The 72089-nt window shown below is 38.0% G+C and overlaps 3 protein-coding genes across 3 annotated transcripts in view; all 3 read left to right on the forward strand.

The window, feature by feature from the left end:
- Positions 1-1102: 1102 nt before the first annotated feature.
- LOC145909451 (uncharacterized) lies at positions 1103-27080 on the forward strand. Its single transcript, XM_082996841.1, has 51 exons — positions 1103-1178; positions 1378-1413; positions 1517-1613; positions 1909-2095; positions 2391-2516; positions 2797-2988; positions 3274-3411; positions 3689-3800; positions 4292-4556; positions 4846-5059; positions 5719-5890; positions 6222-6388; positions 6769-6895; positions 7147-7249; positions 7618-7837; positions 8183-8401; positions 8530-8667; positions 8928-9142; positions 9565-9747; positions 10062-10176; positions 10324-10464; positions 10937-11248; positions 11661-11789; positions 11928-13394; positions 13612-15320; positions 15515-17098; positions 17397-17663; positions 17822-18149; positions 18433-18612; positions 18701-18809; positions 18877-19042; positions 19264-19383; positions 19663-19861; positions 20274-20402; positions 20754-20847; positions 20908-21025; positions 21330-21446; positions 21554-21743; positions 21918-22067; positions 22226-22376; positions 22666-22829; positions 23147-23251; positions 23320-23449; positions 23514-23687; positions 24079-24278; positions 24597-24752; positions 25063-25282; positions 25367-25485; positions 26035-26286; positions 26610-26742; positions 26992-27080. Exons 1-51 carry the CDS (start codon positions 1103-1105, stop codon positions 27078-27080), a joined length of 12504 nt encoding a protein of 4167 aa, XP_082852967.1.
- Positions 27081-30536: 3456 nt separating this feature from the next.
- LOC145908454 (alpha-1,3-mannosyl-glycoprotein 4-beta-N-acetylglucosaminyltransferase A-like) lies at positions 30537-35242 on the forward strand. The gene is made up of 4 exons (XM_082995738.1): positions 30537-31690; positions 32314-32529; positions 33809-34077; positions 34700-35242. The coding sequence occupies exons 1-4, from the start codon at positions 31142-31144 to the stop codon at positions 34746-34748; spliced, it is 1083 nt and encodes a 360-aa protein (XP_082851864.1). The 5' UTR covers positions 30537-31141; the 3' UTR covers positions 34749-35242.
- Positions 35243-71207: 35965 nt separating this feature from the next.
- LOC145909452 (uncharacterized) overlaps positions 71208-72089 on the forward strand; it is a 15552-nt gene continuing 14670 nt past the window's right edge. The window contains exons 1-4 of the mRNA XM_082996843.1: positions 71208-71310; positions 71394-71639; positions 71710-71763; positions 71826-71987. Of these exons, the coding sequence (XP_082852969.1) occupies positions 71208-71310; positions 71394-71639; positions 71710-71763; positions 71826-71987 (565 nt within the window). The remainder of the gene's footprint in view (positions 71311-71393; positions 71640-71709; positions 71764-71825; positions 71988-72089) is intronic.

Consider the following 72089-nt stretch of genomic DNA (forward strand, 5'->3'; position numbering starts at 1 on the left):
GGTTTTGCAAACAGCCGAACTCAGGTGGTTCAAGCAGGTGGTGAAGGTGGTGAGACAGCTGGCACCAGACGCCAAACATTGCGGCCCAAATACAACTTCTCTGCGCTGGAGAAAGCAAACGCCAATAGGTGGAGGGTCGCTCACTTCGGGTACAATCTCGTAATTTTAAACGAGTGCCTAGTTTCGGTGAAATCATTGACCCGGTAACGATTAACGGTGACGGTTAAAAGTTGATCGGATTTACTAAATTTTGGCTGCGCCCGATTGTATGTATAGTTTGTTGAAATACAAACAGTTTCAAGTAATTGGCAAGGACCTACGCAGTGGGGCGATCCTGCCAATCATGCCATTGCATGAAATATGCGTAGTTTCAAGTAAAATATAATTCTGTCTTCACAGTTGTACGTAATTTTCTTCTCCTTAAGTCGTTCTTTAAGATAACAACTCCCAATGAATTGCTTTATTTCAGAGTAGGAAGGACGAACTCCAGCTTCTTCAGCTGATGTGGCAGTGCTCTACTCTTAAAGTGAACCACACCTTTTTCAGGTTTAAAGAGCAAACATTTTTGTCATACTAAATTACGTTTTGTAAAAAAATCAATATCACAAGCATTTAAATTTGCTCTTAATATTGTGGCTTTTAACTTTTGTTATATGGTTCTTTATGTTGATGGGCTCAGCAAAAGTATATATGGTCTTGTGATGTAGCATACGATGAAGCTGCTAATCGTGTAGCATCCTGTGCATACCCTGCTGGAAGCTTCCGATTCACACTACATGTTTACGGCGACTGCGATAACAAACCGCACACTTGCATGCTTGCAGATATTGCAACGGGACGTGTTTGCCTGGAACTTTCATTATGTCACCCACAACTCCTTTGTTGGCGCCGATCCGACCGACCACGGCGTCAAATTGGCCTGCGGTCTTTATTGGGCCCCGCGTGTCGATTTCCTTGGGGTCAAGGTTCGGTTCTGCGATTGGTAATATAAAGGAAGGGCCGACGAGGGCCTGAGCATTCTGTGCGAGAGTTGTTTCGGAAAAAGTTGGCAATTCTCATTTATTTTTCTACTCGACAAACTCTCCGAACGATATTTGCTATCATGAGGCTCGCAACGGCCTTGTTGTTGTGGTTGCTTACTCTTGCTGTGGCGGCAAAAGGACAAGAAGCTATAGGATGTGAGTATTTGAAAATTTGTCTGACATACATAAAAAACGAATATGATAATTGCGTTGTTGATTGTTCAATGTGAGGAGCAGTTTTTGTTGTTGTTGTTTTGTTATTTGTAACGATTTCGACAGAAAAACTAAACTAAATGCGTAACAATTTGTATTTTCAAACAGAAAATATTACCTGTAATTACATTTATATTTACAGCAACCGAAGATTTCTTCGACTTTCCGCCATGCAAACGTAAGTTGAGCTGAGAATATCGGCACGGAGCAGTCGAGTGCCGCAACAAGAAATATTTAGGTGTACCTCAATACATACAAACTTAAGCAATTGTTTTCCACAGCTGTGCAAAACTTCTTTCTCGGAAACAAGTACACGTATCAATACGTTGGAATTGTTGAAACCCAACAACATGAAATAAAAAACGGCGCTTTGCTCAAGTAAGTCTCGAAAGTTTCAAGAAACTGAACAATTTGTCAACGAAATGACCGTTTATTGCAGTCATTAACTAAATGTAGCTAGTGATACGTCCTTTGCAGAACCGAGTGAGATGTATAAAGTGGAATTATAAATTACTTTAAAAAGAATCAATTTTTGCCATTTTGACATGTACTAACTTTGTGTAGTTGTCTTAAATGTTGATACGGACTAAAATATTGTCCTATTCGAATATTTGCCTTTTGCATATGGCTTGTTGCTTTTGGAAACTTTACGTCGAATAATTGTCATCTGCAGCTGTTCGGTTGAAATCAAGATCCCGTACAAATGTGCGGGCACCTTGTCCTTCAACAAGTGCGAGGTGTACGAAAGCACTCCGCTGCCTGACGGATCCCTGTCGTACACCACTAAGTCGGCGACACTCAACCGCGTCTCAAAGCTGATGCGACGCAACCCAGTGTACTTTCACTTTGGCGACGGAATGGTAATTGTTGTTTAGTTCTTTTAAGCCGTAAGTTTTCATTTTTTTTGTCTTTACAATTGTGCTTATGATGTATAACATTTTTTTCATGGACAATATTTTTCAAATGACAAAGCTAGAAAATACAGTTTTACCACGAAACATACACTGTCATTGCTGCAGTTGAAATCACTAAATTTCCGAAAATTTTATCTTTTTCGCAAAACCTGAATTTCGCAAGGTGTAATTTGTCCAATTCAGGCCAAAACCTTTTTGTTTCTGATCTAAGCCAAACAGTTTACCATCATGACCTTTTCAGATCACAAAGGTATTTGCCGACCCGACTGAGCCTTCCGATGTGCTCAACATCAAGAAAGCTGCTCTTTCGGCTCTGCAAATCGACTTCCGCACCCTCAGACGCGCGGACCTGAAGGTCCCAGTCGAGGTTACAATTTTGTTCTACAATATTTCTCGTTGTAATTTCCCCTTCCATTAACTATCTTTGGTTTAACAGTCGTGTTTTATTCACAAATTTGCGCCTGAGGCTCCCCTTCCATTTAATATCTATTTATGTATTACGATACGCTAACAAGTCTTGGGCTGCCATGTCAGTGAACCGTTTGACTTCGTAAGCTTTGTTGAAAATTCTTACTTCGCGTAACCATCAATGACATCAATCCGTGCATTGCTTGTTAGCTTTGAACAAACCTGATGTACCGTTGTAGTATGAGGAGGAAAGTATTTTCGGTGTCGGGAACGTCAAAGCTGAAATCCGCACGGTGGCGGTAGGGGCTCCGAGACGCGTGACGGTAGAAAGGAACACGGACAACTTCAAGTTCCCGTGGCGCATTGAAGACTATGGACAAGTTCACACACCTGGCGAGACACCCAATGTCAGAGCTTTCGCTAGCAACCTGGTAAGCGTTTTCAAAGTTTTGCATTTGGAATATTTCTAATGATAAATTTTAATTTTTATGTTGCACGTGACCTGACGTTTTTGCCCCATCGCATGAAACAAACAGAGATTATTTCTTTTTTGACAAAGCGTTTGGGTTAAAAATAGGGCTGATATACTTAATGGCATGATATCTAAAATGACATAAAAAAAAATACTTTTTGTTCGTCTGCCGCTCTTACTTTACCAACATAGGGATTTCGATAGGTTCATGTACAGGTAAAACCTATTACGCAACGTTCAACAGATCTCGGGCGCTCTGCAAAAAATGGAGAAGCCGCCGGTGCAGAAATGTGAGTATTTGTTGGAACGCGGTCGGGTTATCGAGGAAGTTGCTTGTGTGGAGGAGAAACCCGGAGTTGCGCTTGAAAACGACTATCTAAAGGTAGGAATGTCGACAAACATGCGATGTTCCGTTGATGGTATTGCGAATTTAATAGCTGGTATGTGTGGTATATTGCTACAAGACGACTCATGTGGCAAAAATGCTGCATAGCAATCGAAACGTTGATACTTAGAATTTTTCGCCAGAAGAGCGGTCTTTCAGTAATAAATATGCCTGGCATCGTCAGTGAATTATGTGTGGTATATTGCAATGTATATATAAAGAATTATTCCTTCAAAGCGTACTTGCTTTCTTTGAGAATTTTTTCTGTTGACAGTGGTTGGTTGCTCCGTTATTGGGTAACAGCGATAACATTCGCGCCAAGATCACAATGAACATCAAAAGGAAAGCGTTTGCTCCAATGGAAAGCAACGATCGTATCACACAAAGTAAATTTACCTGCCATTTTGTGTTGTTTGTCGTACCTGACATTGGGGTGAATATTAAAAAGCATACCGCACGAATATACTGTCTTAAAACGAACAGAGCAGCCCCAAACTGCCATGAAAAATGCCTATGGAGTCATACCAGACAGGCATGAATTATGAAAGGTTAAATTGCAAAAATTTTGTCCTTTTGAAAAAAATTAGTTTTATTCGTAAGTGTGTCATATATTTTGACTCAGAAGTAATGCCATGCTTACGCATAGCAAGGCGGGATCGCCCCACTGCGCAGGCCCTTTGTATTTGGCGATCACAGCTCTAATATTCTGATCATAAGGTTCACAGGCTTCGCAGCCAAGCTGGATCAGCCACTTTTCCCGACAAGTCGGAGCGAGATCTGAAAAATCAAGGGCCTGCGCAGTGGGGCGATCCCGCCCAAGAAAATCAAGAATATTTTGACTCCTACTTATCACATATAATCGTACTGTTATTTTCAGCCGAACGAGCCCAAATCAAAAATGCCTACACCAAACATTCGGTCATTTACGAGGAGCAATGGAAGGAGGTCATCGAAGGTCAGTTCGTTGCCTTTGACCCTGAATCGGTCATGCGCGACCTGATACTGACCCCGAATGACCCTTACGCGGCTGCAAAATTCGCCAAAATCGCCAGGTACCTTCCGACACTGAGCAGTGCCGAAATTCAAACCCTGTGGAGCAAGTTGTCGCGAACTTACAGTGGAGAGCAAATGGAAAGTTTGACGTAAGAACAAATATTTGACAAATATATGTTGATATAGCCAAGCGAATTATGTTTTTTATCTGCTTTGAAGTTCCCTCATTTTTAAGCCAAGTAATTTTGAAAGCGATAATAGTGCGTGGGCAATTGTTCTAAATTTGTGGCATAACCCGAACAACATATCTCCATAATTCAGAGAAACATACACGCACATATTCGCTTATAAATGTACATAAATAATTAAAATTTCTGGTCATCGAATGACATAATGTTAATGATACCAAACGTAACAGCTAATCTTTGTATTTTACAGATCGCTTTGGGTGCAAATTTTATACCGTTGTAGCTCCCTGGCTCTTCGCTGCCACCTACCGACTTGTCGCGAAGCACTAGCATGTCAGGCGGGACTGCAAAATTTCGTTTCATCCAATAGCATGGCTAGTTGGACGCCGCAAATTGAAAGCGGTGTTATGAAGGCAGTGGCTGAGTTTGAAAACCCAAGTGCTGAAGTTGTAGCCCTTGCATACGTAAGTTGGATACATTTGCTAGATGTTAATGCAGAGAAATATAACCAAAAAAAATATGAGTAAAAAATGTGAATAAAATAAATGTGAATTTGTCAGGCCACCAAAAGCTTACATATAGACAAAATAGGAAAAATGGAGGGAAAAATAAAGTTTTATAACGTTAAACAACCGTAACCCAAACAGTATCGTTAAATTATTGGGAATTGCTCTTCTGACACTTGAGTTTATAAAATGTTTATTGAAACCGACGTTTCGTCTACCATCCGGCGAGACTTCCTCAGGGTAATGTCACACAATAATGCATCAAGCGCATGAACACTAAAAACGCAAGAAAAACGTAAGAAAAACGTAAGAAAAAGGGGAAATGGATAACATTGGCACTGTTTGTATCGTCACGTGGCCAGGTGTGTAACGGGGCGTAACACTTACAACAATTTGTTGTAAACCACTGGAAAGTACACACATCGCTCTTTGTCATTCACGCAATGGTTGTTCTTATGAATGTGGAGTGATTCCAGGAATAGTATCGTTCAATATTCGCCAACTCAAACTAACCAAAAATCAACTAGCAATAGTACTAATTCCGAGCAAATGTGGTCATTTTGTTCAACATATTCCTTGTTAATGTGTTCTATCCTAACGTTTGCCACATTTTTCAGAACATTGCTTCCCAAAGAACATCCCCTCTTTCAGTACTGACCCTCGGAAAAGTATTGGTTCGTCACGTAAAAGCTCATCGGGTTGAAACACTCGATAGTTCGGTGATACAGGCCATAAACTTCCTTCAAACCCTTCTTAACTCGGATTGCTCGATCTCAAGCTCCTACAACGGTATGTGATAGCGGCTGATATGCATATTGACTGGGCCGTGTCAAGGCTTAGAGAGTTGTACTCGTTTTCCATTTGATTGTTTGCTACGCAGCCCAAACTTTTGACAATGCATCTACACAGTATAATAATTGACTGTTGGTACGAGAGACATATTCTGTGCAGAATTCTAATCTGTAGTGTGTGATTTTAAGGCGAGGATCACAATTGTTTGTAGCAAAGATTAAATGTAAAAATGTAAATGAGTTCCGCGGTTACCATATACTGCAATACTTTTTAAGAACCGAATTTTAATTTATTCTCGTCACCATTTGATTAAAGTAAATATTTTTAGAACACGAAGTACTAATGATTGCTGCGACGAAGGCCCTCAATTCACTTCCCTCATCTGCTCAACTCAACCCTGTGTTTTTTGTCAACTGCGCATATAACGTCAATGCACCAAAGCCCGTTGCGCTGGAGGCTGTGAGAGCTTTCAAGAAACTTACTCTAACACCGGCAGTAAGTAACAATTTCTTGTTTAATATAGGCCTTGATGTACATATGGTCATTGTCCCTCGCAATGATCTTTCTTAAATATAAATGAACAATAGGGTTGTATGTAATACAACTGTGCCGGCCACCCTGTTAGTATTTATTTGGTGTGCTTGGGTAAAGGTATATCTAAAATCGTCACATTTGTTCCGTTTTTAACTTGCCCATGAAGGAAAGAACCACACAATGTAACTAAAATACAGACAGCGGCTGGTTTATGTGTAGTAAACTGCAGGTAGGCGTTTGCATGTAATGCTTCCGTAGAAGCTCGCCTATAAGCTTCATTTGACTAATATGGTTTTCTATGAGACTTAACATTTGTTGACCGAAAATTTGTAAACACTCAGATGAGAGCCAAAGTGATGACGATCTTTGCTGACAACAGTCGCCCCATCGAAGTCCGACTTTCTTGTTACGTTTATTTGATCAATAACCAACCAACAATGGGCGAATTCGGACGAATCTCCGACATCGGTAACTTATGTCAATTGCCCAATGTGTTTTCCCCCGTTATATTGTCTTGAAATATTGCCAACATTAAAATATTGTTAATTGGTAGTTTAATTAAATCAAGTAGTTTATATAAGTGTTCATAAGGAATTGAAACGTCAAAACCGGATTTGTTTTTCAATATTCGTAATTTCAACAACAACACGGGTAAAGGTGTATTTAAAGTTTCAAAACAATGCGTATTTCACGTTGTGTTCAACCCCTGCTTTGTGCAGTCGCCTTGGATGAAACACCGAAAGCCGTGAAGTACTACGTAAAACAACACATCAAGACCCAAATCCAATACCGTGGCACAAGGTTCTGCATGCTTAGCAGGAGGTAGGGCCACGTTAAGCACCCATAAAAGTAATTTAGGATTACCTTGTTTAAACTTACACGAGTAAAATCGTCAATACAAAAGAGCGATGGTTATTGTCCGTTGTATGATTTGTCCAAATTATTTGTTTGGTTTGTTGTGATGCACATGACCATAATATTAAAATGATGGGAATGTTGTGGAGAATGTGAAGAGTGTGATACAAATTTTATTTGCTTAACTGGTTTTCAGTGAATGTAAAAAAAATGGTGGAAAAACTTGATGGGCCTGATACAAATTCACTATTTTATGTGTTTGAACACACGTCACAAAACACAACCTTTTCCTATGGTTTAACCTTGCCCAAAACAAGTTACAACCCTATGTACAGCTTTGCCGACAACATCTTGACGTCGCTGAGAAGAAACAACTGGGTTGAGGTGGATCTTCATAATCAGGTTAAAACAGTCACGGAGAAGGAATACAACTACGCACGTCCAATCTACGTCCCGTATTTGCGACGAGAAATTAATTTCTTTGTAAAATCCAGCATCATCATGCCACTAGACAGCATTATTCCTCTGCTGGCCAATGTCGGTATTAGCGGAGAGGTGAGTCCTTTTTTGATTTAAATCACAATGCCATCTAAATATGTTTGGTACTATTATTATATTACTCAATACAGAAAATGGTTTTCGCAATCAAGCCATCACTGAGCTGATAAATTTCATATTGTAAACGTATTGATTACGTGGCCTTCAACTGTGTTGTTAACATACGAACGTGCTTCTGTAATACTATGTTGACTAAGTTCATTGTACGGCCAAGTTAACATAGAAAGGTTGAACGATGTCAGAATATCTAAAACGCTTTTATTTTGCTGCCATTTTCATTTAATTAAGCTTTGCATTTTTCTTTTTTGGAGACATTTGAAGGTAAAAAATTTTGCTCTTCAGATTGAGGGTAAAAATCTCACACTCTTGGAGTTGACATTGGACTTGAACAAGATGATCTCACTTCTTCGTCCTCTCATGGGAAGTGGAGGACTCTTCCAGGAACCGCGTCTTGAAGAGCTGCTCAACCTACCTCTGTCTCAACTCCTGGCAAGCGCTACGAACGAGATGCCGCCCCTCACAGAAGGCGAACTACGTAGTCTTGCCCAAATCCAGGACGAGGTAATTACTCGTCATATCATACACAACAAAGATAATCAATATATTTGGGGGACTCTTAATATCTGCCCCCGATCCACAATGCAGTTACCATACTGGTAGAGACACAGTTCCTGACCGCTTTTTTGCAGGCATTCGTCGCTTACGACATGCTGAAAATGCAAGACAGCTGGCCGATCTACATTAGACTTCTCAACTCCGAAATTGATCTAAACAACCTTTTCAAGATGCCATGGTTAAGAGGATTGAACCTTAACATTTTATGGAAAGTAAGTAAATGCTTCTGCACATTGTGATTAGTAATATTTAGTTTCAAAGCCTTCCTGAACAAAAAGTAATTTTTATTGTCAAATCACCAGTCTTTATTTCACGTCAACAATTTATTCACAAAATACCTCCTAAACAATGCAAGCGTAAAGAAAGGCGCTGAATACTTTTTATGCATGTTATGTAAACTAAATATTTTTACTTTATTAAATTTAACTGATACGAGAAGAATACCTTGTAAGCAAACCTTTGTTTACGGCAGCTTTCGCAAGAGTTTGAGAGTGGCAAAACTTTCAACGGTCTTGAGGCAGATGAACCAATAAGAATACACACTGCCTCGCCTACTTCAATCGGTTTGCCCCACGTCCAACATATCAACTTGGCATATTACTACAACTTGCAATCAACACTGACAGCTCAGATCCGAAACATTTTCCTTTATCGAAGAGGGACAATTTCTGCCATGGCCAAACCCGTGTAAGTACCCTTCATCCGGATTCGTTGGTAAACTGAAGAAATGCTTCTCGGAAATTTAACGACTCAGAGGCGAAGATAGGGTTTATAAACGATTTTATTGATTTAGTTTTTAAACTTCTAAAATCTGTAGCACCTTGGTGCAAAACCGAAGGTCTATAATAATGTTCGCCTGTACTATCGTCTGTTTGAATTAACGTAATATAACGCTATGGAGTATAAGGTTGTGATCCGTGTAACAGGATGTAATTTCACCCAAGTACTGTATAACAGATAAAAATTTGCGTTGTCGGACTCTTTTCTATTAGCAATGCAGCCAATAAAGACGTACTTTTATCAACAATCCTTGCAAGACAAACGACTTGGGGTTTTGTATAAAAGTTGCCGATCCAGAAAAACTAAACAGTTGTTTAACTGTTTTACAGACTGAGATCCAGCGTGGAATGGAGTCACACGATTCAGCTGCCAGGTGGCGCTACATGTGGCGCAGGGTACTTGGTCAACGTTGGCCATAAAAGCGACATCAGCGTGAGCATGAATGTGGAACCGTATGAAGTGACCATGAACTTTGCCCCCCTGCCAGAAATAACTGAACTTATCACTCTCACGTAAGAACATGTGTAACCTTTTACAGAAGGGTTCTTCCTTCACCTTCCCATCTAGTGCAAATATCCTTTTTATAAAAGCAATATCGATCTAAGGGTAACCGTATTTGTTTCCAAGCAACTAATGCTGTCATTGTTTTTGTTGCCACACCCAACGGAGCATCACACGAGACTTGGTCCTAACAATGCGAAAAATATGTAACAATATCACGACAATATTTGTCTTGATCGCATTAAATCTATTAGTAATGATATTTTATATGTGCTTCATTTAATTTTTGTCTAACTTATATAACGGTACTTATTCAAACGTTTAGAACCAACAACTTGGCTGTTGTAAACGGATTGTTAAAGGTGATTCCCCGGCCTGCGGAATGCGCTAAAACGTGTCTCGAAAGCAATTGCAACAGGGGAACCCACCTTCACTACAAGGTAAACTATTTGAAAAGTTAAAGCAGCAGCCCCAAAATCGTCTGTTTGATGTTAAGCATAAATCAATACAGGTTGTAGCGTTCTTTAGTTATTTCTAACTATCCATGGTCAAAAATCAATTACGGAAATTTCATTGTCTATGCACAGAACTGTTTCAATCACCCAGTCGACATTGGTCTCTACTTGAGAAGCGACGAAAGATTCCATTATCAACTAAAGGTTAACACGGGCGAACTCATCTCTATCATCAACAACGAAAATGTGGAGGGCAAAGGTATCGAAGTATCGGTAAGAAACCTGTTTTACAATGCAATTTAATAAAGCCTCTATGCTTGCAGTAATGCCCCAACTCACAAAATACATTCGCAAGCATAAAGAATGAAACATCTCGCAGTGTTTTGCCCCTGCAAACGTGATCTGACAATCGGTGTCAACGAGTCCTTCTTTATTTTGTGCCCCTGAATGTATGTGTGGTTTACTGCGGAATCAATACCTGAAGTCTCGCTGAATCGCGGACGAAACGTCGTAACAATACAGCACGTTAATTTTATGCCAAAAGAGCAGTACATTTTAAATAAAGAATGATACTATGTAAACTAAATATGTTTGCAACCAGCAATCGTGTTTTTGCATGAAATAAATAGGTATATCTGCAAGCGCGGAGATTCGTCGCAATTGTAATTATATTTACTGACATGGAGAAGCATACATAGTAAGGCAAATGAAACTTACGTTTTTAAAATATACATTTTTATTGAAGCTTGGAAGAAGAGCCAGCGCTACGGACACAAACATCGCCAACCAATGGAAAATCGGCTGTAAATACTTCCCAACTCTTTCCCAACTCCGTTGGGAGTACACCTACCAGGACCAGCAACCGTGGGTGGTGATACTCAAGTCTGCATTGCAACGCATTGATGTCGAAGACGAACAGAGTCCAATGGACTACTACCAAGCCGCCTTTAAGTGGGTCAGACCTGACGGAACGAACGCTTACAACAACGAATTGAAAATTTCCCGCCAGGCGAACCCGGAGAGTGCTTTCTACGAGCTTATGAGCTACTTTTCCCACGTAAGTAACAAAATACGGAAATCTTCTGTACGGGATAATTTGAATGTAAAATTAAATAATTATAATTTCTTTAAAATGTCAAACAAATGGTATACTTAACCCAGCTAGGTAAAATAAGTTTTAAATCTGGGGTAGGCAAACATTCTCAACAATTTATGAATAAACTAACTTATTTATAAAAAATAACGTTTGTAAGTTGTCACCAAATTGCAAATAAAGCTTGCACAAATCTTCTTTAGTATAAATTGTGTTCTTTAGAAGCACTTATGTTAACATTTGACTTACTAGAAATAAAGATCAAACGGGCCAGGTATTTGCCCGTATCTGCTCTAAATATAGAGTCGTGGTCTATACGCTAGAAACCATATGTAAAGTTAGCATGGCTTGCCAGCTAATGTTTTCATTTCTTCAGCATTCCAGCGAAGCACCCACCTACACTGTGGATGGTAAATTCCAGTTACCAGTCCTGGGACACTACATGGCCAAAGGCCTGGTCAAAAGCGAAGATACCAACCTTGCAAGTTACACAGCTCGTGTCGTGGTAAGCTTTGTATGATCAATTGAACTGTTTTTGTTAACCGTATGTTATAATCAGAGTAACAACGAGATATTTGCTGTATCTTTTAAACAACTCGATTACTTTTGAACAAAATTAATCCATTTGCATTTTTTTATTTAGTTAAGGAAGGGCACCGTTAAGCAACCAGGACCAACAATCGGTCATTTCAGCATACAAACTAACCCTGTGACGGACGGAGCCATGACAGGGTTTCTCACCGTGGCCAAGGTCGAAGAAATGGCCATGCCAATGGTTCCGTTCACTGAGATCATCATGCGCCTCAGGAGCATCAACGACACCACTGGAAATTGCCGTAACATTGTTCATTTGGAAGGAATGAGACGCGACGGTCGACCCACGTCTTTTGTTAACCTACGATATGATCTTACCGAGACCACGCCCACCAACAGAGCGATCCAAGCCACCCTTACATGTAACACATGGCAGACCCAAATGGACTTCATGACGCCCAATACCACTGCTATTACGATGACCACCAGAGCCTTGTTACCAGCAAAGGACATTCCCAACACTTTGATGGACTCCAACCAACAAAACGAGGTCAGAATCGGCGAGTACGATATCGCGTATAACCCAACTTGTATAACGTGGGACCTCGTTGCTATGGAAACAACTGACGGTGCAACTTCACTAAAAATGGATTGGACTACAACGCCCTCGAAGAGTCCTGTATTTAAGTGGGCGATCCCTGAGCAAATATCTTACTACACTCACATGACTTGGATGCCGAACGTGTGCAATCAATGTCATAACTTGAATATTAAGCTACCGTACCTCAGCATGACCAGTCGGTATTTGAGAAACAGCTGGTTGGATGTCGAATGGAGGACTGGCGTTGACGTGCATAAGAATATGCTTTCCTACCTATATTTACCACATTACGTCCATGTCTTGTTGAATCGCTACTATACCAATGACAGGTTAACCTTCGGTTTTGCGGAGAGTATAAAGCAAACCACTACAGATCACGACGTTTCGGCCTCATTGATGTATTACTTCAGTGAAAGACGGTTTAACGCCAATGCATGGTTGAATGCCTCAGGCGATTGGTTCGACGATTACCATTTTGTCTGTAACATGTCTTGCTCTCGATGCGTTCCTCTGCTTGAAACTGTTTTCAAAACCGACCTCAGCATCAAAGGACATAGTATGTCGCCATCTGAACTAGCCGAGTTTGCTCCCAAAGACCGTGGTTACAATCTGAATATAGAATTTGTTCACAATCATCCCGAAGTGGCTGCAATCGCCACAAGCTGGAAATACGAAATTATCAGAAACAAAGATCTCAAACGCCTCCGAACCAGTTTTAACTTCAGATATGAAAATCTCTACCAGTCGATGTATTCATTCTTATCCAATAACGTGTTGGAACTGCCGTTGGCGCTTAACATCACGATAAAGCCTGATGCCCCAAGTAGTACATCAGCACACGATGTTTCGATGAGCTTCGGGCCAAGATCATTGTGGCAGGGAACAATACATCACGGACCTGTTGTTGCGGCAAGGTTTCCTACAGTCTGTACAGGCCGGAAAACTTGCATGTACTCAAATGTCTCAATGTCACAGGTTGGAATTTAGAATATTTTTTTTCTATGTAGGTTTCAACATGTGCAATCTGTGTTATACTAATGCATTGACAACATTTTTAAAGATCACTTTAAATGAACTTTACCAGGAAATACTACTACAACATTCTTAACTATACACGAGTTACGACCCGTTTTAATATATTGAATCCAAAAGTACGGCATTTGGTCCCTAATATACTTTGTTAAATTATTAGATCACAAATTGTCCCGACTTCAGCGTATTCTTTGCTGGGAAGGAAGCAGCAAACGTTTATTCTCGAACCAGATGCTCCACCCTCGGTATGGACACGGTCTGGTCAGGAGCTGCATCAAGAACTAGCATCAAGATCGACGGGAGGCACGACCCAACCATGATGATTGATCACCTCGATGTTATCTTGGAACAAACGAGAAGCCGCAAGCTCCTTGAATTGACAAGCGAGCTTTCAAGGCCAATCATGTTTATCCCCGTGAAAACGAAAGTGCGAGTCTTGGTGGACCGACCACGAGTTGAGGCCCTACTGAACACAGGTACGTGGAGGGTCGAAGCACGCTACTCTGAGAATGAGGAATTCATGTGGAGTGTCGCTACTAACGGAGTGCCAGTTGAACTCGACTGTGTGTACAGAGCTACAGTGGTGGCTGACAGTATGTCGATAGCTATTCCAAGATGTGCTTTTAGGTTCCGTCCACTTACTTCTAACGCCATCTACAACACCACGGTAGTTGGAAGTGTTTCATCTGCATCTCGATGGAACCTTAACATCAACATGCTAGCCGACAACCAACCTCTAATAAAGGTTCAAGCTGCTCTAGCCGGAAACACACTAAGCACGAAGGCTTTATGTGGCGAAGGTGTCGATTCTCCTTGCAACATTACCGCAACTTTCACCCCTTCGTCATTCGCTTTTAACGCGAGACTGTATGAAAACAACCTGAATTGCGCTTGGATGGAAAACAACCTTTTGTTAAACGTCGCCACTCCAACTTTAACCTTTAAAACCACGTTGCAATTGACCCCGACCGTTCGCGTTGTATTGAACTTCAATTCCCCGACGATCTTCTCAAACTCCATTGTCTGGGACAACGGTTTGCAGTCCATGAATCTGGAAGGTCGTTCTGTTAGAATTCCCGGCTTTGCTGTTCCTTGCTCGTGGCGATGCATGTATCAAACCACACCAGCCATGCCTACCCACTGGGACATGATGGTCAGCTTTGGCGTAGAAGCTACCTATAGGTACAAATACTTTAAAGGTAGCAACAACCCAGTTCTTCCATTCCACATTCCATCGATATCAACTTCAAGCCAACTTCATCTGTTGAAGTTTGAGTACAGGACGTCCAACAGCCTTGCTTTCTTTGATAACCTAAACGTGTATACTGAGGATTGGGGACGATTGCTCACAACTACCTGGAACACGACCATCAACGTTTGGCCATTTGTGAAGGAAAGTACGTGGAGAAGTATGGTTTCAACCGCCTGGCCTCTCTATTCCTGCTCAACGTGCATGGGACCCATCGCCATCTACGCCAAATACGACGCAAGTAAATCTACTGAGGAACAATTCAACGCCACAGTTTTGTTGGTAGATACAGCAGACATCATCATGAACTACACGACGCGCATGCGTAACAGCGAAAGTTTGCTTTACCTTAAAGGCAGTACGAACATCCGGCTTGGAAGGCTTGAGGCGGAGAGCAGACCTGCATGGCTCATTGTAAAGCACATCGACATTGCTCAGTCCAGCTACAAGGTTGATATTACTATACAGAGCAGCGGTTTAGACGAGAACATCTTGCTTGAAACAAAGAACAACTACCGAGTGTCCACTTCTCTTAGCTCGAAAATGCAGCTCCGCAGTCCTTATGCATCCCTACGTTATCTGATTGAAGTTGACTCGACAAGGGCGTTGATCACCTGCAGGTAAATGCAACTAACGCACAGTTGTTACCTACTTGTCAAAATATCTCTGTTTTCACGCATTTATAAACCTGATTTGTTAAAATCGCGCAAAAAACTTTTTATTACAAAATAACTTGTTACAGTTTAACCAAGACTTTTTAAAAAGAACGTTGTTTTTACCACATATTCTTAAACAGTATTTTTGTTCTTTTCAGTTACCCTGATACACGCGACGCCTTATTGCTACTCGATGTGGATGTCAACCAAGACAGAATACAGGTCCGCGATGCCAGAATCACATTAGGCATGCACCAGTGGCAGCTTAGCGGCATGACAGCAAGTCTCGTACGCAACATCGACCAGAATATAGTCGGTTTCTCCTTGCAAAACCTTAGATTCTCGCGTACATGCAAGTGCAGCGCCGAGGCCCCTTGTCCGTGCGAGTTCACAGTAATAGGAAATGCACGTGTCGAGCTGGGCGGCGAATGGAACATTCACATCCGGGACACTTTGGGCAAGATGATCAACGTGAGGTTTGTCCTTACACCGAGCGACCCGATTAGCTTGGAAACCCTGGTCCATTTGAATCTACCTGTTGTTCTCTTGGACATGACCTTCACCGGACAGTACTCACAAGCCTTAGTAAATGACAACATGACAATGTCTATGACACTCCGCAACCCCATGACTGGCAAAATGGTTCCTGTGGTTAAATCGTGGTATCGTTCAAGTATGGCTGTAGATGCCAATACCAACATGATGAAAGGGTACATGTACTCCACCACCCACTATTGGAATTTGCTTTCTCCTGGTAAGCCCATATCCAGCAGTTTCAATTTAACTTTCGGACCGAACGCAGAATTAGTGGGAAGAGAAGTCTATGCAGCGGTAATTATAGGCGAGTGGATGACCACTCAGCGATGGATTTATTCCTCCGAGTGTTACCACACGTACACAATGGGCAGAATTGAAATCTGCGACCCAAGGAGAATGAGCCTGGACGCCACCGTCGATTTTCCTCTTTTGAAATCAACTGCAAACTGGAGGTTCGAGGACAACAGATGGCATGGAACAACTTTGTTTGATATGTACCAACCGACAGGCGCTTGCTGCAAGCCGTGGTACCACTTTACCGAATCATTTGACTTGGAGTGGATAAGCACGCCAGACTTTGTAAGCGGATCTTACAACATTACTTCGCATCTTATGTGGCCTATGGATGTCTCCACGACATTAGTGTGGACGATGAAACCAAACGAGGACCGCACAGCCAAAACCACAACGATCAGTATAGGAATGCAAGACAACCTTCCGATTACGCTTGTGCACAGTCCTGCCTCAAACATGATGAACCACGTCCGTATTACTTCAGGCAACCAGTTGATTTTGAACAGTGACATGGTCGTATCCAATTGCCTCAGTCAAGTGGAAGTGATCTGTATTCCTTCTAGAATTCAGCTTTCCAACTTGGATGTCAACCTTCCAATAACAGCCATGCTCCGTACGATTCCAATGCTTAAAGGACTTGTCCCCGACAACGGAATGTTCGATTTGAGTCTCGAAAATTCCGGAGCCACCATGACCATTACCTGCGCAAATTCTGCCTGTACCATCACCACCAATGTCCAGATGAACGGTCCATCGATGCCTGAAAATCTGATAATGGACAGCACCTTTACGATGTCAGTGGAAACGTGGCATTATCGCATGACACTCAATCACTGGGACGCAATGAACACTTGGACTTGGACACCCGCAACTATGGCTTTCATCTGCGAAACGACTATGACCACACCATGGTAAAGTGCTACTAATACGATTAGTTAGTAATGAATTGCAGATACATCACAATGTACACTATAGTAAGTGTGAATGTATGTTAGGTGCGGACAGTACAACTACAACTATTTTTTCTCCAAAAAAAATTGACTTACTGTGAAAAAATCTCAATATACTTAATATTCCCAATAACTAACGCAAGTGTTTATTTTTCACGGACTACGTGTTACAAGAGTCGCCACCTTCGTGCATGAGAAATACCACGTTATAGGTACGCGCTGCCACTTTGCAAACAACTTAACATATTCCTGCATACAGGGTTAAGCATCGCTCTACACTACACTGCCCAGGACCCCTTATGCTGGATGAAATGACCTTTATGCTGAAGACTATGGGTGACATGCGGGACGTTCTTCCAATCGATATTGACCTAGAGTACCACCGTCACACATCAGCAGGCACATGGAATCTTAACCTGCGGTCATGCTCCATAAGCATTCCTTCATTTATGGTTTTTAATGTGTCACTCGGGGTTGACGGCACCTTGACGCCAATACGACTTAGATGGGAGATAAGCACAGCCAGGTAGTAATTGCATTATTTAAGATTAAATATATTTCCAATAATGACACAAAGTTGAATTAACCATCAAAAGTGAAATTTTGTGAATATTTTTTTGCTGAAATTTGGTTCCTCCTTCTATCGGTGTTTGTGTTCCTTGTTCTCAGAAATATTGTTTTCAGTTACCCGATGCTCAACCACATTGTGTCGGTCGTCCTTCGCACCACTGTTCCTTCCGAGCAATGGACATGCAACCTGATGATCAGCAACATCTTCCTGTGGACAAAGACCACCTGGAATCTCACTCCAAGATCTGTTGTCCTTAACGATCTAGTGACTGGACTTCCGGACAATCCACATGGTGTCAATATCCGCTATGAGTTAGAGGCAGCCACAAGCACAAAAATTGCAGTGTTGACTTACAATGACAGAAATACTGTTTACCAGTGCACAGGCAGACCAATGCAGACCACGCCCAACACTTTGGCTGTCACCTGTACGAGAACGGAGGTAATTCTGGATTTGCTCTATTTCATCCCGTTTTTAGATATTACTTTAATAAGAAAGAATAATGTAATCCTATGTTTGTTTTTACTGATTTTTAGCTGTGGTATTATGCACCATATAAGACTGTGCAACTCTTAGCAATTGCTTACTTTTGGCAACTTACGTGGTGTTTATTTTCAGTACGTTTGTTGCCAAAGGAAAACAACTGGTGAGAGTGCTATAGTCTTATAAATATTTGGCACAAAAAAATTATCAATAACTCCTCACTCACTTGTAACTATTTTAGCCAACTCCTGCAAAGGCACCAGCAAGGCCCGTTACCGTTGCTGAATGGCAAATGGATGCGAGTTACATGATTGGCTACGATGTTCCCAACGCTGACTGGCTTAGAGTTCTTAAATTCCTTGTCACATTCAACACCAGCCGTTTGATGGATCAACCATGGCTGGAGGAAACCCTCAGAACGGTAAAATGCCTGTTCTGTTATGGGGCGTATACTCCTTCAAGTTTCACCAAGAAATTGTGTAGTAAAACTGTTTTTTCATTCAATTCAGAGATTCCATGTCAGTGATCCTGACCTGTGTACACGACTTTCAACGTACATTTGCAACGCAAACAAGAGACTAATAGACACCTGGAGGAACAGAATGGACCCAAAACTAGGTCAAAACACGTCAAGGAGTTGGAGTTAGATAGCATTTTGATTAACATTTACACTTATCTTTTGCAGTGAGCAACGTTTTGAACAAGTTCTATCAGCTTGGAAAGCCGTATTATTCTTACGCGAAGCCTTACCTTAAGCCAATCGTCAAATACTTGAGTAAAGACTATTTGCAAATTGGGTTGAAAACAGTCGGAAACGACGAGGTGTTCGTTATGAATGTAACTTGCCCCGAGTAAGTAAACAACGCAATGTCCTCAAAGTATAGAATAAGCAAGGGATCATTCGTAGACATCTGTGAAAGTAGCTGTTCTGTACTAAGTAACTTCTCAATTCATTTCACAAAGACTAATTGCAACCAGAATGCAAAATATTATAAATACCCAAACTAAGGTCAAGGCCAATAACGCTTTGGAAATGTGGTCAAATGCTACTCTAAACTTTCGAAAATTATAGATGCAAACGAGTAACCGCCACCATTGAAATCAAATTGTCTATGGATGCACATGAACGACCGATCATTACCGTGACCTGTACAACCCCGAAGATGACTGCAACTACGACCCTCACCACTACGTAATCTTATTTTATGTTTGTTGTATAAAGTGGAATTTCATCTTAGCAATCGGAAGTATGCATGCAGTCTTAACAAAAAGAATATTATTGCAGCTAAATAATTTATATTAAAGTGGGATACACGAGAGAATAAAAAATATCATGATATTTCCAGGGTTGTTGAATACCAAAAGGTCTTAAAGCGAACGTAAAATCGTGTATGGCCACAATACAGAGAAAAAAACACACTGTATACGTTCAAAACGTAAGCAAACACAAATAAAAAATTCAATTATCCAGATTCCCAATTCGTCCTGTGAGTTTGCATTGGGTGATGGGGACGAACGAGGTTTCAATGACTACAGAGACCGACGAACACGACACATTGATGGGAATGACGATGACAGCGAAAATGGGTACCGGGCGCGCGATTCGCTGCGTCGCAGAAAGAGCTTCTGCCACTACAATGTCGATGCCATGCGTTTGCAACAAGCTGGAGGTAGCAAAATATGTCTTTACTGTTTCAAAAGTATGTAAGTCTAAAACTTAGTAATATTTCACGAAAGGATTGTTTGGCAGTATCGCCCCATTGCAGAGGTCCTTGCTTGGCGATCACAGCTATCGTATCGCGATCATTAGGTTTGCAGCCTAGCTCGATCAGCAACTTTTTCCTGACAAGTCGGAGCATGATTTGAAAAATCAAACTCCCGGTAAGGTTTGAACTCACGATCCTGGGCCAACCAGGCCCAACGCTCTACCAATTGAGCTACAGGAGATCAAATCTTGCTCCGACTTGTCAGGAAAAAGTGACTGATCTATCTAGGCTGCAATGCCTGGTTTGCAAAGCCTGCAAACCTAATAAGTTTAAAACTTTTAGGATTTTCTGTGATTTATCAGCTTTTTTTCTTTAGGGTGATACCTTGGGACCAGAAGTTGCCCGATTCAACATTCCAATTCTCTTCATGGAGGCACTTTACGCTAAAATAAACGAGTACAGCGCATATGCTGTGCTCAAGAACATTCCAGCTAAAATCAAACAGGTAAACAGCAAAGTCGTGTGCGAGTTAGTAAAAAATAGTGAACGAATTAAATGCACCTTGTGCTAAATCGTCACAATCGATTGCCTCTAATACGTATTTATAAATGACCAGTTTTTTACACAAAGGATTTGCTTTAATAAGGTGTATTTAAGTAAGAAATTGACGAAATATGTATTCCTGCATACTGTAATAACATGCTGAAACCATTCCTAAAGCAAGTGCTCTGTGTGAATTAGTACTGGAATTGCAGTGATTTTTTCTCGCAATTCATTGGTTTTAGATTCAAATATATAACTAGAAGTCATTTAAAATACTCCAACTATAACATAGTTTGCCGCTTACTGTACACAGGATTTGGCTCTAAGTGTCGAAGCAGCACATAAACTGGACCTGTACATCGCAAATTTAAAACAGTATGTCTTCAATCAGTTGTATCCCGTTTACGGTAAGGCCACATCTTATAAGAGGTTTTCGAAACTAACATATATATCAAAACTTGAAACAGGAGAAAGCTCTGTTGTATTGGGAAGAATAAATCTTGGAATTGCCAGTGTTACGATAATCATGGAAACGCCAAACAACAACATCCATACTGGATGGAAATTGGTAGTTTCCTCTGTTGAGTAAGTTAACAAGTCCCAGTTTGTTAATCTCCATTTTAACTGTAACTAGTTAATAACCTACGCTATGCGGTAGTTAATCCTTTTAAGGCTGCATTTGCAATTTGTTGCTCTCAAGGACCTGTGTGTTATTACTATTTCGCGTGTCGGATGTTTTTATATTTTCCAACACTCATTTGGGGCATATAAACAGCATGTTTTATCCTAATCATCAACTCCTTTTTTACACTCTTTGCCATTGCTTTTCTATGCAGAGAAAAACTATATTTAGATGCAGTAATCTGTAACGATTTACTTCTTGTAACAGAATTCCGGAGTTAAACCAAGAGATGAAGATATCCCTGCTCAACGTTGGCAATGAACCAATACTTAACCTTTACACCATGAACCAATTTTATTGGATGTACGGCAACTGGAACGTAAGGTACAGGAATGACCTTTTACATGTGGATTTGAAGTGACAAAAGCATATGCGTTGTTTCCACATAATTTAGATGTTTCAATGCGTTTAACTATCGTGTTTCATTACAGAACATGGGAGTTTTTCAACGCATCGTTCTCACTAGTGGGCAGTAGTGAGTGTGTCAACATTACCACAAGGCGATCTAATGCAGATCGAACTATTCGGGAATTCGAGATTCGATTCAAAGACATTAACGGTTCCCCCTATACGTGTATTGTTAACACCGAGAGGGCGATTAGATTGACCTGCAACGTAGAGGTACAGAACTTTAACAGTTCCTTTACGCGTTCCTTTTCATTCCGTCCAAGAAAGGCATTAAAATACGTTTTATGTGCCAATGTTTGATGTGCACATTGAGGCTTTTTATTTGGAGATTTGTCAAGATGTCTGCGTATCTATAAGTTCTGCGAGTAAACGCGTATATTATGATAGGTTGAAGGCGTTACACACCAAGTATGCAATGTGGAGTGGAGCAAAGAAATTTTCGGAATGAAGGGCCTTATGGTTGCTTCAATGATGACAACACCAATGGTTTATCAAGCAGCAGTTCGACCAACCGAGTTCAAACGCAAATTCAGGAGGGTAAGATTATATGCAAACTAATGTCCCAACAAAAACGGTTTGTGGCAGATACAACCAATGTTGGCAATAAGGATATGAAACTGTTTGTGGGCTCCTGATTCAATTCAATAAAATCGATTTATTGCACAACAAGATTCAACGCTCAAAAATGTTTGCAGTGGTTCAGTATCACGAACAGGGAAGCGAGCGATGCGCTGTGCGATTACATCAGTATGACATGCCAAAAACTTGTGAATTACATGAACGACCGTTCTGCCCATTACATCGTCAAGTACAACGTTGCCTACATGGCCAAATATTACAACAAAGGTGAGTTCCACCAGGGGCGGATGTAGGGGAGACCGAATGATCCCACAGACAAAAGGGTTGTGTAAGATTGAGCCTGCTTTGTCTGGGGTATAAATGACTTTCTTCTCGTCTAGCGACCAAAATTGTCATTAATAGGTCACAACAGGTTACAAAGCAACTTTATCTTTGTGTTAAAGTGCACTCAAAGTGCACTCAAAGTGCACTCAAAGTGCACTCAAAGTGCAATCAAAGTGCACTTAGTTTCCGCGAATCCTGGAGTCAACAGCAACATGTTGTGTTTCTATTTAAGAACTGGCCAAGATGTTCTTCGAGAGTTGGATGTCATCCAACGACTTCATCCTGTACCGGACGACACTCGAACGGTTTATAAATAATGCGATCTCTCAGTTTGGTCGGGCGCTCCTGGACAATTTGGTGGAGAAGATCCTACAAATCGAAAGCTATTATCGCAAGGTTTAGTTTTCTCGTCGACTTTACTTCTTTTAAGTCAAACAGAAATATATGTTTGTATAAGCAACTGTAAAATCTAAACACATAATTTCGTGAAAATCATAATGTCAATGGTTATACTTGGGTTTTATAAAGCTATGGATAGAATGTAAAGTCGTGCAATTTTGGGAGAACAATATAAGCAACATGTCCAGTAGCATTAGAAAAACATATCCATTCATATAATAGCTAAGTCAAAAAAAAATTTCAGATGACTATAACGATTGTGTGACACTTGTTTATTGAAATCATTTTACAAAATCCTCGCATCTTATTTACAGGTGAAAAGATTAAGTTACGTTTTCTTGGACAAATTACCAAGCACTAACGTGTTGGTCAGCTACAAAGTGAAAGATTACATTCATCTGATGCACACCACCACTGAGGTATGTACACTAAACCGATACAAAATAATTATGGGTTTTAAATATTATCCAAAGTATTTTCTTCACAGAACGTTCATTTTTACCACTACGAGTATGCAACCAAGTTATTGACACAGACCAGTCCCATTGCGCGTTTTTGGAATTTTTTGCAGCGCAGCTGGGGCATCAACCTTGGGTGGCTTTTGTTTAACTCGCAAGGTAAGCTGCAAAATTCTGGTGACCCCGATGCAGCAGTAGTTTATCCGTGTTCACATCTTTGCAGGACCTATTTATTACAACATTCTGACACCTACCATAAACCAAGTAATTACAAGCAATGGAGTTTATTTGGAGTTGCCTACACCAGAGGAAAACAGCCAGTGTAGCTATGTTTACGTCACCGACCCAGCGCGCAATCGTTTCAGCGTCATTTCCAAAGGAAGAAACCTGATCTTGGGTATGCGCGTGTCTAATGTAACTATATGACCTAAAGGCAAGCATGTATATGGAGATGAATCTTACATACAACAATGCATTTCGCCGTTTCTGTGTGCATACAACGCATGAGTCAATTTGGTCCTCCCACGTATACCGATTAGATGGGGAATGTTGTCAAACAAAGAAAACAGCATCAAGTAGCGCATTGTATATAGCTGCAACAAATGCTTTGACCTGTCCTAAACCTTTGCACATTTCCTCAACGTTTTTTCATGGCAATTGTACTTATTCTGATAATGCCCACAATTCCCACAAATGCAGGTAGAAGTTTGGCTGACTTAGCTGAAGGTTTACAAGTGACCGCGCCACGGAGGATATAGACATATGTTGTAATTCGCTTTTTATTACAGCTTTGCCCGGCAAACTCATTGAGCTCGCAAGCTCTCGTACAGCCTACGTCACCACAACCTCCCGCCAACTGGTCAACTTACCTTACGTCGCTGATGACGTGATTTGTGGTTACCGAGGAGACAAGGCGTACTGCCAGTGCCCATACTTAAGCCTGGTGATAAAGTTTGCCGCCAACAATCGATCCCTTAGAAGTATTAGGGTAGGTATTGATCTGCTGTTTTCCGTGATTTCATAACAGTACGTTTGCATTGATTTATTTGGTCAATTGTAACAACCGATGCTGAATTTGAGTAAATAAACTTCAAAATAACGCCGCGTTTTCACAATAATTTAGCCCGGCTTAATGTCGCCTAAACGTATTGAACTAAAGTGGTATAAAGTGTTCGGCAATAATCTTGCTACTTTATTTTGCCATTTCAAAAGGTCCGCGTTTGCTTGCTTCCTAATCTTACATTATCATGTGGTTTAATTGAAAGCAAACCCCAGATTTTATTGAGTTTTTGTGGTGTTTCCCCAGCTTTACAACGAAGTCAGTTACGTCATCGGAGCAATGGGCACCATGGCGGATGGGAGGATCCCCACTCTTTTCTTGCCTAATGGCGATGAAGCCCAAACTACAACCGAACTGTTGAACGCTTATAGCCTCAAAGAGAACTGCGCTAGAGTCATGTCTGTAAGTTGACCATTTCTTGGAATAGTCGCCATATATTTAACGGGACGAAACTGCTGTGAAAAGACATTTGTTATATTTTCTTTGTGCTGTACTTAACCACATATATATTCTGCATTTAATTCCGTTTTCAAATAGGCTACTGTTTAACATAATATCAAAATTATGTTTGAGCAGTTAGTATAGCAGCTTTTTACGAATGCAAAAATCTTATGGGGGAAAGGTTCTTTTAAACAGTATTTATATGAGATGTCAGCACTTGAGTTGCTTGAAAGTGTGACGCACTCTTTAAAAATGTCAAATATTCCTTTAGCATATTCCTATGCACTGGGATGCGGAGTCCCGCGGTGTCGCCGCATGCGAAAGCAACCTTCCATCGAACCTCCCGGCACATTATTCTGTCCACTACGCTACGTACAAGAAAGCCTGTTCGCTTGGTAACGTGGGCGAATACCCTGTCGATCCATGCTGGTATCGCCAAGTATTCTCCCAATACATGAGGTCTATGATGGATTCGAACTACATGCACTGCTGTACGTTTTGTTGTAAATTTAGCAGAAAAATTGAGTTTTATGTCAATTTGTATTATCATTTCTCTATGCTGTGCTTTCATTTAGGTCCAAGCCCCGTGCACAAGTCCCTGTATATCATGTTATCATTGAGTGCGGACTCCAATCGCATTTCAGCTGCAAAGGTGGCTCGCAAAATTGCCATGAAATCTAAGAGGTCCGACGCGGTAAGTTAACATTCTGCCTTGCCACAAATCAACTTCAATTTAATAAACACTATTTCCGGGGTAAGTATATGGATATATAGCAGTGTTGTATTCTAGCCGAAATCGCCCAACTGTGCTTCGTATTTTTCGAAATCTACCAGATATTGATCAATCATTTAAAGTTGCATCGCAGCATTTGCTGGATCACAGCCACATTTACGTAATAAGCCAAAGCGAGATACGAAAAGTCACGCTTTGGTGAGATTTGAACTCAAAACAAGACTTTGAAACAACGCTGCTCACCAGTCTGGGTGCAGTGGAGCCTTGACTCAAGCGCACAATTTGTAGAGGCCCGGGCATTCCTTTGAATCTCATTTGCGCTAGTAATATTTATTACCTACAGGACTATTTATTACTTAGTGTTCGTTTAAATAATGGGAAAACTAAAAAAATGCCAGTATTATATCACCTTCAATATTGTATCGTGCCTTTCTTCTTTTCTTATCTAAACAGAACCATCATATATTAAAATTTCGTCCGCAATGATAAAAAAGCCAAATATGTATGCAGGCATACGACTCCATCTACTTGGTAACTTACGGGGCGACTGAAGCTTCTTCCCACCCAACGGTGTTAGATCTTACCGAAATGAGCGATAACGAGATCCGCCAGGTCATTCGTGATCTGCATATCAACGGTCCACGCTACAGTCACGAGTCTACCCTTGAAGCTCTCCGATACATGGCAGAGCATTACAGATCGGCCAGCGGAGCGGCTGTGGCAAAAACCATCGCCTTGATCGCCCCCGAGAAACCCCGCGAGGTATACTGTGTGTTGGGATTATAGATTTCTGGCTGCTTATGGGATATTAAATGAACGTGTTAGTAGAGACGATTAGACGTGCCAGGCCAGACACGCATAACGATTGATTTGACGATGTTACAAGACATTGTTGCCTTTCCATATTCAAACAAACTTTGAACGGTCAAAAATACATTTTTAGGGGTAATAAAATGTTCGGGGACATATGGGTCATAAAATGTTCGTTAATTTATGCACAGTGTATAATTTTTGCATGTAATGATAGACCGTGTATGTTGCAAATAATTTGTTAGGATGCTTGATATTTGGTATATTTTTGTCAGAACTGCGGTATGACCGACATGAATGCGCTCATTGAGGACCTGGTCGGTGACTCCACATCGGTATTCATGTACTCCCGTCTCACACAAGAACAGTGTAAACAGATGAGGATTAACCTTGTTCTAAACACGGGAGGTGAGTGGTTCTTTACATCAGGTTTCAACTACGAAACCGGCTTTTAATATTTAAAAAGCCGATTTAACAGCATTTCCTTCTTTTTCGTTTTTTTTCGCCTGGGCTATTTTATTGCCAAAGTATCCCATAATAATTTATTAAGCACAAAGATAACCGACGTAATGTTGATCCGCAGTTCTATTTAATGTTAATTGACTTTGTACCATTGACAATAAACCGCAGGTATCACTTTACCTTTGACGTTTGTAGGTGTTTGCGTAACAAAGTCAACCCGCGTCATGGTGCAGTTCATGGATGAACAGGTTACACACCTCTCGAAACTCCAACGAAGCTGTTAACCACATCTCATAACGAACATCGACCCAACCCGCTTTCCCCCAGTTCTTTTTTTCTTTAATTAAAAGTAATTTGTGTTCGTGCACATGAGCTTTGGCCCTGTGCTGTGTGTTGTAACAATACGATTCTCGAATAAACTGCAGGAAAAAGTGACGTGCTTTTGTTGTGGGTCTTTTCGAATTACCATGGTACGTCGAGCGCAGAGCTACCTTTACATCAACAATGCACGATATTTTGTGGCGAACAAAGGAAACCGTCTACCATTAAACGTTAATTCAAGATATAATTTGGTTGATGTTATTGTATATCGCAATGATTTATACCCGATGAATAACGTTCACTGGCGGCCATAGCGTGACGGGCAAGCTTCGAACGATATTCGAAGCAAACGAAAAAAGGCAAGTCAATGTCTATGCAGTTGGGCGAACCTTGTCATGCAAGCGGATGTAGTTTTTCGGCGTTTCTCATTAAATGGTTACAATAGAAATTTAACGTATATGGAATATAACGAATAAATCTTGTGAGAGCTGAATAGGATCCTTCAAGGCACCTCATTGTGTAGTTTTAAGTTGATTCATTGCATATTAAATAGTTGTACCTAAGCGACCCTAGAGGTGTTTGGTTGCATACGAAGGCGAATGATCAATAGCGCTGTTATTTACTTAGTCACACTTTTCAGCAAATACAGAAATCTAAACATATGGACAGCCAGGTTTATTTGAACTAAAACAAGTCGCATTTGAGCGCTTTGCAAGTTCTTTATCCGTAACATTAGAACTTTTGTTGTTGTTTAGTATGTATATATATATATAACAGAATACTGGATAACCTTTGCTTTCAAATTGTTCCGGTTATCCGTGTTTTAGTGTTGTCAAATGTTGTATTAAATACTGAAAACGCCTGTTCAGTTTGTCGTTGAGTATAAAACGCATCATAGGCACAAGGCCGCATACATTAATTCCAGTCAGTGCAAATATTTGCTGTGTTTCTCATTTTATTATCGAAAAAAGGGAAACCCAACTTAACATAGGCTCATTTCAGTAAGGTGAACATCATATGCCTACGTACCATGCGTTATAGGCTGATTTCGCCTCTGGTTTTGCCTATCAGAACTGTTTTATTTTACTGACTAATTGCACAGGTACGTTAGTTTGGCCCGTTTTTGTCAGTTGTGCCGTTTGCTTTCCATGCGGAAGATGTGTATTTGTTTGTGAAAGTGCTGACCTGTTATCTCAGAAGTGTAGTTGCTAGTGATTCAACAGAACTGTTTATGTATTGCAAGTTTCGACAATAGACCTACACGTCCGAAATTTAACTTACCAACTCCTGATGAAGTGTTAGATTCAAAGCGAGTTGTTTGGTTCTTCTGGCAGCCCGGGCAACTTGAATGCTTTGTGCAGGTTTATTTGTCTCCATGGCGCTTTTACGTCTTTGTTTGAACGGTTCAAGCCTTCAAGGCCAAACTGATCCGAAAAAAGCATTGGAACTCCCCCTTTTTATGCAAGTCAGCCCGAGAAACATGCGAAACTCAGGAGGTGTTTCTTCATTGCGCGAAATTTAATGTAACCGGCCTGAAGGCAACGCTTGGTGTATTTGAACCCATTGTCATGATACCTAAAGTGGGAATTGTTGCCAGCCTCGTAAGTTACATCCTCCATTGTATTTTGATCGGGACAAAATGACTGGTGTTTGTTTTTAGACTCAGGACCTTGCCAACAATGCCAAGAGCCAAATACTATTGACAGACCAGGAAATATTAATCCACATTGCTGTTTCGCCCAACGCGGGACAAGTCGTTAAAATGGCGTTTTGTTTTAACAGTAGGGTTTACTATTGTTTGATTTTCTACGACTGAATATGTGGTCGGAGCTGGTCTTCCTCTAGGTTTACGCAAATCCGACTGCTGCTCAACTTGCGAGGGGAACTTTGAAATCCCTTGTTTTCAAGTCTTCTGCAGCTTTGGGTCACTGTATATGTGTTGGTCATGTGTCAATGTTGTAATTTGTTTACTTTTTGTTTGTTTCATCGCGAAAGAATCTTTTCGTACCTTGTGATATATTATTTTGCGCCCAAAATTTCTTGAATCAACGTGAAAAATGAAAACATTGAATCGTTTTACCTGCCGTGAAAATTGCTTAACTTATTGAATTGAAGTTAGCCTGCAGAAGACCTACCGTAACCAAGTTGTAAATCACTGGCCGTATTGTCCCCTTAGTGAAATGCATCAAATTGGACACGTGAGACTAATGAATGTCACTCACTATACCGGGTATATGACGTCATATCCTGGTTGTGGCGTTTTGCTTGTATTGTGTTACATTCACAGTAGAGTAGCGACTACTGTTGATAGGCAACCTGCTTTAAAATATTTTATACTATTCGCGCGATTGTAACACGTTATTGTTGAAATAATTACCAGTATTTTAGGAACACTTCTTTTGTCAGGTACTTTCGCAAACAATGATTGATTGCAACGCAAAGGATATTACGAAGTATCAAAACATACGCTGGACATATAGCGTAAAATTTAACGCACGACGGTTTTCAACGGCGTACTCCGTGTTGTGCAATTCCGTCTTTCATTATCAACATTTGTGTGTTGCCGTGTGTCTAAGATGTACAGCAAGTGAAAACGTCATCGACTCGTTTTTCTCAATACGAAAATCAATACTGAACCTTATTCGCCAGTGAAGGGTTTCGTCGAGAGTTGGATACGCAGACCGCATTACACATGGTTAGCCAAGCTGCAAGTTTAAAGCGTAAGGGCTTTAAACATGAAGTTTGTTCCGTTTTTGAAACTCCGCGTTAGTCTACTGTTGTTTCTAATGAGCATCTGTGGGTTAAAATTGGCACTGTTCGGTACAGGCTTAAACAGTTAGAATATCCTTTTTGATATTGCGGCATAGGTTTGTGGAAATTTCAAGGTAAATTTTAATAAAGCTAACAACATGTACCATTACCGGCGAAAGTCTAGCAAACAATGACGTTGTATAGTTGCGTTAACCTTGAGGGTAGGATATTTGCGTTGTGTTGTCAGCTGCAAATCTAACAGTCAGCGTTGGTGTGTGAAACGAAGAGCAAGGCCGTAGCCGTGTGAGACATCATGTCCGGTTTGACAAATGACAATAGTACGCACTGCATGTTGCTACGTCAGTATTTCGGTAGCATTGTATTGAAAACATAACAACACCATGCGTTTTGTTGCTGTGTGTAGTTATAGGTGCGTTTTTACGTGTCTGTGATGTAGGAAACAGAACGTGGCCATAAGTGCATGACCTACAACGTAAAAAAACTGTTTAAACGTGACTAAATCATAGAAAGCTACCAGGTATGCTTGTAGTTTATTGAAAGTTGTCGGTGATTCAACAGTAAACATCTTTTGACGTAGGAATGCGTAATCGTGGACCATCGTGCTCTCAACCGTCATGTATTTGTAGGTACTTACACTATGCACGCAAAAAGTTCAGTAAGAGTGCATGGATTGTTTGTTGTACTGTTAAACTATGCTGGTAGCAGTTTACAATGGTTTTGGTCCACATGGGTGTCTGTACAACATAATTTCTTGTATGTACAACGTTAACCTGTTGTCAGGATGGAGGGCGAATTAAGCATTTAGTAAAGCTGTAGTTAAGAACAGCACGACGTTTGGTCCGAGAAATGGTTTAAGGGTGCTATATACCCTAACTAAATGATGACCGTTAAAAACGTACGGTTAAATAAAGCCAGTTTTGTCGCAGTTAAATTTTGATAAAGGTTACTGTCAATATTGGATATATTTGATTATGTTGTAACAAAGCTCATAATTACGTAACAAGTGCAGAAAAGGGTTAAACGGTATGGGATATCAAACTCAAGCACCGAGAAAATTGATCGAAAGACTTTTGCAGGTTGCGTAGGATACAGGCATTACAAAACAAACCGATAGATTTGTTTGCATTATCTGCGACTGCAAGCCAATCTTGACTTAACGAAGACTTCTTGCTGAAAGACACAACGCCACCGTTAGACGGATTATGTTCATTAGATAGAAGATAATCATCATCAGTTTTTATAGTTGGTCGGTATGGGACGAAAACATTACACTGGCCTGTTGACGCTCGTGCTTCTAATCGCTTTCGCCCAACTGTTGTTTATGAAACTGGAATCTGGCAAAAGACAAGAGACAATGAAAGTCCCGGTCTCGCGAATAAATAGCGAAGTAATTCTAGAAGACTCGTTGGAAACCACCGCGACAAACATTGCGCGACGCAGTAACATTTCGAACGTTATCCAGCACTCGAAACAGTGCGAATCCGTACAGGTTGCAGAAAGCACCCAACCGAAGTTTGTCGACTTGGAACGTTTTGACCCACGTCGAAAACCCACATACAAACTTGGTGACGTAGGCAAAACTCCGCCACTGCTGGCTGTTGGCATTCCCACCATTAGGCGCATGAATGAATCGTATCTTTTGGCCACGTTGCGTTCCATGATTAGACAACTCGGCGCCATTCACAGGGAGAACTGTGTATTCATCGTTTACGTGGCTGAGACAAACCGGGAGGATTTTTTCGAGGTTGCCAACGAAATATGTGATGAGTTTGGCGAAGACATAAGGAGTCAACTACTTGAGGTTTGTGAACTTAAGGCGTATAGGTTTAGGCGTACGCTACACAAAATATGTGTTTTTAGCGTGTTTTAACCATCATATTGACGAAAAGTTAAAAAACACGTCAACAGGTTTTGTTAAATAAACGCAACAAACCGGGTATTGGTAAAAACGAGCAATACCAGGTTAAAAAAAATGGTTGGATTTGTATTGGTTAGGATTTGAACACCGAACGCGAGCAGCTTTTAACCGTTGGAAACTAAACATAGCCTGAACTTTGCAGGATATCCCCTAACGCTTTCCGTCGCTGAGCAAATAGGTGTTTCTCCTGACAAAGGAATGTATCGAACCGCATGAGCATATTGCCATTCAAGCACTATGAACTCGCCATATTATTTTGCCATATTAACGTGACTACAATGAAATCTGTGTTTAAGACTACACAGACTGTGTTTAATATGTTGAGGTAACCTTAAATTATTTGCGAAACGACTGCGCCTACGGGTGGATGAATTGAACTTGAACGAGCGGTTCTGAATGATATTCTGAAAGTGCCATGTCGCTCTTTGATGTGAACCAAACTCCCATTAACCTAAATACACAAGAATCGACCTTAAGCGCACGCAACAATAACTTGGTTTTTGAAGGTTGTGTCGCCTCCAGAAGATATATACCCCAATTGGAAGGACAAAGTACACGTGAACTTCGGTGATTCCTACCCGCGGTCAATGTGGCGTTCCAAGCAGAACCTCGACGCTCAGTTTCTTGTGTCTTACGTGGAAAGCAACATCAGACCTCAGTACTTCCTCTTAATGGAAGATGACGTCATTGCCAGTGCAAACTACATGACTATCATTTTGCAGGTGACTAAAACCTTAGCCAGGTGTCAATTCTGTATGTTTTTTGACATGTTTATTTATGCGGCATGTCTGTGTGCAAATGGTATTCAATTTGTCAATAATAAATCGAAACTGGTAGGCCATTGCACGGAGTTTATAGAAGTAAAGGCAGTATTTCACTTACGTTTGGAGCATTATAATCAATTCGACGATGTAAGACATGATTTATTTCACACAGGGACATGCGCCTAGACTGGTAAACATTTTCACCTACAAGCTAGCCGCTTCGCGTAATAGCTAGGACCAGTTGGGTACAGACTGCGCGTTGCCTCCATATGTTGAATATTCCGCCTGTTGTCATCCAGCAATGTAGGACCTTACGTGTCAACGGCAGCAATACAGTAATTATAAGCAAATGGTTCTCGGGGTGCGTTTATGCTAATCGTGTTTCTCCCATTCTACTAAATAACTTGGTTTCAAATAGAATCATTTATTACAACCTGTTAGTTGCGCTCAATGACAGTAATACCACCCACCGGATAAACGTCACAGTAATGCACCCAATCATTCGTATACCCACAGATAAACGTCACCAAAACAATTAGTTCTACTGTCCATGTATCGCTGTCCTCCAATGTATATGCAGGCAAATACTGAGGCAACGCCTATTTTTCCAACATTGTTAAATTAAAACCAAAGGAAACGTGTCACATTGTACAGAAAGTTCAGTGTAATTCTTTTAACTTTTAAGACATTTGGCAATTGGGTTTGCCAGTTCATATATCAAGTAAACACCTGCGAGAAGCGAGTTAAATTAACAGTCTATGTGTTGCTGCATTAATTTGATTTGGGGCAACGCTTGTCAGAACATCGATTTTAAGAATATTAGTAGTTTTTCGTCAGGATGGTTATCTTACGTTGGTCGGTCTGAAAACGTTCAGAACTGCGCCATTAACCAATAATCTGTATTTTATGAACAAATAAGCACCTTTGGTGCCGAAAACTATAAGAAAAACAGAACACGCAAGTCCAAAATAAGCACGTTTCTTAGAAATACGCACGTTTGCATTTTCTAAGACACTGCTTGTGAAAATATGCACAGTATTGTTTCCCTGTGTATCAAACTTGATACCGATTCTTCTTACAACCTGTGTGCGTTGGACCAACACGGAACCTTACATGTCTTCGTGAAAGGAATTGTGATCGGTGCACTTGCAAATATTTACTTTTCAACAAATCCAATAACGCCGTGATAAGGTCTTGTGTTTACCAGAGGTTTTAGCCACTACGTGCTGTGTTACAGACTGTGCAATCCGCCCAGGCACCGAAGGGCTGGATTTACTACTCTTTTACGCCTGTTGGCGGAGCCGGCAAAGTCTTTCATTCCGCTTCATTGAACGAGTTCGACGCCATGTTGAAGATATATTGGAATTACAAGCCGTTGGATTGGATTCTGTGGGACTACAGCAAGACGAAGGTATGCGGTTACGAGGACGACTGGCCCGCATGTAAAAAGAAATGGAAAAAGGTCGCAGTGGACTACGGGAAATCCCTGTTTATGCACAAAGGAAAGTAAGTGGAAGCTTTTTTGTCAAACTCTGAACTTTTGTCTTTGTCCTAATGCGTTCAAAAGACCCCCACAAACAGACCCTTTGTTCGATCTGAGCCTTTCAGTACATCGTACTTTTTTGTTGTTATTCGTAACGGCTTTATGAACGACCGTAGCCTACGTTCCACCACTTTGAATAAGAGGTACACACACTGACATGAATAGTCAGACGAAAGGGTATTCGGTTTCCATTGTCACGCTGCGTAAACATGGTTTAAGTGTAAGCGTTTGTACTGTCCAGTTTCACGTCGAAAAGTTGGGTACTAAAAAGCCGAATTTGCCAGTAGACTTGATGATGTATATTTTTCGGTTCTAATAGTTTAGTTCTACCTTTGCGGTACTTCCCAAGCAATTTACTTTTAAACCAGTGGTTTCCAACTTTCATGAAATGGTTACGCATTTATCCCTAACAAATGTTATAAGGACGCAAAATAGGTTTACCTTTTTGCGAAAAAGTCGCTTACAAATATTAATAGGGTTTTATATTACTGCAACAGCTAAGACCTAAAAGGTTACGCAGAATTGTAAAAACTTGTTCAAAAATTGAAAAAACCTCGGCATTTAACCAACTGTATTTGATTGCAGGGTTTCATCCAAAACAAACCCCAATTTTACACCACCGACTTCCAAGTAAAACTCATCACGTTTACGATGTCTATGTACGCTTCAACACAAGAGAACGCCTACTTAGGGTTTTTGGCGAGGCAATCATGACTGATGGCAACATCTGTCAAGACGGGCCCTTGTCAAGCTTTGCATATTATTCTGTTTTATAAGCGTGATCGCGGGATAGAATTGCTTCGAATCCAGCCGTAAACAAAGCAAAAACAACCTTGTTTTGCAAGGAAATTTGTTTCACCATTGTGTCTTTCCTGTTTAAATTCCTGTTTGTAGAGTGTATATGCTACACTGTGCTGTTTGGTATTACGATACAGGCAACTATGAATTTGATGCAAACTCTTACTTTCGTTGACAAGTTAAGGGGCGAGCAAATATTGTTGCCAATTACGAAAACATGCATTACGCTTTTACTGCATAGGTCAATGGCACTTTTACCTGTTTTCTTTTGAACATATCAACGTCTGTGAGATTTGTGGCTAGTCACAAACAAAGCACTTACAAAAATTGTTTGATTTTTGATCGGGCAATTACAAAGGTGTGCAGCCTTAGAAGTTTTTCTTGGAGCGGACAGCTTGAATAATGACCCACAGGCAGGCGATACAGCCTAAAGCGGAACACACGCAGTCGAGGGAAACGGGAAGTGTATAGAATCTTGATTAAGAATGGCTGAAGCTTGCATTTTGTTGTCTATCAAGTCAACGTGTTACAGGTTTGTTAAACAAAGTTTAACTCTTTGAAAACTGCGACACGGTCCGCGTTTAATCTTGTTTTTTTGCGCGAAAATTGTGGGAACAATAAGTGGAAGTTTAAAATCAGTGTAACTGCCGCCCAACTGTGTGAGCGTCGAGAATTAACACCAGTTAGTCACAGCCTCAGAAAACGTCGTTGATTAGAAAGCACGAGGCGTTTTGTTTCAAATAAATATACTTCGCCTACTTGCCGATCATTAAATCATTTAGTTAATATTGGAATAGCATTCCTTATGAAACTGATGATGGCACAAGTTTTGCCAAAATGTCTTAAATAAATGAACATGTCAATGTTTTCAGCACCAGTGCCAGCAGTCTCTAAATCTAGAAGCTTTGAAAAGATTATTTTTGACAAACTCGTGTACATCACACACGACTAAAACGATATTTTGATTTCAGAAGACAACGAGTTATGAGATTTGTAGTGAGCAAAGACTAATTTGTTTCATTTCCACGATTCTTTGCATGCTCTGCGCGTCCGCGTCTGCGAACGTGTAACCGAGTACCAACTATGGAGTTACGTGGGCTAGCAGCTATTTTGCTTGCTTTGGTTTCTCTACTCGTTGCTGTGGATGGAGCAGGTTTGTCATATAATGCAACTAAGGCGTGGTCTATATCATTTTCTGTAAAGCTTAAATAAGGATCAAAACGAATGTTAGGTAACACAAAATACTTTAGTTTGTAAAACGACACTTACGGTCGCCTCTTTATATAACCCCACTTTGTGCTTTTGTAACTCAAGAGTTTAATGTCTTATAGCAGGAATCAAGCTAACAAGCGTAACCAAGCAACCAACATATTTGCTTTCCCAGTCACTGTAGTATTGTCAATAGCACATAACTCAATATGTTTCGATATAACTGAACTTATAACTGAAGCACATTGAAATTGAAAATTAAATTACGTTTAACAGTAACCACAGAGGGATACTGTTTGGGGCATTAAACTGATTTGTAAGGTACACCGGCTCGCTAGAATAGGTTTACCAACCCTGCAATAGAAAATACCACAACACTGAAAAAACCAGAGCCAGACAAAGGAATTTGTTATTAAAACGTGGTTTAGTTAACCACACTATCGTGCTTTGGTTTGGCGCACGGGTAATCGCCAATCATGCGTTACAACCGTGTCTCAAAATGCGGAAAGTTTCATCGTCAGATTTCAAAAAAATAAGAATTAGGATTTTAAATTGAAAGTGGCTTGTGGTATGTTTTGTTTTACATATTAAAGTTCCTTTCTCTGTTTTTAGAGTGAACGAAACTCTTTTTGCCTTTCAAATTTGTCCCTTTAGCTGACAAAAAACGTAACCCCATACCCCAACTTAGTATTATTTTAAATACGTGTTTACGGATCCATGATACAAATTACATTGTGTAAAAATTACAGAAAATTGTATCTTTAACTTGAATAATTCTGTGCGCAGAGGAATAAATGCGCGAAAATATTGCAGATAAATTGTCGATATTATCCAACAGCATATAACCACAATAAACCCCACTCAACCGTCCATTAAAACACAAACAGTCTCTTCCTGTACTGAGACATTATAACGAACGACTGCCTTCCGTAAACTGTAAGCATGAGAAAGGGGAAAATAATTTCCTCTATTGCTCTATTGCTCTAGTGTAACTATACACACTACAACATAGCGTGCGCCCCGAGCATTGCATCCTGTAAGTCGAAGTACATGTTTGCACTTTGGTAGATTGTAGTTAGTTGCAAATCCCCAGCAGATTTTACCAACAACCAATATAATTTTACCTCTACAAAGACTTATATTCCTTGTAATGCAGTTTTCCCGACTCAACAATCACGCATTTTCAGACAGGGAGGATAACCGACCTCCCACTGCCCCTACTTCATGTCAAAGCTCCAAAAAAAAGCTGCAGGGGCAGATAAAAGGGTGTTTTAAAATTGATTTTCCTGTCTTTCACAAGTGTGCTTTTTCTAGCGCATGGTTATATATCCTGGTGCAACACAAATCGCAATTATTGCGTCAGAATGAGTATTGGATAGAAACCATCACCTGGGTAAAATTTTTTGGTCCGCCCTATCTGCAGGAATAATGCAATAGAAATTCAAATTTAGGATGAAAAACAAATACCCGCTGTATTGTGAATTGGTACCAACCCCCAACCTCGGCCTCATAAGTGTGTTGGTTTGACGAGTTATTTCTCCTTAGCAATTCACTGCGGTTTAAGTTCAATTCACTGCGGTTTAAGTTTAAGATAGGCTACTAAAATTTCGACACCAGGCTATATTTTAAGAAGGAAACTTGGTTGTGCAGGAAAATAACCAATATGTTATCCGTGCAAAAATAATATGATTTCTATGCCTTTTTAATTTATTACTTCGCTACAGATGTGAGTGATAAAATGGTTGGTGGTTTTCCCGCCAAATCTAGTTGAATCGTTTTCCCGCCGAAATTAAAAAGACATGTGATTGGCATTACATGCCTCCGTAAGCGTATGAACCCCTAATGCTTCCTATAATGCGCTTGTTTATTTTTGTTTCACGTAACAATGGTTTCCTTTGTTTTTAATTCAAAGTCATATAAAAAAACACGAAAGCAACCATCGATAACATCGCCATTATTTTCCAGTTTTATTCAGCGGTTGGAGTGTCATCCCAGCAAGCACACTTTCATCAAAAACTATTACTGTGCAATTGAGCCAGCCACTGAATTCCTTGTCGAAATTACAAATTAACTTCTTACCCACTGCCAGTCAAACGTTTTCAGCAACTTTTACTAAAGTTTGTGACAGCAATTTTACGATTGTCATTAAAAGGACTGATGTTGCTTCTGGGTGGAACCAGTCAATTAACTTGAACTACCAAGTACTTTCTGCAGGTAAATGTCTGACAACTGATTTTGTTAACAGCATGGTACATGCGATTTTAATATAAAGCAACATTGTTACGTTGGCACAGTAGGATGGTTGTATTGACGTTGATTATCCAAAAATCTTTCATAAATAAGTCACAAAACAACTTCTGAGAATATGATCTTAGTGTGTTACTCCAAAAAATAATTATAATTTTTTGAATTGGAAATATGAACAATTCTTACCAGTAGGTAGACAACAGGGGTATGGGTTTATTAATGCTAAGACAGCTAAGTCTGCTGGTACAAACCTCAACCAGACATACATGTGTAAAACAGTATATGGGGTAAAATACTACTCGTAAAAGTTTAATAAATGTGAATTTTATAACAAATGCTGTAATTTGTCATGCAGGGTTGAACATTACAGCAAACACTACTGGTGAGTAGGGATTTTATACTTAAGTTATGTTCTAATGTATGACCATTATGACAGTGTGTATTTGTCATTAAAGTTTGAACAATCACCATGTTTCTGAAACACAAATATCACATTATATTTGTTTTAGCATGACTGATAAAAAAGGTTGTATAATCCTATTATATAAGTCAGGGCATAAAAATATTATGGGTGATTGTCACAAAGAAGTCCAGATCGCAAACATACATTCAAGCCATTCATTTCCTAATTGACTTTTCCTTTTGCTTGCATCTGTAATGTCAAGGGTTAGCAAATACTATTTTTAAAACTGTGTTTTTGTGGTTGATTGTGGTATATAAATATTTGTCAAAGTGTTTCTGGTTTAAAAATTTATCGACAAAAACATCCAATAAAGGAGGAATAAGTGGCAATTTGTAAGTTAATAGGTCAAAATTGACCTAATGTGTTTTGTCTGTTCAATTACATACTTTTCATATTGGATTGTGAATACAAATTTTTATGTAGTGAAGCAATAAGATTGTGATTTAAGAGTTCAAAGAGAAAATTTATTTTAAATTTCAGCATCAAGTGGAAAAATTAGTACCAGCCAAGGTAATTTTTATATTTACGCTATCTAGGGTGAATCTATATTTATTCAAAATGTATTACAGGACTGCAGGAGGGATATGTCAACATACCAAGCAGTTCCACACCCATGGTTACCCTAACATTTCCATTTACTACAACATTAAACACTAGCATCAAGTTATTAGCTACAACAATTGGACTACCAGCACATACTTTCAAAATTGGAATTACAAAAGTTTGTGACACAAACTTCACAGTTACTGTACAAAGAACAGATTTGTTGACTGGTTGGAATCAATCTTTTCCGCTGAGGTTTCAAGTATTTCCAGGTATCTATATTTATAGTTTATCGAGCTCAAACAAAATTTTACAGGCATGCAATCATATTTCAGAACCCAAAGCACTTGCAAACAAAACAACTATATCTGGACCAAGTGCAGTAAAGTGTATGGCAGTATTTTGATTTGTTCTCAAATTTGATGTGTTGTAACATTTATTTTGTTTGCTTCTAGCTTTGCAAACTGGACTGGTTACTGTCCCAACCAGTTCAAAACCAACAATGACATTGACCTTCCCTTTCATACATTCATTGAATGGTAGTGTAACAGTGCTGGCTACTGCCCTAGGAAAGGCAGGACATAGTTTCAAAGTAGATGTGACAAAAGTATGTGACAGAAATTTTACTGTAAAAATCCAGCGAACTGATATGTTATCTGGATGGAATTCATCTTTTCCATTGAAGTTTGAAGTAACACCAAGTATGATAATTATCTTAAATAATAATTGATAAATAAACAGAAAATAAGTCTATTTAACATTTTGATTAAGGTCCCAACGCACTTGTCAACAAACCGGGTACTGCTGGACCAAGCTCTGCAATACGTAAGGATTTTTTTATTAGTCATGCCGGGTGTTTACATCTGTTGCAAATTTATTTGTTTTTAGCATTACAAGATGGAATAGTGACAGTTCCAAAAAGTTCTTCCCCGTCAATCACTTTGACCTTCCCCTTCATACATGCTTTGAATGGCAGTGTTACATTGTCGGCAACTGCACTGGGAATGCCTGGACACAGTTTTCATGTGGTTGTCACAAAAATATGTGATGGTAATTTTACTGTAAACATTAAAAGAACTGACATGTCTTCCGGATGGAACAGCTCTTTTCCTCTAAAGTTTGAAGTGACACCAGGTAGTATTTATGTGCTAAATGCATTGTATGTTTATGGTTAATCATTTGAAATTTGCTTCAGAACTTAAGTCGCTAGCCAACAGCACAGCAGGTTCAGGAACAAATGCCAAAATTTGTAAGAAAAACTTCTGATAATTTTTCTGTTACTTTTAATATTACTTCTGTATTATGTATTTGATAATTTACATTTCAGCATTGCAAAAGGGATGGGTGACAGTTCCTACATCTTCATCTCCATCTGTTTCTTTGACTTTCCCTTTTAATCAAACTTTGAACAGCAGTGTAGAATTACTGCTATCAGCAGTGGGACTTCCAAAACACACTTTTGTCCTGGATGTCACTAAGATTTGTAACTCAACTTTTACTGTCACAGTTAAAAGAAGTGATTTTCCATCAGGCTGGAACAATACATTTCCTTTACAGTATGAAGTGTTTTCCGGTAAATTGGCAAGATGATTTTTGTGCATGTCTAAAAAATAATTTTCTGTTTTTCCATTACAGAACCCAAAGCACTTGTTAACAAGCCGACTACATCTGGACCAGTTCCTGTTCAACGTATGTTGTTTTTTGTCTTTCTTTTCCAATCTGTATTTTTTGAAATATGTTCTGATTTTTATGTGATGTTTTTGTGTCTAGCTTTGCAAACTGGACTGGTTACTGTCCCAACAAGTTCAAAACCAACAATGACTTTGACCTTCCCATTTACACATTCATTAAATGGCAGTGTAACAGTGCTGGCTACTGCCCTAGGAAAGGCAGGACATAGTTTCAATGTAGATGTGACAAAAGTATGTGATGGAAATTTTACTGTAAAAATCCAGCGAACTGATGTGTTATCTGGATGGAATTCATCTTTTCCATTGAAGTTTGAAGTAACACCAAGTATGATAATTATCTTAAATAATAATTGATAAATAAACAGAAAATAAATATATTTAACATTTTGATTAAGGTCCAAAAGCACTTGTCAACAAACCGGGTACTGCTGGACCAAGCTCTGCATTACGTAAGGATTTTTTTATTAGTCATGCCGGGTGTTTACATCTGTTGCAAATTTATTTGTTTTTAGCATTACAAGATGGAATAGTGACAGTTCCAAAAAGTTCTTCCCCGTCAATCACTTTGACCTTCCCCTTCATACATGCTTTGAATGGCAGTGTTACATTGTCGGCAACTGCACTGGGAATGCCTGGACACAGTTTTCATGTGGTTGTCACAAAAATATGTGATGGTAATTTTACTGTAAACATTAAAAGAACTGACATGTCTTCCGGATGGAACAGCTCTTTTCCTCTAAAGTTTGAAGTGACACCAGGTAGTATTTATGTGCTAAATGCATAGTGTGTTGATTATTAATCATTTGAAATTTGCTTTAGAACCTAAGTCGCTAGCCAACAGCACAGCAGGTTCAGGAACAAATGCCAAAATTCGTAAGAAAAACTTCTGATAATTTTTCTGTTACTTTTAATATTACTTCTGTATTATGTATTTGATAATTTACATTTCAGCATTGCAAAAGGGATGGGTGACAGTTTCTACATCTTCATCTCCATCTGTTTCTTTGACTTTCCCTTTTAATCAAACTTTGAACAGCAGTGTAGAATTACTGCTATCAGCAGTTGGACTTCCAAAACACACTTTTGTCCTGGATGTCACTAAGATTTGTAACTCAACTTTTACTGTCACAGTTAAAAGAAGTGATTTTCCATCAGGCTGGAACAATACATTTCCTTTACAGTATGAAGTGTTTTCCGGTAAATTGGCAAGATAAATTTTGTGCATGTCTAAAAATTAATTTTCTGTTTTTCCATTACAGAACCCAAAGCACTTGTAAACAAGCCGACTACATCTGGACCAGTTCCTGTTCAACGTATGTTATTTTTTGTCTTTCTTTTCCAATCTGTATTTTTTGAAATATGTTCTGATTTTTATGTGATGTTTTTGTGTCTAGCTTTGCAAACTGGACTGGTTACTGTCCCAACAAGTTCAAAACCAACAATGACTTTGACCTTCCCATTTACACATTCATTAAATGGCAGTGTAACAGTGCTGGCTACTGCCCTAGGAAAGGCAGGACATAGTTTCAATGTAGATGTGACAAAAGTATGTGATGGAAATTTTACTGTAAAAATCCAGCGAACTGATGTGTTATCTGGATGGAATTCATCTTTTCCATTGAAGTTTGAAGTAACACCAAGTATGATAATTATCTTAAATAATAATTGATAAATAAACAGAAAATAAATCTATTTAACATTTTGATTAAGGTCCAAAAGCACTTGTCAACAAACCGGGTACTGCTGGACCAAGCTCTGCAATACGTAAGGATTTTTTTATTAGTCATGCCGGGTGTTTACATCTGTTGCAAATTTATTTGTTTTTAGCATTACAAGATGGAATAGTGACAGTTCCAAAAAGTTCTTCCCCGTCAATCACTTTGACCTTCCCCTTCATACATGCTTTGAATGGCAGTGTTACATTGTCGGCAACTGCACTGGGAATGCCTGGACACAGTTTTCATGTGGTTGTCACAAAAATATGTGATGGTAATTTTACTGTAAACATTAAAAGAACTGACATGTCTTCCGGATGGAACAGCTCTTTTCCTCTAAAGTTTGAAGTGACACCAGGTAGTATTTATGTGCTAAATGCATTGTATGTTTATGGTCAATCATTTGAAATTTGCTTCAGAACCTAAGTCGCTAGCCAACAGCACAGCAGGTTCAGGAACAAATGCCAAAATTCGTAAGAAAAACTTCTGATAATTTTTCTGTTACTTTTAATATTACTTCTGTATTATGTGTTTGATAATTTACATTTCAGCATTGCAAAAGGGATGGGTGACAGTTCCTACATCTTCATCTCCATCTGTTTCTTTGACTTTCCCTTTTAATCAAACTTTGAACAGCAGTGTAGAATTACTGCTATCAGCAGTGGGACTTCCAAAACACACTTTTGTCCTGGATGTCACTAAGATTTGTAACTCAACTTTTACTGTCACAGTTAAAAGAAGTGATTTTCCATCAGGCTGGAACAATACATTTCCTTTACATTATGAAGTGTTTTCAGGTAAATTGATAAGATGATTTTTGTGCATGTCCAAGAAGCGATTTTCTATTTTGCCATTACAGAACCCAAAGCACTTGTAAACAAGCCGACTACATCTGGACCAGTTCCTGTGCAACGTATGTTATTTTTTGTTTTTCTTTTCCAATCTGTATTTTTCGAAATATGTTCTGATTTTTATGTGACATTGTTTTGTGTCTAGCTTTGCAAACTGGACTGGTTACTGTCCCAACAAGTTCAAAACCAACAATGACTTTGACCTTCCCATTTACACATTCATTAAATGGCAGTGTAACAGTGCTGGCTACTGCCCTAGGAAAGGCAGGACATAGTTTCAATGTAGATGTGACAAAAGTATGTGATGGAAATTTTACTGTAAAAATCCAGCGAACTGATGTGTTATCTGGATGGAATTCATCTTTTCCATTGAAGTTTGAAGTAACACCAAGTATGATGATTATCTTAAATAATAATTGATAAATAAACAGAAAATAAATTTATTTAACACTTTGATTAAGGTCCAAAAGCACTTGTCAACAAACCGGGTACTGCTGGACCAAGCTCTGCAATACGTAAGGATTTTTTTAATAGTCATGCCGGGTGTTTACATCTGTTGCAAATTTATTTGTTTTTAGCATTACAAGATGGAATAGTGACAGTTCCAAAAAGTTCTTCCCCGTCAATCACTTTGACCTTCCCCTTCACACATGCTTTGAATGGCAGTGTTACATTGTCGGCAACTGCACTGGGAATGCCTGGACACAGTTTTCATGTGGTTGTCACAAAAATATGTGATGGTAATTTTACTGTAAACATTAAAAGAACTGACATGTCTTCCGGATGGAACAGCTCTTTTCCTCTAAAGTTTGAAGTGACACCAGGTAGTATTTATGTGCTAAATGCATTGTGTGTTTATTATTAATCATTTGAAATTTGCTTTAGAACCTAAGTCGCTAGCCAACAGCACAGCAGGTTCAGGAACAAATGTCAAAATTCGTAAGAAAAATTTCTGATAATTTTTCTGTTACTTTTAATATAACTTCTGTATTATGTATTTGATAATTTACATTTCAGCATTGCAAAAGGGATGGGTGACAGTTCCTACATCTTCATCTCCATCTGTTTCTTTGACTTTCCCTTTTAATCAAACTTTGAACAGCAGTGTAGAATTACTGCTATCAGCAGTGGGACTTCCAAAACACACTTTTGTCCTGGATGTCACTAAGATTTGTAACTCAACTTTTACTGTCACAGTTAAAAGAAGTGATTTTCCATCAGGCTGGAACAATACATTTCCTTTACAGTATGAAGTGTTTTCCGGTAAATTGGCAAGATGATTTTTGTGCATGTCTAAAAATTAATTTTCTGTTTTTCCATTACAGAACCCAAAGCACTTGTAAACAAGCCGACTACATCTGGACCAGTTCCTGTTCAACGTATGTTGTTTTTTGTTTTTCTTTTCCAATCTGTATTTTTTGAAATATGTTCTGATTTTTATGTGATGTTTTTGTGTCTAGCTTTGCAAACTGGACTGGTTACTGTCCCAACAAGTTCAAAACCAACAATGACTTTGACCTTCCCATTTACACATTCATTAAATGGCAGTGTAACAGTGCTGGCTACTGCCCTAGGAAAGGCAGGACATAGTTTCAATGTAGATGTGACAAAAGTATGTGATGGAAATTTTACTGTAAAAATCCAGCGAACTGATGTGTTATCTGGATGGAATTCATCTTTTCCATTGAAGTTTGAAGTAACACCAAGTATGATGATTATCTTAAATAATAATTGATAAATAAACAGAAAATAAATTTATTTAACATTTTGATTAAGGTCCAAAAGCACTTGTCAACAAACCGGGTACTGCTGGACCAAGCTCTGCAATACGTAAGGATTTTTTTATTAGTCATGCCGGGTGTTTACATCTGTTGCAAATTTATTTGTTTTTAGCATTACAAGATGGAATAGTGACAGTTCCAAAAAGTTCTTCCCCGTCAATCACTTTGACCTTCCCCTTCACACATGCTTTGAATGGCAGTGTTACATTGTCGGCAACTGCACTGGGAATGCCTGGACACAGTTTTCATGTGGTTGTCACAAAAATATGTGATGGTAATTTTACTGTAAACATTAAAAGAACTGACATGTCTTCCGGATGGAACAGCTCTTTTCCTCTAAAGTTTGAAGTGACACCAGGTAGTATTTATGTGCTAAATGCATTGTGTGTTTATTATTAATCATTTGAAATTTGCTTTAGAACCTAAGTCGCTAGCCAACAGCACAGCAGGTTCAGGAACAAATGTCAAAATTCGTAAGAAAAACTTCTGATAATTTTTCTGTTACTTTTAATATAACTTCTGTATTATGTATTTGATAATTTACATTTCAGCATTGCAAAAGGGATGGGTGACAGTTCCTACATCTTCATCTCCATCTGTTTCTTTGACTTTCCCTTTTAATCAAACTTTGAACAGCAGTGTAGAATTACTGCTATCAGCAGTGGGACTTCCAAAACACACTTTTGTCCTGGATGTCACTAAGATTTGTAACTCAACTTTTACTGTCACAGTTAAAAGAAGTGATTTTCCATCAGGCTGGAACAATACATTTCCTTTACAGTATGAAGTGTTTTCCGGTAAATTGGCAAGATGATTTTTGTGCATGTCTAAAAATTAATTTTCTGTTTTTCCATTACAGAACCCAAAGCACTTGTAAACAAGCCGACTACATCTGGACCAGTTCCTGTTCAACGTATGTTGTTTTTTGTCTTTCTTTTCCAATCTGTATTTTTTGAAATATGTTCTGATTTTTATGTGATGTTTTTGTGTCTAGCTTTGCAAACTGGACTGGTTACTGTCCCAACAAGTTCAAAACCAACAATGACTTTGACCTTCCCATTTACACATTCATTAATTGGCAGTGTAACAGTGCTGGCTACTGCCCTAGGAAAGGCAGGACATAGTTTCAATGTAGATGTGACAAAAGTATGTGATGGAAATTTTACTGTAAAAATCCAGCGAACTGATGTGTTATCTGGATGGAATTCATCTTTTCCATTGAAGTTTGAAGTAACACCAAGTATGATGATTATCTTAAATAATAATTGATAAATAAACAGAAAATAAATTTATTTAACATTTTGATTAAGGTCCAAAAGCACTTGTCAACAAACCGGGTACTGCTGGACCAAGCTCTGCAATACGTAAGGATTTTTTTATTAGTCATGCCGGGTGTTTACATCTGTTGCAAATTTATTTGTTTTTAGCATTACAAGATGGAATAGTGACAGTTCCAAAAAGTTCTTCCCCGTCAATCACTTTGACCTTCCCCTTCACACATGCTTTGAATGGCAGTGTTACATTGTCGGCAACTGCACTGGGAATGCCTGGACACAGTTTTCATGTGGTTGTCACAAAAATATGTGATGGTAATTTTACTGTAAACATTAAAAGAACTGACATGTCTTCCGGATGGAACAGCTCTTTTCCTCTAAAGTTTGAAGTGACACCAGGTAGTATTTATGTGCTAAATGCATTGTGTGTTTATTATTAATCATTTGAAATTTGCTTTAGAACCTAAGTCGCTAGCCAACAGCACAGCAGGTTCAGGAACAAATGCCAAAATTCGTAAGAAAAACTTCTGATAATTTTTCTGTTACTTTTAATATAACTTCTGTATTATGTATTTGATAATTTACATTTCAGCATTGCAAAAGGGATGGGTGACAGTTCCTACATCTTCATCTCCATCTGTTTCTTTGACTTTCCCTTTTAATCAAACTTTGAACAGCAGTGTAGAATTACTGCTATCAGCAGTGGGACTTCCAAAACACACTTTTGTCCTGGATGTCACTAAGATTTGTAACTCAACTTTTACTGTCACAGTTAAAAGAAGTGATTTTCCATCAGGCTGGAACAATACATTTCCTTTACAGTATGAAGTGTTTTCCGGTAAATTGGCAAGATGATTTTTGTGCATGTCTAAAAATTAATTTTCTGTTTTTCCATTACAGAACCCAAAGCACTTGTTAACAAGCCGACTACATCTGGACCAGTTCCTGTTCAACGTATGTTGTTTTTTGTCTTTCTTTTCCAATCTGTATTTTTTGAAATATGTTCTGATTTTTATGTGATGTTTTTGTGTCTAGCTTTGCAAACTGGACTGGTTACTGTCCCAACAAGTTCAAAACCAACAATGACTTTGACCTTCCCATTTACACATTCATTAAATGGCAGTGTAACAGTGCTGGCTACTGCCCTAGGAAAGGCAGGACATAGTTTCAATGTAGATGTGACAAAAGTATGTGATGGAAATTTTACTGTAAAAATCCAGCGAACTGATGTGTTATCTGGATGGAATTCATCTTTTCCATTGAAGTTTGAAGTAACACCAAGTATGATGATTATCTTAAATAATAATTGATAAATAAACAGAAAATAAATTTATTTAACATTTTGATTAAGGTCCAAAAGCACTTGTCAACAAACCGGGTACTGCTGGACCAAGCTCTGCAATACGTAAGGATTTTTTTATTAGTCATGCCGGGTGTTTACATCTGTTGCAAATTTATTTGTTTTTAGCATTACAAGATGGAATAGTGACAGTTCCAAAAAGTTCTTCCCCGTCAATCACTTTGACCTTCCCCTTCACACATGCTTTGAATGGCAGTGTTACATTGTCGGCAACTGCACTGGGAATGCCTGGACACAGTTTTCATGTGGTTGTCACAAAAATATGTGATGGTAATTTTACTGTAAACATTAAAAGAACTGACATGTCTTCCGGATGGAACAGCTCTTTTCCTCTAAAGTTTGAAGTGACACCAGGTAGTATTTATGTGCTAAATGCATTGTGTGTTTATTATTAATCATTTGAAATTTGTTTTAGAACCTAAGTCGCTAGCCAACAGCACAGCAGGTTCAGGAACAAATGCCAAAATTCGTAAGAAAAACTTCTGATAATTTTTCTGTTACTTTTAATATAACTTCTGTATTATGTATTTGATAATTTACATTTCAGCATTGCAAAAGGGATGGGTGACAGTTCCTACATCTTCATCTCCATCTGTTTCTTTGACTTTCCCTTTTAATCAAACTTTGAACAGCAGTGTAGAATTACTGCTATCAGCAGTGGGACTTCCAAAACACACTTTTGTCCTGGATGTCACTAAGATTTGTAACTCAACTTTTACTGTCACAGTTAAAAGAAGTGATTTTCCATCAGGCTGGAACAATACATTTCCTTTACAGTATGAAGTGTTTTCCGGTAAATTGGCAAGATGATTTTTGTGCATGTCTAAAAATTAATTTTCTGTTTTTCCATTACAGAACCCAAAGCACTTGTTAACAAGCCGACTACATCTGGACCAGTTCCTGTTCAACGTATGTTGTTTTTTGTCTTTCTTTTCCAATCTGTATTTTTTGAAATATGTTCTGATTTTTATGTGATGTTTTTGTGTCTAGCTTTGCAAACTGGACTGGTTACTGTCCCAACAAGTTCAAAACCAACAATGACTTTGACCTTCCCATTTACACATTCATTAAATGGCAGTGTAACAGTGCTGGCTACTGCCCTAGGAAAGGCAGGACATAGTTTCAATGTAGATGTGACAAAAGTATGTGATGGAAATTTTACTGTAAAAATCCAGCGAACTGATGTGTTATCTGGATGGAATTCATCTTTTCCATTGAAGTTTGAAGTAACACCAAGTATGATGATTATCTTAAATAATAATTGATAAATAAACAGAAAATAAATTTATTTAACATTTTGATTAAGGTCCAAAAGCACTTGTCAACAAACCGGGTACTGCTGGACCAAGCTCTGCAATACGTAAGGATTTTTTTATTAGTCATGCCGGGTGTTTACATCTGTTGCAAATTTATTTGTTTTTAGCATTACAAGATGGAATAGTGACAGTTCCAAAAAGTTCTTCCCCGTCAATCACTTTGACCTTCCCCTTCACACATGCTTTGAATGACAGTGTTACATTGTCGGCAACTGCACTGGGAATGCCTGGACACAGTTTTCATGTGGTTGTCACAAAAATATGTGATGGTAATTTTACTGTAAACATTAAAAGAACTGACATGTCTTCCGGATGGAACAGCTCTTTTCCTCTAAAGTTTGAAGTGACACCAGGTAGTATTTATGTGCTAAATGCATTGTGTGGTTATTATTAATCATTTGAAATTTGTTTTAGAACCTAAGTCGCTAGCCAACAGCACAGCAGGTTCAGGAACAAATCCCAAAATTCGTAAGAAAAACTTCTGATAATTTTTCTGTTACTTTTAATATAACTTCTGTATTATGTATTTGATAATTTACATTTCAGCATTGCAAAAGGGATGGGTGACAGTTCCTACATCTTCATCTCCATCTGTTTCTTTGACTTTCCCTTTTAATCAAACTTTGAACAGCAGTGTAGAATTACTGCTATCAGCAGTGGGACTTCCAAAACACACTTTTGTCCTGGATGTCACTAAGATTTGTAACTCAACTTTTACTGTCACAGTTAAAAGAAGTGATTTTCCATCAGGCTGGAACAATACATTTCCTTTACAGTATGAAGTGTTTTCCGGTAAATTGGCAAGATGATTTTTGTGCATGTCTAAAAATTAATTTTCTGTTTTTCCATTACAGAACCCAAAGCACTTGTAAACAAGCCGACTACATCTGGACCAGTTCCTGTTCAACGTATGTTGTTTTTTGTCTTTCTTTTCCAATCTGTATTTTTTGAAATATGTTCTGATTTTTATGTGATGTTTTTGTGTCTAGCTTTGCAAACTGGACTGGTTACTGTCCCAACAAGTTCAAAACCAACAATGACTTTGACCTTCCCATTTACACATTCATTAAATGGCAGTGTAACAGTGCTGGCTACTGCCCTAGGAAAGGCAGGACATAGTTTCAATGTAGATGTGACAAAAGTATGTGATGGAAATTTTACTGTAAAAATCCAGCGAACTGATGTGTTATCTGGATGGAATTCATCTTTTCCATTGAAGTTTGAAGTAACACCAAGTATGATGATTATCTTAAATAATAATTGATAAATAAACAGAAAATAAATTTATTTAACATTTTGATTAAGGTCCAAAAGCACTTGTCAACAAACCGGGTACTGCTGGACCAAGCTCTGCAATACGTAAGGATTTTTTTATTAGTCATGCCGGGTGTTTACATCTGTTGCAAATTTATTTGTTTTTAGCATTACAAGATGGAATAGTGACAGTTCCAAAAAGTTCTTCCCCGTCAATCACTTTGACCTTCCCCTTCACACATGCTTTGAATGGCAGTGTTACATTGTCGGCAACTGCACTGGGAATGCCTGGACACAGTTTTCATGTGGTTGTCACAAAAATATGTGATGGTAATTTTACTGTAAACATTAAAAGAACTGACATGTCTTCCGGATGGAACAGCTCTTTTCCTCTAAAGTTTGAAGTGACACCAGGTAGTATTTATGTGCTAAATGCATTGTGTGTTTATTATTAATCATTTGAAATTTGTTTTAGAACCTAAGTCGCTAGCCAACAGCACAGCAGGTTCAGGAACAAATGCCAAAATTCGTAAGAAAAACTTCTGATAATTTTTCTGTTACTTTTAATATAACTTCTGTATTATGTATTTGATAATTTACATTTCAGCATTGCAAAAGGGATGGGTGACAGTTCCTACATCTTCATCTCCATCTGTTTCTTTGACTTTCCCTTTTAATCAAACTTTGAACAGCAGTGTAGAATTACTGCTATCAGCAGTGGGACTTCCAAAACACACTTTTGTCCTGGATGTCACTAAGATTTGTAACTCAACTTTTACTGTCACAGTTAAAAGAAGTGATTTTCCATCAGGCTGGAACAATACATTTCCTTTACAGTATGAAGTGTTTTCCGGTAAATTGGCAAGATGATTTTTGTGCATGTCTAAAAATTAATTTTCTGTTTTTCCATTACAGAACCCAAAGCACTTGTTAACAAGCCGACTACATCTGGACCAGTTCCTGTTCAACGTATGTTGTTTTTTGTCTTTCTTTTCCAATCTGTATTTTTTGAAATATGTTCTGATTTTTATGTGATGTTTTTGTGTCTAGCTTTGCAAACTGGACTGGTTACTGTCCCAACAAGTTCAAAACCAACAATGACTTTGACCTTCCCATTTACACATTCATTAAATGGCAGTGTAACAGTGCTGGCTACTGCCCTAGGAAAGGCAGGACATAGTTTCAATGTAGATGTGACAAAAGTATGTGATGGAAATTTTACTGTAAAAATCCAGCGAACTGATGTGTTATCTGGATGGAATTCATCTTTTCCATTGAAGTTTGAAGTAACACCAAGTATGATGATTATCTTAAATAATAATTGATAAATAAACAGAAAATAAATTTATTTAACATTTTGATTAAGGTCCAAAAGCACTTGTCAACAAACCGGGTACTGCTGGACCAAGCTCTGCAATACGTAAGGATTTTTTTATTAGTCATGCCGGGTGTTTACATCTGTTGCAAATTTATTTGTTTTTAGCATTACAAGATGGAATAGTGACAGTTCCAAAAAGTTCTTCCCCGTCAATCACTTTGACCTTCCCCTTCACACATGCTTTGAATGACAGTGTTACATTGTCGGCAACTGCACTGGGAATGCCTGGACACAGTTTTCATGTGGTTGTCACAAAAATATGTGATGGTAATTTTACTGTAAACATTAAAAGAACTGACATGTCTTCCGGATGGAACAGCTCTTTTCCTCTAAAGTTTGAAGTGACACCAGGTAGTATTTATGTGCTAAATGCATTGTGTGGTTATTATTAATCATTTGAAATTTGTTTTAGAACCTAAGTCGCTAGCCAACAGCACAGCAGGTTCAGGAACAAATCCCAAAATTCGTAAGAAAAACTTCTGATAATTTTTCTGTTACTTTTAATATAACTTCTGTATTATGTATTTGATAATTTACATTTCAGCATTGCAAAAGGGATGGGTGACAGTTCCTACATCTTCATCTCCATCTGTTTCTTTGACTTTCCCTTTTAATCAAACTTTGAACAGCAGTGTAGAATTACTGCTATCAGCAGTGGGACTTCCAAAACACACTTTTGTCCTGGATGTCACTAAGATTTGTAACTCAACTTTTACTGTCACAGTTAAAAGAAGTGATTTTCCATCAGGCTGGAACAATACATTTCCTTTACAGTATGAAGTGTTTTCCGGTAAATTGGCAAGATGATTTTTGTGCATGTCTAAAAATTAATTTTCTGTTTTTCCATTACAGAACCCAAAGCACTTGTAAACAAGCCGACTACATCTGGACCAGTTCCTGTTCAACGTATGTTGTTTTTTGTCTTTCTTTTCCAATCTGTATTTTTTGAAATATGTTCTGATTTTTATGTGATGTTTTTGTGTCTAGCTTTGCAAACTGGACTGGTTACTGTCCCAACAAGTTCAAAACCAACAATGACTTTGACCTTCCCATTTACACATTCATTAAATGGCAGTGTAACAGTGCTGGCTACTGCCCTAGGAAAGGCAGGACATAGTTTCAATGTAGATGTGACAAAAGTATGTGATGGAAATTTTACTGTAAAAATCCAGCGAACTGATGTGTTATCTGGATGGAATTCATCTTTTCCATTGAAGTTTGAAGTAACACCAAGTATGATGATTATCTTAAATAATAATTGATAAATAAACAGAAAATAAATTTATTTAACATTTTGATTAAGGTCCAAAAGCACTTGTCAACAAACCGGGTACTGCTGGACCAAGCTCTGCAATACGTAAGGATTTTTTTATTAGTCATGTCGGGTGTTTACATCTGTTGCAAATTTATTTGTTTTTAGCATTACAAGATGGAATAGTGACAGTTCCAAAAAGTTCTTCCCCGTCAATCACTTTGACCTTCCCCTTCACACATGCTTTGAATGGCAGTGTTACATTGTCGGCAACTGCACTGGGAATGCCTGGACACAGTTTTCATGTGGTTGTCACAAAAATATGTGATGGTAATTTTACTGTAAACATTAAAAGAACTGACATGTCTTCCGGATGGAACAGCTCTTTTCCTCTAAAGTTTGAAGTGACACCAGGTAGTATTTATGTGCTAAATGCATTGTGTGTTTATTATTAATCATTTGAAATTTGTTTTAGAACCTAAGTCGCTAGCCAACAGCACAGCAGGTTCAGGAACAAATGCCAAAATTCGTAAGAAAAACTTCTGATAATTTTTCTGTTACTTTTAATATAACTTCTGTATTATGTATTTGATAATTTACATTTCAGCATTGCAAAAGGGATGGGTGACAGTTCCTACATCTTCATCTCCATCTGTTTCTTTGACTTTCCCTTTTAATCAAACTTTGAACAGCAGTGTAGAATTACTGCTATCAGCAGTGGGACTTCCAAAACACACTTTTGTCCTGGATGTCACTAAGATTTGTAACTCAACTTTTACTGTCACAGTTAAAAGAAGTGATTTTCCATCAGGCTGGAACAATACATTTCCTTTACAGTATGAAGTGTTTTCCGGTAAATTGGCAAGATGATTTTTGTGCATGTCTAAAAATTAATTTTCTGTTTTTCCATTACAGAACCCAAAGCACTTGTTAACAAGCCGACTACATCTGGACCAGTTCCTGTTCAACGTATGTTGTTTTTTGTCTTTCTTTTCCAATCTGTATTTTTTGAAATATGTTCTGATTTTTATGTGATGTTTTTGTGTCTAGCTTTGCAAACTGGACTGGTTACTGTCCCAACAAGTTCAAAACCAACAATGACTTTGACCTTCCCATTTACACATTCATTAAATGGCAGTGTAACAGTGCTGGCTACTGCCCTAGGAAAGGCAGGACATAGTTTCAATGTAGATGTGACAAAAGTATGTGATGGAAATTTTACTGTAAAAATCCAGCGAACTGATGTGTTATCTGGATGGAATTCATCTTTTCCATTGAAGTTTGAAGTAACACCAAGTATGATGATTATCTTAAATAATAATTGATAAATAAACAGAAAATAAATTTATTTAACATTTTGATTAAGGTCCAAAAGCACTTGTCAACAAACCGGGTACTGCTGGACCAAGCTCTGCAATACGTAAGGATTTTTTTATTAGTCATGCCGGGTGTTTACATCTGTTGCAAATTTATTTGTTTTTAGCATTACAAGATGGAATAGTGACAGTTCCAAAAAGTTCTTCCCCGTCAATCACTTTGACCTTCCCCTTCACACATGCTTTGAATGACAGTGTTACATTGTCGGCAACTGCACTGGGAATGCCTGGACACAGTTTTCATGTGGTTGTCACAAAAATATGTGATGGTAATTTTACTGTAAACATTAAAAGAACTGACATGTCTTCCGGATGGAACAGCTCTTTTCCTCTAAAGTTTGAAGTGACACCAGGTAGTATTTATGTGCTAAATGCATTGTGTGTTTATTATTAATCATTTGAAATTTGTTTTAGAACCTAAGTCGCTAGCCAACAGCACAGCAGGTTCAGGAACAAATGCCAAAATTCGTAAGAAAAACTTCTGATAATTTTTCTGTTACTTTTAATATAACTTCTGTATTATGTATTTGATAATTTACATTTCAGCATTGCAAAAGGGATGGGTGACAGTTCCTACATCTTCATCTCCATCTGTTTCTTTGACTTTCCCTTTTAATCAAACTTTGAACAGCAGTGTAGAATTACTGCTATCAGCAGTGGGACTTCCAAAACACACTTTTGTCCTGGATGTCACTAAGATTTGTAACTCAACTTTTACTGTCACAGTTAAAAGAAGTGATTTTCCATCAGGCTGGAACAATACATTTCCTTTACAGTATGAAGTGTTTTCCGGTAAATTGGCAAGATGATTTTTGTGCATGTCTAAAAATTAATTTTCTGTTTTTCCATTACAGAACCCAAAGCACTTGTAAACAAGCCGACTACATCTGGACCAGTTCCTGTTCAACGTATGTTGTTTTTTGTCTTTCTTTTCCAATCTGTATTTTTTGAAATATGTTCTGATTTTTATGTGATGTTTTTGTGTCTAGCTTTGCAAACTGGACTGGTTACTGTCCCAACAAGTTCAAAACCAACAATGACTTTGACCTTCCCATTTACACATTCATTAAATGGCAGTGTAACAGTGCTGGCTACTGCCCTAGGAAAGGCAGGACATAGTTTCAATGTAGATGTGACAAAAGTATGTGATGGAAATTTTACTGTAAAAATCCAGCGAACTGATGTGTTATCTGGATGGAATTCATCTTTTCCATTGAAGTTTGAAGTAACACCAAGTATGATGATTATCTTAAATAATAATTGATAAATAAACAGAAAATAAATTTATTTAACATTTTGATTAAGGTCCAAAAGCACTTGTCAACAAACCGGGTACTGCTGGACCAAGCTCTGCAATACGTAAGGATTTTTTTATTAGTCATGCCGGGTGTTTACATCTGTTGCAAATTTATTTGTTTTTAGCATTACAAGATGGAATAGTGACAGTTCCAAAAAGTTCTTCCCCGTCAATCACTTTGACCTTCCCCTTCACACATGCTTTGAATGGCAGTGTTACATTGTCGGCAACTGCACTGGGAATGCCTGGACACAGTTTTCATGTGGTTGTCACAAAAATATGTGATGGTAATTTTACTGTAAACATTAAAAGAACTGACATGTCTTCCGGATGGAACAGCTCTTTTCCTCTAAAGTTTGAAGTGACACCAGGTAGTATTTATGTGCTAAATGCATTGTGTGTTTATTATTAATCATTTGAAATTTGCTTTAGAACCTAAGTCGCTAGCCAACAGCACAGCAGGTTCAGGAACAAATGTCAAAATTCGTAAGAAAAACTTCTGATAATTTTTCTGTTACTTTTAATATAACTTCTGTATTATGTATTTGATAATTTACATTTCAGCATTGCAAAAGGGATGGGTGACAGTTCCTACATCTTCATCTCCATCTGTTTCTTTGACTTTCCCTTTTAATCAAACTTTGAACAGCAGTGTAGAATTACTGCTATCAGCAGTGGGACTTCCAAAACACACTTTTGTCCTGGATGTCACTAAGATTTGTAACTCAACTTTTACTGTCACAGTTAAAAGAAGTGATTTTCCATCAGGCTGGAACAATACATTTCCTTTACAGTATGAAGTGTTTTCCGGTAAATTGGCAAGATGATTTTTGTGCATGTCTAAAAATTAATTTTCTGTTTTTCCATTACAGAACCCAAAGCACTTGTAAACAAGCCGACTACATCTGGACCAGTTCCTGTTCAACGTATGTTGTTTTTTGTCTTTCTTTTCCAATCTGTATTTTTTGAAATATGTTCTGATTTTTATGTGATGTTTTTGTGTCTAGCTTTGCAAACTGGACTGGTTACTGTCCCAACAAGTTCAAAACCAACAATGACTTTGACCTTCCCATTTACACATTCATTAAATGGCAGTGTAACAGTGCTGGCTACTGCCCTAGGAAAGGCAGGACATAGTTTCAATGTAGATGTGACAAAAGTATGTGATGGAAATTTTACTGTAAAAATCCAGCGAACTGATGTGTTATCTGGATGGAATTCATCTTTTCCATTGAAGTTTGAAGTAACACCAAGTATGATGATTATCTTAAATAATAATTGATAAATAAACAGAAAATAAATTTATTTAACATTTTGATTAAGGTCCAAAAGCACTTGTCAACAAACCGGGTACTGCTGGACCAAGCTCTGCAATACGTAAGGATTTTTTTATTAGTCATGCCGGGTGTTTACATCTGTTGCAAATTTATTTGTTTTTAGCATTACAAGATGGAATAGTGACAGTTCCAAAAAGTTCTTCCCCGTCAATCACTTTGACCTTCCCCTTCACACATGCTTTGAATGGCAGTGTTACATTGTCGGCAACTGCACTGGGAATGCCTGGACACAGTTTTCATGTGGTTGTCACAAAATTATGTGATGGTAATTTTACTGTAAACATTAAAAGAACTGACATGTCTTCCGGATGGAACAGCTCTTTTCCTCTAAAGTTTGAAGTGACACCAGGTAGTATTTATGTGCTAAATGCATTGTGTGTTTATTATTAATCATTTGAAATTTGTTTTAGAACCTAAGTCGCTAGCCAACAGCACAGCAGGTTCAGGAACAAATGCCAAAATTCGTAAGAAAAACTTCTGATAATTTTTCTGTTACTTTTAATATAACTTCTGTATTATGTATTTGATAATTTACATTTCAGCATTGCAAAAGGGATGGGTGACAGTTCCTACATCTTCATTTCCATCTGTTTCTTTGACTTTCCCTTTTAATCAAACTTTGAACAGCAGTGTAGAATTACTGCTATCAGCAGTGGGACTTCCAAAACACACTTTTGTCCTGGATGTCACTAAGATTTGTAACTCAACTTTTACTGTCACAGTTAAAAGAAGTGATTTTCCATCAGGCTGGAACAATACATTTCCTTTACAGTATGAAGTGTTTTCCGGTAAATTGGCAAGATGATTTTTGTGCATGTCTAAAAATTAATTTTCTGTTTTTCCATTACAGAACCCAAAGCACTTGTTAACAAGCCGACTACATCTGGACCAGTTCCTGTTCAACGTATGTTGTTTTTTGTCTTTCTTTTCCAATCTGTATTTTTTGAAATATGTTCTGATTTTTATGTGATGTTTTTGTGTCTAGCTTTGCAAACTGGACTGGTTACTGTCCCAACAAGTTCAAAACCAACAATGACTTTGACCTTCCCATTTACACATTCATTAAATGGCAGTGTAACAGTGCTGGCTACTGCCCTAGGAAAGGCAGGACATAGTTTCAATGTAGATGTGACAAAAGTATGTGATGGAAATTTTACTGTAAAAATCCAGCGAACTGATGTGTTATCTGGATGGAATTCATCTTTTCCATTGAAGTTTGAAGTAACACCAAGTATGATGATTATCTTAAATAATAATTGATAAATAAACAGAAAATAAATTTATTTAACATTTTGATTAAGGTCCAAAAGCACTTGTCAACAAACCGGGTACTGCTGGACCAAGCTCTGCAATACGTAAGGATTTTTTTATTAGTCATGCCGGGTGTTTACATCTGTTGCAAATTTATTTGTTTTTAGCATTACAAGATGGAATAGTGACAGTTCCAAAAAGTTCTTCCCCGTCAATCACTTTGACCTTCCCCTTCACACATGCTTTGAATGACAGTGTTACATTGTCGGCAACTGCACTGGGAATGCCTGGACACAGTTTTCATGTGGTTGTCACAAAAATATGTGATGGTAATTTTACTGTAAACATTAAAAGAACTGACATGTCTTCCGGATGGAACAGCTCTTTTCCTCTAAAGTTTGAAGTGACACCAGGTAGTATTTATGTGCTAAATGCATTGTGTGTTTATTATTAATCATTTGAAATTTGTTTTAGAACCTAAGTCGCTAGCCAACAGCACAGCAGGTTCAGGAACAAATGCCAAAATTCGTAAGAAAAACTTCTGATAATTTTTCTGTTACTTTTAATATAACTTCTGTATTATGTATTTGATAATTTACATTTCAGCATTGCAAAAGGGATGGGTGACAGTTCCTACATCTTCATCTCCATCTGTTTCTTTGACTTTCCCTTTTAATCAAACTTTGAACAGCAGTGTAGAATTACTGCTATCAGCAGTGGGACTTCCAAAACACACTTTTGTCCTGGATGTCACTAAGATTTGTAACTCAACTTTTACTGTCACAGTTAAAAGAAGTGATTTTCCATCAGGCTGGAACAATACATTTCCTTTACAGTATGAAGTGTTTTCCGGTAAATTGGCAAGATGATTTTTGTGCATGTCTAAAAATTAATTTTCTGTTTTTCCATTACAGAACCCAAAGCACTTGTAAACAAGCCGACTACATCTGGACCAGTTCCTGTTCAACGTATGTTGTTTTTTGTCTTTCTTTTCCAATCTGTATTTTTTGAAATATGTTCTGATTTTTATGTGATGTTTTTGTGTCTAGCTTTGCAAACTGGACTGGTTACTGTCCCAACAAGTTCAAAACCAACAATGACTTTGACCTTCCCATTTACACATTCATTAAATGGCAGTGTAACAGTGCTGGCTACTGCCCTAGGAAAGGCAGGACATAGTTTCAATGTAGATGTGACAAAAGTATGTGATGGAAATTTTACTGTAAAAATCCAGCGAACTGATGTGTTATCTGGATGGAATTCATCTTTTCCATTGAAGTTTGAAGTAACACCAAGTATGATGATTATCTTAAATAATAATTGATAAATAAACAGAAAATAAATTTATTTAACATTTTGATTAAGGTCCAAAAGCACTTGTCAACAAACCGGGTACTGCTGGACCAAGCTCTGCAATACGTAAGGATTTTTTTATTAGTCATGCCGGGTGTTTACATCTGTTGCAAATTTATTTGTTTTTAGCATTACAAGATGGAATAGTGACAGTTCCAAAAAGTTCTTCCCCGTCAATCACTTTGACCTTTCCCTTCACACATGCTTTGAATGGCAGTGTTACATTGTCGGCAACTGCACTGGGAATGCCTGGACACAGTTTTCATGTGGTTGTCACAAAAATATGTGATGGTAATTTTACTGTAAACATTAAAAGAACTGACATGTCTTCCGGATGGAACAGCTCTTTTCCTCTAAAGTTTGAAGTGACACCAGGTAGTATTTATGTGCTAAATGCATTGTGTGTTTATTATTAATCATTTGAAATTTGCTTTAGAACCTAAGTCGCTAGCCAACAGCACAGCAGGTTCAGGAACAAATGTCAAAATTCGTAAGAAAAACTTCTGATAATTTTTCTGTTACTTTTAATATAACTTCTGTATTATGTATTTGATAATTTACATTTCAGCATTGCAAAAGGGATGGGTGACAGTTCCTACATCTTCATCTCCATCTGTTTCTTTGACTTTCCCTTTTAATCAAACTTTGAACAGCAGTGTAGAATTACTGCTATCAGCAGTGGGACTTCCAAAACACACTTTTGTCCTGGATGTCACTAAGATTTGTAACTCAACTTTTACTGTCACAGTTAAAAGAAGTGATTTTCCATCAGGCTGGAACAATACATTTCCTTTACAGTATGAAGTGTTTTCCGGTAAATTGGCAAGATGATTTTTGTGCATGTCTAAAAATTAATTTTCTGTTTTTCCATTACAGAACCCAAAGCACTTGTAAACAAGCCGACTACATCTGGACCAGTTCCTGTTCAACGTATGTTGTTTTTTGTCTTTCTTTTCCAATCTGTATTTTTTGAAATATGTTCTGATTTTTATGTGATGTTTTTGTGTCTAGCTTTGCAAACTGGACTGGTTACTGTCCCAACAAGTTCAAAACCAACAATGACTTTGACCTTCCCATTTACACATTCATTAAATGGCAGTGTAACAGTGCTGGCTACTGCCCTAGGAAAGGCAGGACATAGTTTCAATGTAGATGTGACAAAAGTATGTGATGGAAATTTTACTGTAAAAATCCAGCGAACTGATGTGTTATCTGGATGGAATTCATCTTTTCCATTGAAGTTTGAAGTAACACCAAGTATGATGATTATCTTAAATAATAATTGATAAATAAACAGAAAATAAATTTATTTAACATTTTGATTAAGGTCCAAAAGCACTTGTCAACAAACCGGGTACTGCTGGACCAAGCTCTGCAATACGTAAGGATTTTTTTATTAGTCATGCCGGGTGTTTACATCTGTTGCAAATTTATTTGTTTTTAGCATTACAAGATGGAATAGTGACAGTTCCAAAAAGTTCTTCCCCGTCAATCACTTTGACCTTCCCCTTCACACATGCTTTGAATGGCAGTGTTACATTGTCGGCAACTGCACTGGGAATGCCTGGACACAGTTTTCATGTGGTTGTCACAAAAATATGTGATGGTAATTTTACTGTAAACATTAAAAGAACTGACATGTCTTCCGGATGGAACAGCTCTTTTCCTCTAAAGTTTGAAGTGACACCAGGTAGTATTTATGTGCTAAATGCATTGTGTGTTTATTATTAATCATTTGAAATTTGTTTTAGAACCTAAGTCGCTAGCCAACAGCACAGCAGGTTCAGGAACAAATGCCAAAATTCGTAAGAAAAACTTCTGATAATTTTTCTGTTACTTTTAATATAACTTCTGTATTATGTATTTGATAATTTACATTTCAGCATTGCAAAAGGGATGGGTGACAGTTCCTACATCTTCATCTCCATCTGTTTCTTTGACTTTCCCTTTTAATCAAACTTTGAACAGCAGTGTAGAATTACTGCTATCAGCAGTGGGACTTCCAAAACACACTTTTGTCCTGGATGTCACTAAGATTTGTAACTCAACTTTTACTGTCACAGTTAAAAGAAGTGATTTTCCATCAGGCTGGAACAATACATTTCCTTTACAGTATGAAGTGTTTTCCGGTAAATTGGCAAGATGATTTTTGTGCATGTCTAAAAATTAATTTTCTGTTTTTCCATTACAGAACCCAAAGCACTTGTAAACAAGCCGACTACATCTGGACCAGTTCCTGTTCAACGTATGTTGTTTTTTGTCTTTCTTTTCCAATCTGTATTTTTTGAAATATGTTCTGATTTTTATGTGATGTTTTTGTGTCTAGCTTTGCAAACTGGACTGGTTACTGTCCCAACAAGTTCAAAACCAACAATGACTTTGACCTTCCCATTTACACATTCATTAAATGGCAGTGTAACAGTGCTGGCTACTGCCCTAGGAAAGGCAGGACATAGTTTCAATGTAGATGTGACAAAAGTATGTGATGGAAATTTTACTGTAAAAATCCAGCGAACTGATGTGTTATCTGGATGGAATTCATCTTTTCCATTGAAGTTTGAAGTAACACCAAGTATGATGATTATCTTAAATAATAATTGATAAATAAACAGAAAATAAATTTATTTAACATTTTGATTAAGGTCCAAAAGCACTTGTCAACAAACCGGGTACTGCTGGACCAAGCTCTGCAATACGTAAGGATTTTTTTATTAGTCATGCCGGGTGTTTACATCTGTTGCAAATTTATTTGTTTTTAGCATTACAAGATGGAATAGTGACAGTTCCAAAAAGTTCTTCCCCGTCAATCACTTTGACCTTCCCCTTCACACATGCTTTGAATGGCAGTGTTACATTGTCGGCAACTGCACTGGGAATGCCTGGACACAGTTTTCATGTGGTTGTCACAAATATATGTGATGGTAATTTTACTGTAAACATTAAAAGAACTGACATGTTTTCCGGATGGAACAGCTCTTTTCCTCTAAAGTTTGAAGTGACACCAGGTAGTATTTATGTGCTAAATGCATTGTGTGTTTATTATTAATCATTTGAAATTTGCTTTAGAACCTAAGTCGCTAGCCAACAGCACAGCAGGTTCAGGAACAAATGTCAAAATTCGTAAGAAAAACTTCTGATAATTTTTCTGTTACTTTTAATATAACTTCTGTATTATGTATTTGATAATTTACATTTCAGCATTGCAAAAGGGATGGGTGACAGTTCCTACATCTTCATCTCCATCTGTTTCTTTGACTTTCCCTTTTAATCAAACTTTGAACAGCAGTGTAGAATTACTGCTATCAGCAGTGGGACTTCCAAAACACACTTTTGTCCTGGATGTCACTAAGATTTGTAACTCAACTTTTACTGTCACAGTTAAAAGAAGTGATTTTCCATCAGGCTGGAACAATACATTTCCTTTACAGTATGAAGTGTTTTCCGGTAAATTGGCAAGATGATTTTTGTGCATGTCTAAAAATTAATTTTCTGTTTTTCCATTACAGAACCCAAAGCACTTGTTAACAAGCCGACTACATCTGGACCAGTTCCTGTTCAACGTATGTTGTTTTTTGTCTTTCTTTTCCAATCTGTATTTTTTGAAATATGTTCTGATTTTTATGTGATGTTTTTGTGTCTAGCTTTGCAAACTGGACTGGTTACTGTCCCAACAAGTTCAAAACCAACAATGACTTTGACCTTCCCATTTACACATTCATTAAATGGCAGTGTAACAGTGCTGGCTACTGCCCTAGGAAAGGCAGGACATAGTTTCAATGTAGATGTGACAAAAGTATGTGATGGAAATTTTACTGTAAAAATCCAGCGAACTGATGTGTTATCTGGATGGAATTCATCTTTTCCATTGAAGTTTGAAGTAACACCAAGTATGATGATTATCTTAAATAATAATTGATAAATAAACAGAAAATAAATTTATTTAACATTTTGATTAAGGTCCAAAAGCACTTGTCAACAAACCGGGTACTGCTGGACCAAGCTCTGCAATACGTAAGGATTTTTTTATTAGTCATGCCGGGTGTTTACATCTGTTGCAAATTTATTTGTTTTTAGCATTACAAGATGGAATAGTGACAGTTCCAAAAAGTTCTTCCCCGTCAATCACTTTGACCTTCCCCTTCACACATGCTTTGAATGGCAGTGTTACATTGTCGGCAACTGCACTGGGAATGCCTGGACACAGTTTTCATGTGGTTGTCACAAAAATATGTGATGGTAATTTTACTGTAAACATTAAAAGAACTGACATGTCTTCCGGATGGAACAGCTCTTTTCCTCTAAAGTTTGAAGTGACACCAGGTAGTATTTATGTGCTAAATGCATTGTGTGTTTATTATTAATCATTTGAAATTTGTTTTAGAACCTAAGTCGCTAGCCAACAGCACAGCAGGTTCAGGAACAAATGCCAAAATTCGTAAGAAAAACTTCTGATAATTTTTCTGTTACTTTTAATATAACTTCTGTATTATGTATTTGATAATTTACATTTCAGCATTGCAAAAGGGATGGGTGACAGTTCCTACATCTTCATCTCCATCTGTTTCTTTGACTTTCCCTTTTAATCAAACTTTGAACAGCAGTGTAGAATTACTGCTATCAGCAGTGGGACTTCCAAAACACACTTTTGTCCTGGATGTCACTAAGATTTGTAACTCAACTTTTACTGTCACAGTTAAAAGAAGTGATTTTCCATCAGGCTGGAACAATACATTTCCTTTACAGTATGAAGTGTTTTCCGGTAAATTGGCAAGATGATTTTTGTGCATGTCTAAAAATTAATTTTCTGTTTTTCCATTACAGAACCCAAAGCACTTGTTAACAAGCCGACTACATCTGGACCAGTTCCTGTTCAACGTATGTTGTTTTTTGTCTTTCTTTTCCAATCTGTATTTTTTGAAATATGTTCTGATTTTTATGTGATGTTTTTGTGTCTAGCTTTGCAAACTGGACTGGTTACTGTCCCAACAAGTTCAAAACCAACAATGACTTTGACCTTCCCATTTACACATTCATTAAATGGCAGTGTAACAGTGCTGGCTACTGCCCTAGGAAAGGCAGGACATAGTTTCAATGTAGATGTGACAAAAGTATGTGATGGAAATTTTACTGTAAAAATCCAGCGAACTGATGTGTTATCTGGATGGAATTCATCTTTTCCATTGAAGTTTGAAGTAACACCAAGTATGATGATTATCTTAAATAATAATTGATAAATAAACAGAAAATAAATTTATTTAACATTTTGATTAAGGTCCAAAAGCACTTGTCAACAAACCGGGTACTGCTGGACCAAGCTCTGCAATACGTAAGGATTTTTTTATTAGTCATGCCGGGTGTTTACATCTGTTGCAAATTTATTTGTTTTTAGCATTACAAGATGGAATAGTGACAGTTCCAAAAAGTTCTTCCCCGTCAATCACTTTGACCTTCCCCTTCACACATGCTTTGAATGGCAGTGTTACATTGTCGGCAACTGCACTGGGAATGCCTGGACACAGTTTTCATGTGGTTGTCACAAAAATATGTGATGGTAATTTTACTGTAAACATTAAAAGAACTGACATGTCTTCCGGATGGAACAGCTCTTTTCCTCTAAAGTTTGAAGTGACACCAGGTAGTATTTATGTGCTAAATGCATTGTGTGTTTATTATTAATCATTTGAAATTTGTTTTAGAACCTAAGTCGCTAGCCAACAGCACAGCAGGTTCAGGAACAAATGCCAAAATTCGTAAGAAAAACTTCTGATAATTTTTCTGTTACTTTTAATATAACTTCTGTATTATGTATTTGATAATTTACATTTCAGCATTGCAAAAGGGATGGGTGACAGTTCCTACATCTTCATCTCCATCTGTTTCTTTGACTTTCCCTTTTAATCAAACTTTGAACAGCAGTGTAGAATTACTGCTATCAGCAGTGGGACTTCCAAAACACACTTTTGTCCTGGATGTCACTAAGATTTGTAACTCAACTTTTACTGTCACAGTTAAAAGAAGTGATTTTCCATCAGGCTGGAACAATACATTTCCTTTACAGTATGAAGTGTTTTCCGGTAAATTGGCAAGATGATTTTTGTGCATGTCTAAAAATTAATTTTCTGTTTTTCCATTACAGAACCCAAAGCACTTGTTAACAAGCCGACTACATCGGGACCAGTTCCTGTTCAACGTATGTTGTTTTTTGTCTTTCTTTTCCAATCTGTATTTTTTGAAATATGTTCTGATTTTTATGTGATGTTTTTGTGTCTAGCTTTGCAAACTGGACTGGTTACTGTCCCAACAAGTTCAAAACCAACAATGACTTTGACCTTCCCATTTACACATTCATTAAATGGCAGTGTAACAGTGCTGGCTACTGCCCTAGGAAAGGCAGGACATAGTTTCAATGTAGATGTGACAAAAGTATGTGATGGAAATTTTACTGTAAAAATCCAGCGAACTGATGTGTTATCTGGATGGAATTCATCTTTTCCATTGAAGTTTGAAGTAACACCAAGTATGATGATTATCTTAAATAATAATTGATAAATAAACAGAAAATAAATTTATTTAACATTTTGATTAAGGTCCAAAAGCACTTGTCAACAAACCGGGTACTGCTGGACCAAGCTCTGCAATACGTAAGGATTTTTTTATTAGTCATGCCGGGTGTTTACATTTGTTGCAAATTTATTTGTTTTTAGCATTACAAGATGGAATAGTGACAGTTCCAAAAAGTTCTTCCCCGTCAATCACTTTGACCTTCCCCTTCACACATGCTTTGAATGGCAGTGTTACATTGTCGGCAACTGCACTGGGAATGCCTGGACACAGTTTTCATGTGGTTGTCACAAAAATATGTGATGGTAATTTTACTGTAAACATTAAAAGAACTGACATGTCTTCCGGATGGAACAGCTCTTTTCCTCTAAAGTTTGAAGTGACACCAGGTAGTATTTATGTGCTAAATGCATTGTGTGTTTATTATTAATCATTTGAAATTTGCTTTAGAACCTAAGTCGCTAGCCAACAGCACAGCAGGTTCAGGAACAAATGCCAAAATTCGTAAGAAAAACTTCTGATAATTTTTCTGTTACTTTTAATATAACTTCTGTATTATGTATTTGATAATTTACATTTCAGCATTGCAAAAGGGATGGGTGACAGTTCCTACATCTTCATCTCCATCTGTTTCTTTGACTTTCCCTTTTAATCAAACTTTGAACAGCAGTGTAGAATTACTGCTATCAGCAGTGGGACTTCCAAAACACACTTTTGTCCTGGATGTCACTAAGATTTGTAACTCAACTTTTACTGTCACAGTTAAAAGAAGTGATTTTCCATCAGGCTGGAACAATACATTTCCTTTACAGTATGAAGTGTTTTCCGGTAAATTGGCAAGATGATTTTTGTGCATGTCTAAAAATTAATTTTCTGTTTTTCCATTACAGAACCCAAAGCACTTGTAAACAAGCCGACTACATCTGGACCAGTTCCTGTTCAACGTATGTTGTTTTTTGTCTTTCTTTTCCAATCTGTATTTTTTGAAATATGTTCTGATTTTTATGTGATGTTTTTGTGTCTAGCTTTGCAAACTGGACTGGTTACTGTCCCAACAAGTTCAAAACCAACAATGACTTTGACCTTCCCATTTACACATTCATTAAATGGCAGTGTAACAGTGCTGGCTACTGCCCTAGGAAAGGCAGGACATAGTTTCAATGTAGATGTGACAAAAGTATGTGATGGAAATTTTACTGTAAAAATCCAGCGAACTGATGTGTTATCTGGATGGAATTCATCTTTTCCATTGAAGTTTGAAGTAACACCAAGTATGATGATTATCTTAAATAATAATTGATAAATAAACAGAAAATAAATTTATTTAACATTTTGATTAAGGTCCAAAAGCACTTGTCAACAAACCGGGTACTGCTGGACCAAGCTCTGCAATACGTAAGGATTTTTTTATTAGTCATGCCGGGTGTTTACATCTGTTGCAAATTTATTTGTTTTTAGCATTACAAGATGGAATAGTGACAGTTCCAAAAAGTTCTTCCCCGTCAATCACTTTGACCTTCCCCTTCACACATGCTTTGAATGGCAGTGTTACATTGTCGGCAACTGCACTGGGAATGCCTGGACACAGTTTTCATGTGGTTGTCACAAAAATATGTGATGGTAATTTTACTGTAAACATTAAAAGAACTGACATGTCTTCCGGATGGAACAGCTCTTTTCCTCTAAAGTTTGAAGTGACACCAGGTAGTATTTATGTGCTAAATGCATTGTGTGTTTATTATTAATCATTTGAAATTTGCTTTAGAACCTAAGTCGCTAGCCAACAGCACAGCAGGTTCAGGAACAAATGCCAAAATTCGTAAGAAAAACTTCTGATAATTTTTCTGTTACTTTTAATATAACTTCTGTATTATGTATTTGATAATTTACATTTCAGCATTGCAAAAGGGATGGGTGACAGTTCCTACATCTTCATCTCCATCTGTTTCTTTGACTTTCCCTTTTAATCAAACTTTGAACAGCAGTGTAGAATTACTGCTATCAGCAGTGGGACTTCCAAAACACACTTTTGTCCTGGATGTCACTAAGATTTGTAACTCAACTTTTACTGTCACAGTTAAAAGAAGTGATTTTCCATCAGGCTGGAACAATACATTTCCTTTACAGTATGAAGTGTTTTCCGGTAAATTGGCAAGATGATTTTTGTGCATGTCTAAAAATTAATTTTCTGTTTTTCCATTACAGAACCCAAAGCACTTGTTAACAAGCCGACTACATCTGGACCAGTTCCTGTTCAACGTATGTTGTTTTTTGTCTTTCTTTTCCAATCTGTATTTTTTGAAATATGTTCTGATTTTTATGTGATGTTTTTGTGTCTAGCTTTGCAAACTGGACTGGTTACTGTCCCAACAAGTTCAAAACCAACAATGACTTTGACCTTCCCATTTACACATTCATTAAATGGCAGTGTAACAGTGCTGGCTACTGCCCTAGGAAAGGCAGGACATAGTTTCAATGTAGATGTGACAAAAGTATGTGATGGAAATTTTACTGTAAAAATCCAGCGAACTGATGTGTTATCTGGATGGAATTCATCTTTTCCATTGAAGTTTGAAGTAACACCAAGTATGATGATTATCTTAAATAATAATTGATAAATAAACAGAAAATAAATTTATTTAACATTTTGATTAAGGTCCAAAAGCACTTGTCAACAAACCGGGTACTGCTGGACCAAGCTCTGCAATACGTAAGGATTTTTTTATTAGTCATGCCGGGTGTTTACATCTGTTGCAAATTTATTTGTTTTTAGCATTACAAGATGGAATAGTGACAGTTCCAAAAAGTTCTTCCCCGTCAATCACTTTGACCTTCCCCTTCACACATGCTTTGAATGGCAGTGTTACATTGTCGGCAACTGCACTGGGAATGCCTGGACACAGTTTTCATGTGGTTGTCACAAAAATATGTGATGGTAATTTTACTGTAAACATTAAAAGAACTGACATGTCTTCCGGATGGAACAGCTCTTTTCCTCTAAAGTTTGAAGTGACACCAGGTAGTATTTATGTGCTAAATGCATTGTGTGTTTATTATTAATCATTTGAAATTTGTTTTAGAACCTAAGTCGCTAGCCAACAGCACAGCAGGTTCAGGAACAAATGCCAAAATTCGTAAGAAAAACTTCTGATAATTTTTCTGTTACTTTTAATATAACTTCTGTATTATGTATTTGATAATTTACATTTCAGCATTGCAAAAGGGATGGGTGACAGTTCCTACATCTTCATCTCCATCTGTTTCTTTGACTTTCCCTTTTAATCAAACTTTGAACAGCAGTGTAGAATTACTGCTATCAGCAGTGGGACTTCCAAAACACACTTTTGTCCTGGATGTCACTAAGATTTGTAACTCAACTTTTACTGTCACAGTTAAAAGAAGTGATTTTCCATCAGGCTGGAACAATACATTTCCTTTACAGTATGAAGTGTTTTCCGGTAAATTGGCAAGATGATTTTTGTGCATGTCTAAAAATTAATTTTCTGTTTTTCCATTACAGAACCCAAAGCACTTGTAAACAAGCCGACTACATCTGGACCAGTTCCTGTTCAACGTATGTTGTTTTTTGTCTTTCTTTTCCAATCTGTATTTTTTGAAATATGTTCTGATTTTTATGTGATGTTTTTGTGTCTAGCTTTGCAAACTGGACTGGTTACTGTCCCAACAAGTTCAAAACCAACAATGACTTTGACCTTCCCATTTACACATTCATTAAATGGCAGTGTAACAGTGCTGGCTACTGCCCTAGGAAAGGCAGGACATAGTTTCAATGTAGATGTGACAAAAGTATGTGATGGAAATTTTACTGTAAAAATCCAGCGAACTGATGTGTTATCTGGATGGAATTCATCTTTTCCATTGAAGTTTGAAGTAACACCAAGTATGATGATTATCTTAAATAATAATTGATAAATAAACAGAAAATAAATTTATTTAACATTTTGATTAAGGTCCAAAAGCACTTGTCAACAAACCGGGTACTGCTGGACCAAGCTCTGCAATACGTAAGGATTTTTTTATTAGTCATGCCGGGTGTTTACATCTGTTGCAAATTTATTTGTTTTTAGCATTACAAGATGGAATAGTGACAGTTCCAAAAAGTTCTTCCCCGTCAATCACTTTGACCTTCCCCTTCACACATGCTTTGAATGGCAGTGTTACATTGTCGGCAACTGCACTGGGAATGCCTGGACACAGTTTTCATGCGGTTGTCACAAAAATATGTGATGGTAATTTTACTGTAAACATTAAAAGAACTGACATGTCTTCCGGATGGAACAGCTCTTTTCCTCTAAAGTTTGAAGTGACACCAGGTAGTATTTATGTGCTAAATGCATTGTATGTTTATGGTTAATCATTTGAAATTTGCTTTAGAACCTAAGTCGCTAGCCAACAGCACAGCAGGTTCAGGAACAAATGCCAAAATTCGTAAGAAAAACTTCTGATAATTTTTCTGTTACTTTTAATATTACTTCTGTATCATGTGTTTGATAATTTACATTTCAGCATTGCAAAAGGGATGGGTGACAGTTCCTAAATCTTCATCTCCATCTGTTTCTTTGACTTTCCCTTTTAATCAAACTTTGAACAGCAGTGTAGAATTACTGCTATCAGCAGTGGGACTTCCAAAACACACTTTTGTCCTGGATGTCACTAAGATTTGTAACTCAACTTTTACTGTCACAGTTAAAAGAAGTGATTTTCCATCAGGCTGGAACAATACATTTCCTTTACAGTATGAAGTGTTTTCAGGTAAATTGATAAGATGATTTTTGTGCATGTCCAAGAAGCGATTTTCTATTTTGCCATTACAGAACCCAAAGCACTTGTAAACAAGCCGGCTACATCTGGACCAGTTCCTGTGCAACGTATGTTATTTTTTGTCTTTCTTTTCCAATCTGTATTTTTCGAAATATGTTCTGATTTTTATGTGACATTTTTTTGTGTCTAGCTTTGCAAACTGGACTGGTTACTGTCCCAACAAGTTCAAAACCAACAATGACTTTGACCTTCCCATTTACACATTCATTAAATGGCAGTGTAACAGTCCTGGCTACTGCCCTAGGAAAGGCAGGACATAGTTTCAATGTAGATGTGACAAAAGTGTGTGATGGAAATTTTACTGTAAAAATCCAGGGAACTGATGTGTTATCTGGATGGAATTCATCTTTTCCATTGAAATTTGAAGTAACACCAAGTATGATAATTATCTTAAATAATAATTGATAAATAAACAGAAAATAAATCTATTTAACATTTTGATTAAGGTCCAAAAGCACTTGTCAACCAACCGGGTACTGCTGGACCAAGCTCTGCAATACGTAAGGATTTTTTTATTAGTCATGCCGGGTTTTTGCATCTGTTGCAAATTTATTTGTTTTAGCATTACAAGATGGAATAGTGACAGTTCCAAAAAGTTCTTCCCCGTCAATCACTTTGACCTTCCCCTTTATACATGCTTTGAATGGCAGTGTTACATTGTCGGCAACTGCACTGGGAATGCCTGGACACAGTTTTCATGTGGTTGTCACAAAAATATGTGATGGTAATTTTACTGTAAACATTAAAAGAACTGACATGTCTTCCGGATGGAACAGCTCTTTTCCTCTAAAGTTTGAAGTGACACCAGGTAGTATTTATGTGCTAA

The sequence above is a fragment of the Ascidia mentula genome, chromosome 7 (genome assembly GCF_947561715.1).
Source record: "Ascidia mentula chromosome 7, kaAscMent1.1, whole genome shotgun sequence".
Classification (NCBI taxonomy): Eukaryota; Metazoa; Chordata; class Ascidiacea; order Phlebobranchia; family Ascidiidae; genus Ascidia; species Ascidia mentula.

Bases quoted from the DNA above. Each gene is read 5' to 3' on its own strand.
- LOC145909451 (XM_082996841.1), top strand. From the start codon at position 1,103: ATGAGGCTCGCAACGGCCTTGTTGTTGTGGTTGCTTACTCTTGCTGTG. The intron at 15,321-15,514 runs GTAAATGCAACT...TGTTCTTTTCAG, and splicing joins AGGGCGTTGATCACCTGCAG to TTACCCTGATACACGCGACG. The intron at 22,377-22,665 runs GTGAGTTCCACC...TTTCTATTTAAG, and splicing joins GGCCAAATATTACAACAAAG to AACTGGCCAAGATGTTCTTC.
- LOC145908454 (XM_082995738.1), top strand. From the start codon at position 31,142: ATGGGACGAAAACATTACACTGGCCTGTTGACGCTCGTGCTTCTAATC. The intron at 31,691-32,313 runs GTTTGTGAACTT...TGGTTTTTGAAG, and splicing joins TAAGGAGTCAACTACTTGAG to GTTGTGTCGCCTCCAGAAGA. The intron at 32,530-33,808 runs GTGACTAAAACC...GCTGTGTTACAG, and splicing joins ACATGACTATCATTTTGCAG to ACTGTGCAATCCGCCCAGGC.